Raw genomic sequence first — 66,634 nt, forward strand, 5'->3', positions numbered from 1 at the left:
TTAGTAAAGAAATATATAGGCGTCCTCAAGTTTGGCACAATTTGGCACCATTTGAGATTTCTTAGGTACCAAGTTGTAAAATTAATTTCATTTGATTTAAATGTCATTTTGGGTCTAAGAGAAAACAGTTTTTGAAAAAAAAAAAAAAAAAGGACCCCAAGCTAGCTTCCATTGTGTCACGGTGCGTCATAACCTTTTAGCGCGACAGAGCCCCTTTGTCCTTATGCGCGGCAATATCTTCTGTCCCCATTGGTCAATCCTGAAGCATGACACCACGGAATCGTAAGAACCAATAGAATCAAGTTCTGAGCATTGTTTTCAGTTAAACCACACCACTAGCGAATCACAAAGCAATAAGGATGAGCGACACTACGTGACGGACAGGCGCTTTGACCCAATCAGAGCCTTTGAGAAGCGGGCTAAGCAGGTCAAAAATGCCAGAAAGACTTCCAAAGCATGCTGGGAGATGTAGTCTTTCCATTTCAGCGGTTTTTATTTCTGTGGATTAAACTTTTCACTGTGATACTAAAAGGTAAGACAGCATTTCTGGTTTTGTTTTTCAAATGCGCTTGTTGTTTTCTGTCATATTTGGCTGCTGGATCAGTGAAACTTGGTCGTAGAGGGATAAAAATAGTATTGTTGGAACGTGTGGAGACTCTGCTATGGAGTTGGTCATACAAATGGTTTATATGAGCATGTAGAAGAGATTCTTAGCTTTCTGTGGGTATGCAGCATGTGTGTCTGTATGCAAGCTACATGTTGCTGCAGAGGGGGATGTTGTTAAACTGCCTGATAGCCCCCGCCGGCGGTTAACAAAGCTCCAGAAAAAAAGAACCAGTAACTCACATACATCTTCAGCACCAGTCTACTGATTTTTTTGAGAAAGATTCGGAGTCAGACGTGGCCGCAGCCTGGAGCCGCCCTACAGACCTCCATTGCCTTTCCCAGCTCAATCAGTTTTACATTAGCAGCCATTTTCTGGGTTGAGCTAAGAAAGCTCAGGTGCTTGTGACGAGGGTCCAGCATTGATGAGATCATGGGGGCGGATGAAACAAAATCATCAGACTGAACCTGTAAATATATAATAGGGGAATCAATAAAAAAGAAAGCTATACCTAAAAAGGCAACGCAAAGCAGGTGGGAGGCACGTATGCGTGTAATTAGGCCTAACCCAATTCGCTATTTATTACGGAAATGGTAACGGGATAAGTGTTTGAGATGGAAATCTCTCTCTCTCTCTGCAGACATAACCGTGGTGGCACAGTTGAGTGCTGACAGCACAGGCTGTGTGTCTTCCATCATCTGCCAGTACTCATCCTTCAACTCCAGGATCCTGGCATCTGGAAGCTTAGTCACGGTTGGGTCCGAGAGCACAGCAGCAACTGTCCACCGCTGCTCCACCAGCCGATCAAACATCCCGCACACGGAGTTCCACCGTGTTTTACACGACTGGATAAGCCAGTGGGTTGCGAGGCCCATTTGCTCCTGTTTCTTTTCATCCTATTGATTAGGGCACCAGTGTCAGTGTGCATGTGAACAACTAAACAGGGCTGCCCTATAGAGCAGCCATGCAGCCTTGTCTGGTGAGCAGGTGACAGGGTTGAGAAAACAGGCAGGCCAAAGCTGGACAGCAGATGATGCTGCTCCACTCTGCCCGACAAAGATTCAGCTGGTCAATACAGTAAAGTGCCTGCTAAAATCCCTTGAACCAAAATAGTGTTACCCTAAATTCAGGATTTAAAAAAGTGTTTTTAAAGACAAATATTCCACTCTACATGTCTGCCGCCAGGATAAAACACATATCATTATGTACTCCTGTGTCCGACTGCACACATGGCTGAAAAGTCAAATTTGTCACAGGAAAGAAAGAACAAGCAAAGCATGAAATGACTGTCCTGAGTTCTCAAATTCAATTTCTCAGCTGGATGTTGAATAGAGCGTGGAACACAGCAATCACAGCTTGGCTGAGGATCCACACAAGCTTGTCAGCCTGTACAGCAGCACATTGTACAGCAGTTAGGCCGTCCAATGTGTAGATATGTATTGTATAATGATAGAAAAACCATCTATTGTTTCATATTTTGCTCCATCGTTTATCTCACGGTGTCATAAATCATGCACTTTACAGGCTGAGGGGCTCAGCACTGCCAGAGAACAGCTGATTCATGAAGTTGTAGTGATGAATTATTTAAACGAGACCTCCTCATTTTACTACAAAACCTGAATAAATGTGTTGTAGCTCAACAGGCCCTATAGAGGCTCAGAGGAAATTAGTCTGTGTGTGTGTCTAACTGTGTGTAGGAACTTTGGGCAGACAGCGACCTTTGAAGTGACGCCGCTGCTTAGGAGTCTGTAGTGCACGAGACGCCTGTTATCTATGAATAAGTGTGGACAGAAAGAGTCATTGATGCGCGTGCTGTTAGGACACGGACGGAGACCAATCTCCTCTTGTTAAAAAAAAAAAATATATATATATATATTAATAAAATAATTATTTGTAATTAAAATAATTAAACAGCGGCGATCAAATTCCTAGAGCGGCGCACCTCCACTGCTGGATGCATCTAGGGGAAACAGTCACACCACAACTGTGTCATACATGGTGAATGTTAACTGCATGATTACCTACACAACCATCTAAAGCAGTGAACTGCCTGAAATTTCAAACCAATGAACAGATGCGTGACAGAAAGAACATATGTCAACTTAGTATTCTGATTCAGTGCTATTCATTACAGACTCTCCACTCATTTATTAAGACTGAATTAGGGATGGGACAATAATCGTTTTTTTATCGCGTGGTCTCTTGAGTGACAGCTAGCCTCTGGCCCTCACTTCTGCTCAGAGGTAGACGTCAGCCAGATGGACGTATCTCCCTCCCCCCAACGTTACATGCATGCCCTTCTTTGGTAAGAGGAAGTGAGTCAAAGTCTGACAAGATGGCGGCTCCCGTAGGCGAGGACTATTGGATCAAGTTGAGAGAACGGATCCCGACGGGTATGCTCCGTCCATTTTTTATACAGTATATGATGTACACTTAACATTGATGTGCAAGTATTTATCAACCACAACAACGTAAATTTGTTCATGGCTGTATGTAGAAATGACCATCTACAACATTTCCACTGGGCTTCTCAGAGTTCTCTACTGAGTTTTATAAATTACATTTTTAATAAGGTAATGTGTATCTGTAATGTAATGTGATATAAATATTAGTTTCTTAACTAACTGTAAGGTAAAAGGATTCCAGTGTGTTTAGTGCGTGAGTTTTAAGTGTGTTTTGATGATTATCTGGATAAAAGCGTGAATAACAATTATTTTGGCCAGGATAATGGTGACATGAAATGTTTATATCTCCCCTGCCTAGACCCAGTGTCTCCACATTACACTGAGTAGCAGTAGGACAGCATGCCAATAATTTACATCTGTAGTCATGAGTTCCTGTCACACTAACTTCAGCGTAGTATTCTACTGTACAGTCATAAATAAATCCATGGTGAAAATATGGCCATGGAAAACCTACTCTTCAGAGCTGTCTTATTGGGAAACAGGCTGAAAACTTGCAAACATTGCCCTTTTCTTTATTTGAAAAATATATAGCCTGTGACCTCTACGGCAAAAGTGAACTTCAGGATGAGTGTGGCTGTAAAGGAGTTCATACACAAAATAAGTGACATTTGTGTCTGAGATCTTCACTCCAGTAGCATGTTCAATAATTTATCAAATAAGTGATATTAGCAGTGAGTAGACTGCATACCTATGTAGGTCATTCCATTTCTCGATAACAATATATATCATGATTAGGGTTGGGTACTGAAACACAGTGCCTACATAGCACCGGTTCTTAAACAAACGGTACGGGCCTAAAAGTCTTTGCAGCTTCTTACTGAAACTCTGGTCTGAAGTTTACTTTCTCTGTTAGTACTTTCAGATATATTCTTTATTTTAACCGTTTCATTTTCTCTTGTGTAACGTGTTTGTGTTGCGGTCCTGACGGCACTATCTTATTACACTGCTTACATATTGTTTTTGTCTTATCTGTCACTCTGTTGCTGTTTAGCCTCTTACATATTGATATGGCAAAGACATCTGGTAGCACATGCACGACCAGAAGTCAAATTCAGTCGCACACTCAAAATTTGGTTGCAGTTTGGAGCCCTGAAAAGTATTGAGTATTTAGTAATTTTACTAGCACACATGAACACGTTAGCTTTACTTTACTGACTTTAACAAAATAAGCAAAAACACCCTATTCTCACACAATCTAATGCAGTCTACATCTAGAAAACAGAAGCATCTTGCCTTGGCTATCTTATCACTTTATATCTCCAATCACACTAGGCTAACATAAGTCTTCAATGAATTTTCCCAGAACTGCCTCTCCTCCTGAGCATGACTACCGCTCATTTCCAGTAATAGCCTGCACTATCAGCATATAATTCCCTCCAGCATGTGATCGCAACAGAGATCACTCAGAAAAATACCAAATCAACAAAAGCAATATCATGTTCAGACCCACACGTATCATTCTAGCATCAACACACATGCCAAAGAGGACGGAACATCCACCAACAGAAAGTTATCAGACCCAACTGACTGGTCGAACATCACAGTTGCACTGTATTGCCATACACAGTAAAACCCTAATTATAATAATAACAACGGTTTATTATATTGCTGAATTAGGACTTAGGTCTAGTAAACTATATAATGCCACATTATAGAATTGTCTTATATCTGGGTTCCTAAACTTTTTTTTAAGTCAAATCCAAGCATTTATCAATCATTTCAATGTGCATTTTCATGCTTTTCCAGCCCCTTACATCTCTTCTATATTCCATATTTATATAAAGTTCATACCATATACTGAATATTGCACATCCACAATGTAGAGGTTACTGTGCTATAAACCCCCAAAATGATGTCTTGTGGAATCATTCCAAAGAAGGGTGACAAAGTAAAGGAAAACAAAACAAAGTGTTGTATTTCAAAATGGGTCATGTTGAAGTAGACTTGGCATCCTATATATGACCTACATTTAAAGCAGTTTTAAGCAATTTATTCACAATATAAGCACTTTCTTGTCACTTTGTTGAATTAAGGTGTTTTTATTGATTTCCAGCATCTCTGGGAGAACAACGTAACATTTAACCAATGTATACTGTTAATTCTAATATTGTTTCAGAGACTTTTTCCCCATCAAGACGAAACTCTGGGGTAAACACACTGATTCATTTTAACTGGAAAATACAACTACGCTGAACACATATGCAAATGGTGAAGACTGCCACATTATGGCAAACTGGGACACAAGTAGACGTCTTAACCCCAGTCATGACTGTCTCAACCTGCTCGTGTTTCTATGTGGTTCTTGTCGATTTGGTAGAAACCCTGAAATTAACATGATCAGTCATGCTAACAGTTCATTCATTCACAAGTCGGCTGTGCAACGTCATCTAAAACCCATATCATCCATAAATCTAACACAAGGGGACAATATTTACCCAATGCTTCCATAGACTTATCAGTGGGAGACGCATTTTGCTTTTAACATCACAAAATAACGAGGGCTAGCTGGACACCATGGCCTGGGGTGGACCTTTTAGCTGAAGCCTTTATTAGCCTGCTAGCTAACGGTTTTAGCGTTAGCATTGGCTGAGCGGCTCGGGCTTGTTGAGCTGCAGCGGATAATCCAGACATAAGCACATTAACTGTTACCTTGTGATGCGTTTAGTGTAATCCTCTGTTAACTAACCTATTCCAGGAGCCACATAGATGAAGTAGAGACAAGTGGTGGACATGGAGAAGAAGAATATGAAGGCCAGAAACGATCGGTTGGACATTCGCAGCAGCCGCCTCCAGTTCACCATTTTGCCTTAGGCCCGCTTCTCATTCGCCGATATGAATCCCATAAAATACTTTTTTTGAGTTAAAAAGTCCTTAAATTGATAGGCAACAACGTCAATGGCGTGGTCATGGGAAAATGTCCACCGTGAAAGCCCAGCGATGCAGCAAGGAGAAGGCAAACGCTAGCGATGCTAGCTGGCCTGCTTTCCCCTGCCAAGAACTTTCCAGATGGAAAAAGCAGGCCTGTAACGTTAATATCAGGCAGCTGAGAGCCTCATGGAGGACCGCTGGTCGGGCATATCGAAACCGTTATACTACGGGTTAAGAGCTCAGCAGCAATACTACTTAAGGATAAGTTACTCATGGTAGCCGTCCATGGTCGCGGTGTCGCCGGCGCAGCTTTTCTCGCTAGCACCGAAGGTTGGTCAGGGGGCAGGACCGCTCTGCCTTCACCCACACAGTCTACTCTCGGCCGGTGCGAGGTTTCCAACACAGTCGGCGCACTACTTGATCAGACCGCGCGCACAGGAGTCCAGTCATGCCACCGGGTGTCTCCACACTGTTTCCGCACGATTGTGGCATTCAAAACACATACGTGCAGAATATTATGTGACAAATAAAATCAATAAAAAAATAGATATCAGGTCCGCCTCCTTCTCATTTTCTGCTGGCACTGCAGAGACCGTTTCCGGTGGGTGGAACAACCCGTTCCCCTCCTCCGCGTCGCCATGGAAACCCGTGTCTTCCTTCTCTTCTTTTTTCTTTTCTTTTCTTTTTATTAATTGTCGGGGAGCCAAAGTCTTTAAAGCTCAATAAAATGGGTTGAACCTGACATGATCTGCCATACTTTTTTTTTTTTTTTTTCTGTTAACATTGACCCTAAGAACCAATAATTGGAGGGTCTGCTCTGGACAGGAAATATCGCGAAAAAAAACAGTGGCCAGTTTAGTGTATGCATCCTTTATTTTTTTTATCAGAAAATGTGAAAAATATTTTTTCCCCCCTCAAATCATCAGTGGGTCGGGTAGGCTGTCAGTAATTGCATTCCAGATAGGCCTACGCAGAACACATGCTGTCAACATCCACTGAAAAATAACTCTCAAAACACAAATCTACATGATTTGGCATCAATTTAATGCAAAAAAAGAAGAAAAGGAATAGGCGTTTATATATATATATATATATATATATATATATATATATATATATATATATATATATATATATATATATATATATCTACTTCACTGGCAAATCAACTATTCCCACAAGTTATGACTTCAGCCAATATGCCATTAGTTTCACCAAACAGAATACTCATTCCATAGGAGAAATTATAAAAATCCAACCGAAGTCAATGGATCTGTGATGATTTCACTACTAGTTTGCGATCAACAGGCTCAGAACCTCAATAGAATTTTAGACTACTTACCCAGGGGGGCAAACCCCCCTTTTTTGAAAAACTGGCATTGAGTGTTGTAAATGGTTTTTCACCTAAAATATCTTGGACCTTCCAGGATCACAACCTGGGTCGCCAACTTGGTAAACTAGCTTCTGGAAAGCTACAAGGGGCAGGTATAGCAAAGCAAAATGGAACCTCGGTTCAAGCGAGGTCTTGCAGGTCAATTGGGATTTTTTTTTAACTTTTAGATATCATTATGAAACTTTGCAAGTTGGCTATTGACATTAAAGTGTAATTCCGGTGTCATCATTACATGGTCTTTTTTGGCAATAACATACATCAAATTAAGCAATCGAGACAGCACTGACAACACAGATTAGTTCGGGGCAGTACAGTGAAGGCACTAAAACGTCGTTTTTAACCACTAATACTGCCCAAAATAACAACAAACCTCTGCAGTAGCATGATAAGAGTCACTACACAGAAAACAAAGCATCAACAAAATAGTTAGAGAACCCAGAGTTTATTAAAAGAGTGATTTGAAAGACTTACCTACTGGCCCCGGTACCAGCTCCTCTCATAGTAAAGTCCATTAAAGTGGATTACCGAATGCAATCCAAAAGGAAGGATATAAGTTACATATACTAACATATAAGTGTCCAACTGCCTTAAGCCTTATCTAATCAAAGTTTAAATTAGAAGAATAACCCACAGAAAATGATTGTTTTACACTGTTTTTTTTTTCAAAAGGACACTTGGTACATGGAAAGGGCTATAACTCTTGACCACTTTGATATACAAACATGAATTAGGGCTGTAATCATGATGAGAAAAATGCAATTTACCAAATATAGTTCAACTTATGTGGAAGTAAGCTGGTACTGCTAAATTAATACCCTGCGTTATGAGTGTAATGGCTTAGATAATGAAAGAACCAAAGTTCCTGGCAGCAAAATTTTTTAGTTCACTTTGACCATCTATCATCTCTTTTGCTTTACATTTTCTATCAGCAGATATGACACACAATTAACAGAAATTGAACTAGGCCTTGGCCCTAACTTGGCCAGAACAGGAAAACAGGATTGGCATTGTTAACATGTAACCTACACAGAATGTTAATGTTCAATGTTACTCTCCTCTTCGGAGTCACTGCTGCATTTGTTTGCCAGTCCCTGGCAACGGCACCCTACGTAGCATGCACAGGAACAGTTCTTCTGGGAGCCTTTGCCACATCCACATAAGATGGTTTTCTTCATCGATGCAGGTGTGGCGGCGCGAGGAGATGATTTTTAGTTTACAGTAAGGTGTTTAGAATGTCAAATAATTGTTGCCAGACAACGCCACCCTGGGAGTTTCACCCAGGGACTTTAAGTGAACTAACTTGAAATGGGAAGGCATTCAGGTCCGTAACAAAATGAGGCAGAGACAGTAGTTCACCGATACAAAAATATTATTTTATTATTATTCTGTTATTTTAAAAGGGTTAAACGAAATCATTCACTATGGGGAAATTAAATGAAACCAATCAGGGCTGAGACCTACTAGTGAAAGATTGGGTCAACAAAACGGGGATACCTGGAACACCACACGTGCAGCAAAATAAGGATAAAGTGAATACTCAGCCAGTGAAGACAACACAAAAGAAGGGAAGGGCACCACCACCAGACACCAATCCACCACCGTAGGCTCAGCACCTGAAAGGGGGGGGGGGGGGGGCACCAGAGAAACAGTTTAGGGACAAAGAAAACAATATAATAGCTATTAAGAAAAGAAATTAATAAACTTGGATTTACAATATATACACACAATAATTAGGCACAATAGCAAATCAAATTGCTTACCCAAAATATACAAAATCACAACCCTCAAAAAGAAATAATGACTACCCAAATCTATGGGTTGCAAAAGAAAAGAAAATTATAATAATGAACATACAGCAAACAACTACTAAACAAACACAAGATAACAGAAACCACTAGGGATGGGCAAACGATACCGAGGCTTTGGAGCTTGTGTCGCTCTTCCTGAAGCAGGCTGGTCCGAAGCGCTGTGTCGAGGCTTGTATCAAATCTCCGCGATCACATGACCGATGACGTTTGAAGCTTCACACGTCACAACGAACCACCGGAAGTGAGGTGACTGATTCGAAACTTTGGCGCGGCTTCGTTCTTTTTAAGGCGACCGAGATGCCCAGTGTTCCCCCCGCCTCATTGCGTTCTTACAGACCTTTGACAGCGACAACCCTACTTGAGTGATGGAGAATCCGAGTGGAAGATTCTCCATCACTCAAGTATCACTTTTTTTTGACACTGTAGCACAAGCACAATCTCACATATTCACAAAAGTACCTCTACAATGTTGCATTTGAATCTTTTCATATTATGTTACATCACAATCATAAGTCATAACCATAAGTGGTTTCGACTGAATTGCATAAAAGCTTCTCACAAACTCAGTCACACCTCCAAAACACACGTTTCAAGTAATTACAGGTAATAACAGGACAGCACATTTAACATTTTATTAGTCAATTGACATTTTATAGTAACACTAATGTGTGAACAGTGATTCTTAGAATGAAGACACAACTGCTTAATAATGACTTTATTGCTTTTGTGTTGGAACTGGAATCAATGATGTGTGAATCACTTGGAGGTTCATTGCTGCTATAATTGCAGCTGACCACTAGATGTCACTGGTAGCGTCTTTCTTTGAAGCTTTGAAGCTTCGAATCTTTTTTCGGTACAATCAGAAAGAAGCCTCAAAAGCTTCATGAGGCTTCATTTGCCCATCTCTAGAAACCACCATAAACATTACCACACTGTTCTCTCATGCACGCACACACACACACACACACACACACATACATTAAGACGTGGCAGAATAAATGAAGCGACAGCGTTGCTGAACCACAGGTACGCCCAGGCAGCGACGGGCAGCACCGAAGACACCCAGCCAGCCCAACAGTCAAAGCCTAACAGAGCAGGCGGGGGCCGAGACGGCCGAGGCGGCACTGGGAGCTCAAGCACAGCAGCAAAAGGTGGTACAGCAAGCGATCGATCTGCAGCAATAAGCGGTGTCTAAACGCCAGCAAGGCAAAGCAGCTCCAGCGATGCAAGCAGCTCCAGCCAGGCACACAGCTCAAACCAGGCAAAGCAGCAGTGGTTTAGTGGTCAGATTAGCCGGCGCTAAGCCGCTACATAGACATCTTTAGCCTACAATAATAAACAAACATGAGAAACTTACAAGTGGCTGAAGGAGGAAGCTACTGTCACTCTACTACATACCGGTCAGGCAGTCGCGGACAATGCAGCGTGGGGAGAGTTCGGCGCTACACGAAAACAACCTGTAAACAAAAACACAGGTTGCCACACGTGCAATGCTACAGGGGAAGACACGGGAGGCAGAAAGCTCACCTACCAGCAGCGAGCAGCGTACGGAGCGGTACGAAGCGGTGAGCAGCATGCAGCCAGCAGCAACACCCAAGCGAGCCTCTGCTAACAGAGGGGCGGAAGTGACGGACACCAGGAAATGACGTGGCCTGGCCCCAGGCAAGCAAGAGGAAGACAGGTACTCTCCACCATAGACATATAAAGAGTAGACGCCGCATCGAACGTTGGGCCGCGAGAAATGCGGCCGCCATCTTGGACCGGTCATCCTACCAGATTAGTTCTATGAGTGACTCGTTGAGCCTCTGAGTTGAGTAGCAGAAGGAACAAGATGCCAGAGCACTGAGCAGCGTGTTCCTGCTCTAATCTAATATTACAATATTACAATTCATAATCAGTACGGTACAGTACAATTTTAAACAATTATACATAAATCCATGCATTTTTGAATGTTATAGTGAGTCCCTCAGGCTGTGGCAGGTAGATACATATTTAGCTGCCAGAGGAGCTGCTGTCCCTTATTATATTATTATTATCTTGTCACAGTAGAGGCATGGAGACTAGCCTCTGTGGGAATCTTAGTTAATTTACCCCCCGCCAGATGTGTGTGTGTGTGTGTGTGTGTGTGTGTGTGCGTGCATGCCTGTGTAGATATGAAAGGAGAAGCAGGGAGGAGAGGGGTTGTCGTACATGTGGTCTAGTGTAAATGGATTGCACATTTCCAGCAGTAGGTCAGCGGAGGATGTGCTGTGGTTTCATGAGAGGAAGACACTTCAGAGACAGTTCATCTCAGGTCACCTCAGATATTCTCAGTTTTGTTTTTTTAAATATTGAACATGACATTGAGATGAATTATGAGATAATTTTTCATGTCATGTCACTTTTTTTTTTAAAGTTTAGACTATCAAAAGAGTAGTGGCAGAATCTGACCAATATCCTTTGCTGTTAAACTGTTTCATCAAACAGGAGCAACATGATGTGGGGTTTATTATAAAGAATGAATTAGAGATTTACGAGGCAAGCGTGAACATGTATTTCCACTCTGTGCCCGATATTCTCACAGCTGAACAAAATGTTCCATACATTTTTACTTGGTTCTCCACATCTCCACTTAAAGCAGGACGAACGTCACATGTTTGTAAACCAGAGCTGATGAGTCCAGGCTTTTTTAGTTCAGTTGTACCACAGGAGTTAAAAAAATCATAAATTTATTTAACTAAGGAAAAATCTTAAATCGTTTGTATAATTTAAAATGGATATGACTGAGCTATGCCCCGTGTTTTTGTTTGCACATTTAATACATTTACTACATAATTAAAATATAAATAAATAGAGCTACACTCTAATTGGTAATTGTGCAAGAACAAAACAGTGTGAAAATGATCGATTTAACAAAATGTTATATATATTTTTATACCACACACACTCGCTCCCTCTCCTCTCCACTACCACGACTATGCGACTGGCAGAGCATGGATCATTTCTGAATATTTATAAACATATAGGGTTCGGCTCTTGTTTTTTTTAGTGCTATAAATGGAAGTGTGTGTGTGTGTGTGTGTGTGTCTGTGTGTGTGTCTGTTTGACTTGTCTTTAGATGTGTCCAAAATGTCATCTCTCTCTCTGACCTAATTGTATGATACTCTTGATTTATATGTATTTTAATTTTCCCTGTGTGTGTGTGAGTGTGTGTGTGTGTGTGTGAGAGAGAGAGAAAGAGAGAAAGAGAGAGAGAGAGTGTGAGAGAGATGTATGTATTCATGTATGAAATATAGCCTATTAATACTCTATAAATGATTTCTCTTGTTGTGTTTATATTTATAGTGTTTGTAAAACACCGATCATACATCACATATATCATATATCATAATATTCTATTACTGTTAATCCCACTGTGAATATTAAAATACGCTGAACCGTGTCCTGTCCTTACACTGAGTGGAGCGGGCGACCGGTCCAAGATGGCGGCTCCACCGCTCGTCAGCGCCAATAGGCCCAACGTTCGATGAGGCGTCTACTCTTTATGTCTATGCTCCACCCCCTTTTATGCGGCCTTCACCCACCGCAATTGGCTGGGGCCGCCTCCTGCGTGATGTCACAGGCCAAATGACTGTGTCCTGCTACACAGGCAACGCTGGCTGTGTGGATGGAACTGGAACTGCATTTCCAGTATCCAAAGACCACCCAAATTCTGTGCATGGGGAAATATCTGGTTTGGCGATGTTTGCATTTTCAATGATGGTTGCAAGAGCAGCCCTTTTTTCAGGTGCAAAACGAATGCCTTCTCTGTTGGAAGTATTAGCTTTAAGAGCATGGCTTTACGGTTTAGGAGCTTGTATGCTCTCAGTTTGCTCTGATCAGAATCCTCAAAGTGATCAGCTGTGACTGTGTACACAGCTATGGTAAGGTCTCGTGCCTGGTTGAGGAGGTTATCTGTAAGTGCAACTGTGGAGTTCTCACCAAACTCTTCAAGCGCAGTTGTTTTCAGCCTCATGCTGCTCTTGAATCGTGCCTATTTTCAAGTGAAATATGGGTAACTAGTAATATCCTTACCAATCTGACTGTGGACAAAGGTCTTGGCACAATAATGTGAAGGTACCAGGACCATAACCATTTCATGTATATCCATAACCAAAAATAGATGTTTAAAGTGAACTTAAGGTTTTGCTGCCAGGAACTTTGGTTCTTTCATTATCTGAGACATTGATTTCGACTTATAACAGCAGGGTATTCATTTGGCAGTAACAGCTTACTCCCAGATAAGTTGAACTTAGTTTAGTAAACTGCATTTTAACATGACAGGACTGAATTTTCCTCTCTTATAAGCACAAAATGTAGTTTTAGTATTAGAAAAAAGCGAACATATTTTCATCATTTTGTTTCATTAAGATTCAGACTTCTCAGGGCGCACTCACACTGTCCTTCCACACCGGGCCAAAACAGGTTTTTCGGGTAAAGCCTAGTGCGTTTGACCAGTGTGAGTGCAACCACTCCGCGTCTGGCTGCGGCCAGTTGGCCGTCCACAGCCCGTTTGAGAGAGGTGGGCTTTTGTAGAGTGCGATTGCACATGTACGAGCACGGGCGTGTGCGCACGTGTACGAGTACGAGCATGACGCCTACGGCGGCTCTCACGTCATTTTATGTGCGCCTGTTCGGACATAGAAAAAAAAAGACGGACCATGCACGGACATTTAACAACAACAACAATGGCGGCGAAAGGTTCACGTTGCTGTGATGCCAAGGTGGAGTGTTTACTGCAGATTTGGGCGAATGAAAATATTTAAAAACAGTCGGACGAGACGCACAAAAACTCCGAGGTCTACGGAAAGATTTGTAAACAAAGCGACGCATCGCGATGACGTCAATCAATGATTGTGACGTGTTACGACGTGATGACGTATGGACAGGGAAGAAGCATTTGCGCGAGGCCCAGGCAGTGTGAGTACAAACGGGCTGGCCAGTGGGGGGAGAGGGAGGGGGGGAAGATTGGAAGGTGAACTCGAAAATCCACCGGCATTTTCCAATCCTGGACTGTGTTCAGTGGACCAGAATCCAGAGGAGGTGGCTTTGTCTACCGCTTCTCCCATTCCCAGATGAAGGTTGTTTTTTGTGGGAAGGTAGACTACCGCAATTAGAGGCATGGCTTTGGTGGTTACCCTCGTGTTCTCCAGTACGGCAGTCAAGCACTTCAACACTTGGTTGTGGCACCAGGTGTATCTTCTTTGAGTTAGGCTGGTCTTGTATCCCAACAAGATCTGATTGAGGGTTGCTAGGGCTGTACACTGGAGACAGGCTGGGTCCTCTCCCTACCAGAGATGGAGGTTGGTAGGGGAGGGCAGGGCATCATATGTGCCTCTAATGATGAAGCTTAACCTATTAGCCTTCATGCTCCACAGCTTGTTCCATGTGATTCTTCTCCTCTCCATGCCCTCCCTCTTCATCCAACAGCCTTGCTGAGCTTGTGGCCGCTGATGGCACCCTGCCTGTGTTGTTCCACCTACTTCAAGCCTTTGAGTTATGTGCTATTCAATTCAATTCAATTTTATTTATAGTGCCAAATCATAACAAAAGTTATCTCAGGACACTTTACAGAGTAGGTATAGAACACACTCTATGACTTATTTATGATTTACATAGACCCAACAATTCCTTCGTAGAGTGCGGTGACAACAAAAACCTTCCCTATAAAAGGCAGGAACGTCGGACAGACCCAGCTCTATGGAGGACGGCCATCTGTCTTCACTGGTTGGGGAGGAAGAAAAGGAGAGAGAAAAGACGGACAGATCGACAGAGAGAGACAAAGACAGACAGACAGACAGACTTCCAGAGATGCAAGCAACCACAAAGTAACAGTGACTATAGTGATAGCTAAAGCAATGTGAATATGACTTACAAGTTATGGCAGTTAATACAGCAGAAGAGCAAGAAACAGGCAAAGCGTGACAGAACATAGTAATGTTCATAATTATGGTGGCAAACATGGAGTTGAATTAGTTACATGCATTGATGAGACATGAATGATACAGATGGACAGGATAAAAGCTCAGAGTATCAGCAACAGGAGTATCCCCGGGCAGACTAGGCCTATAGCAGCATCATCATCATGGGCCAAGGCTTTTGATAGGCTTCGCCAGAACTGTTGGTATTGGCTCTTGTTGACGTAGAACCTCCCATTTGCAAGATGGGTTTGATCTCCATTCATGCCCGTTTGATGTTTTCCTGGAGGTTAGCAAGCAAGCGTTTGGTGCATGCGCTTCTTGTTGTTACTGTCGTCATATCATCCATGATGACCTGACTGGTGGAAGACGCAGCCCGACGGGCAACTCTGCCATAAAGTCCTGATTGGTGGTGGGCTGCAGTGATGGGAGACCTTTCTCCCATCTCCCCACTGCATCTCTGGAGCTCATCCACATTGATCTTTGGGTACTTTTTTGCCATTCTCACCAAGGCTCTTCTCCCTGATTGCTCGGTTTGGCCGGAAGACCAGCTCTAGGAAGAGTTTAAGTGGTCCTAAACTTCTTCCACTTAAGGATTATTGAGGCCACTATGCTCTGAGGAACCTGAACTGCAGCAGAAATTCCTTTGTAACCGTGGCCTGATCTGTGCCTTGGCACGATTCTGTCTCTGAGCTCTCAGTTCCTTCGACCTCATGATTCTCATTTGCTCTGACATGCACTGTGAGCTGTAAGATCTTATATAGACAGGTGTGTGCCTTTCCTGATCAAGCCCAATCAGTTTAATTAAACACAGCTGGACTCCAATAAAGGTGTAGAACAACCTCAAGGATGATATGAAGAAATGGGCCGTGCTCATAGCGTCATAGCAAAGGGCCTGGATATTTATGGCCAGTTTTTGTTTTTTAATAAATTTGTGTGATCTGTCAAAATGGGGTGCTTTGTGTACATTATTAAGAAAAAACCCCAACTTAAATTATTTTAGCAAATGGCTGCAAATTAACAAAGAGTGTAAAATTTAAGGGGGTGTGAATACTTTCCATACCCACTGTATATGTTGTCAAAATTTAAAAACAAATTGACTGTTTTTTTCCAACGTCTTGCTTGTTTTGGTTTTATACTGTAGATATGCAAATGTATGCAAAATTAGTTAGGTATTGCCAAATTTGCATATTTATTCCAACATTTTGGAAAAAAAGATTATTTAATGTCAGTAGTCAACTTGCAAGGTTTCATAATGATAGCTATAAGTTAAAAAAAAAATCCCCAATTGACCTGCAAGGCCTCGCTTAAACCGAGGTTCCAATTTGCTTTGCTAAATCCGTCCCCTGTTGCTTACCAGCAGCTAGTTTACCAGGTTGTCCACCCAGGTTGTGATCCTGGAAGGTCCTAAATATAATTTTAGGTGAAAAACCTTTTACAACACTCAATGCCAGTTTTTCAAAAAAGGGGGGTTTGCCCCCTGGGTAAGTAGCCTAAAATTCTATTGAGGTTCTGAGGCTGTTGATCGCAAAATAGTAGTGAAATCATCACAGATCCATTGACTTTGGTTGGATTTCAATAATTAATTTTATGGAATGAGTATTCTGTTTGGTGAAATGAATGGCATATAGACTGAAGTCATAACTTGTGGGAATAGTTAAATTGCCAGTGAAGTAAAGATGAAAATATGGTAAAAAGTGAAAAAACGCCCATTTCTTTTCAATTAAATTGATGCCAAATCATGTAGAAATGTGTTTTAAGTTTAAGAGTTATTTTTCAGCGGATGTTGTCAGCACATTTACTGTTTTATGATCTATTTTACTCTAAATGGGATCATAAGTTACTAAATGAACGGCATTCTGTATTGAAGAAGACTTGAAACTAGAGATAGAGACGATAAACTGTATGAATGAAGGTTTACAGCACACACACTCAGACCTGGAAGCACGTTTGTCCACTCCTTTTTTATACTGTCTATGGTCATAACACATAACATAACATAACATGTCCACTATGAAATCAAGACTCTGTCATGTGTAAGTAAACTGTAAAAGTCTGCAGAGTCAAAGTCATCTTGTTTCTTCCATTGCCGTCTGTACTCATTTGGGCTGCTTAAATGTGCCACTTGGTGTTCACTGCAGCTACTGCAGCCAGTGAAACTAACACAGGAATAAACCATGTCTGACCCCCCTTAATGACGCTATGGCATTCACACAGTGATCTGGTCAAATGAACTGAAAAACATCTGTAGCTTTTCATTTGATATTTTTATTATGTAGCGGGCATTTTGAAATAAATTATGCATCTTTATTTCTGTCTGTAATATGTGTTTATTGCAGACCACTGTGTGTCAGGAACGGTACGGGGATAGCACGAAAGGTGGACCCAATGCAGACACGGACAAAAAGGTAAAGTTACAAAAGAAACGTTTAATATAATAAACGGACAAATGCAAAAATACTACAGAGAATACAAACACAAGACTAACTAAACGAACACGGGAATACACGAACAGGAAGACGACGGAAGATCAGGGAGACGGACTGGAACACAGGAACACGGGAAACTACGGAGAAAAACAGAAAACAAAACACGATTAATCAACTTACTTCGGGGAGCGTGACAAAATGTTGGAATAAATGTGCATAAAGTAATCTCATATTTACTCAAATTGCCTTTACATTTTAACTAACATTACTTGGTGTGTGTGTATAGCCAAGTTTTGCAGAGGTGCTTTGCAGGTCAAGGAAATCAGATAAGCGTGACTGTTGAGGAGTCACCAAAAGGGGGGTCTGTGAAAACACAGACCCTGCTCAACTGATTAATGACAAGACATGTTTTAAGACTTCTTTAGAGTTGTAAAGTCATAAAGACAATGAATTGTCCATATGTCTTGAGTTGCAGCTATGTGACCCTCACCTTAAGAATGGTAATTCATTGTAGACATTGTAAACTTTGTAACCTAGAAAAGCCAATAAAATCAGGAGCTCGGCAGTGTGTGCTTCAGAGCGGTAGGAGACTGTAGCTGAACACATCTCTGTCCGTTCTCCTTGCAAGTAAAATAACTCTTGTCTTTCTCTCTTTTGTTAAGTTTTGGGTGTTTTAGGTTGCTTAAACCTGACAGGATGCCAGTCCGGGGGGAATAGTGTTACCAATGAAGGGTCGACGATGGTCCGGCGCTGCATGCCTGTCAGCTTCAGGCTTTTAAGGTGGTGGTGTAATCAGCATAACAGGCTGCAGCTTTGGGGAAACGCCTCCCGGACCTACAAACAGACAAGGGAGAGACACATGCAGGGAAACACAGACAGAGGGAGACAAACTCACACAGAACGGAAGAGAGGAGAGCACTGACAAACACAGAACATGACACTGAGCACAATTCATCACCATCAGTAAAGCATCAGAAACGGACCAGCTCTGTGTATCTTGTGCGATACTTCCTATCCAGTAAGAGAAGTATGATGATGGTTATTGCCTGTTCATGTGCTACTGAGAAATCTTATTATATGAATGTGACTAATGATAGTGCTTTTCCTTGTACCTCAACCATCTAAAAACTGATTATGTATTCTTGTTTTGTATCAAATGAGAACTGCCCTTAACTCCGGGTCTGTCTCTCTAGCAGCCTGTGTTTGTGCGTTAGAGTGCAATCCAAAACTTTTTTTGCGTCTAATCTTTGTCAACAAACTTTTCCCATAACACCAGTTACTTATCATTCTAGGAGGTTAGCTTCCTTCCGTTACACAAGCTCTCTGTGGAGCAGTGACGGGTGGGGGGCGGGCCCCCTTTTCAACGTTCCTGCCTGTTAAAGGGAAGTTTTTCGTTGCCACTGAGTGCACAAGATTGCTGGATAAATACTGTATAATATAATAATTATTAATTATTATTATTAATATTATTATTAAAGATAGTGCAACTTGTTGCTGCTCATGGGGGAATTGTTGTGTCTTTGTCAATCATGAATACATAAATAGAGTGTGGTCTTCTGTTATGATTTGGCACTGTAAATAGGATTGAACTGAATACTGAAACTTTGTGGTATGTGATACTGGTGATGGCCAATGAAGCTATGGACAAGTCATTTAACACACTCTTATTTCAACAGTAGTTCAAAACATTTTATCATATTAAGACATCTATAGGCAAGATGTTTCTCTCGTCTTAAACAAAAACAAATTATTGATCAAATAAATGAAGGCGAAGGCTATTTTCACCCTGGTATAAATATCAATGTATTTTATTTCTACCCGGGTGTCGGTAGCCAACAATGCTATTTTCAAAAAAAGCTGCACAACAATTTCTTGCAGGAAGATGGACTGAGTTCAGACAAAGCACTGTCAACTGTGAGAGCTTAGAAAGCAGCACAGGCAGAATCGAAACTAAACTTGAGGGAGAGTGCTGGTCACAGAGAAAGGGATAACCACATTAATTTCACTGAAGAGTTCACTGAAGAGTGCACATGCAGATTACGGATCGAAAGCCTGGATTGCGCAAGGAGGAAAAGGCAGCCACGAGCAAGCCTGCAGCAATGCCCAGTGTTACAGATGTGGAATGACCACTCACACAGCAGATGAATGCAGTGCCAAGACAGCGACGTGTCTTTTCTGTCAGATAACGGGACATTATGCACGCATGTGTTTCAAGAAGAAACAGAAAGCACACGCAGAAAATAACAGTGACACAAGTAAGGACAGGAATAAAGAGAAAGGAAGGACAAAACCACGTAAACCAGTGAGAGCAGTAGTACAGGATGCTTCTGACTCAGAGTCAGATGAGTTTATCAATGCTGTAGATCCTGAAGGTACTGGTCATAGATACAGGAAGTAGTAGAAACTTAATTGGAGAAGACCTGTATATAGACCTGTATAAGAGAACAATTTCAAATAGAACAAAACTAAAACCAACCAAAAAGAGACGTTATGCCTATGCTCAGACTACTCCACTTAAATGTATAGGTTATTCTGAGGCAGAAATGAGATAGAAAGGCAACATAGTCACAGATGACATATATGTCGGATATATATACAGTATGAAGGACATGTAGAAGCACTGCTAGGCAGAAAAACAACTTTTGAGTTAAAAAATACTTAACATAGGAGAAAAAGGGAACAAAGTAGAGCAGGCAGAGAGATTCAGGGGCCTTGTTAAAGAGTACCCACTAGTTTTTAAAGGACTAGGTCACAAGGCAGGTTACAGCCATAAGGTTACACTCCATGAAAAAGTCCCGTCTGTAGCACAGGGTTTAGGGAGAGTCCCTTATCCCATGTTAGAAGCTGTAAACCAGGAACAAGGCATACTAGAGGAAGTAAATGAAGGATCAGAATAGGTTTCTAATATCCTGATTGTACCCAAGAAAGACACAAACAAAGTTCAGTTTGATTCAATTAAATTTTATTTATGGTGCCAAATCATAACAAAAGTTATCTCAGGACACTTTACAGAGTAGGAAAACACCACACTCTATGACTTGATTTATGATTTACATAGACCCAACAATTCCCCCGTAGAGTACGGTGGCGTTGAAAACCTTCCCTATAACAGGCAGGAACGTGGACAGACCCAGCTCTGTGGAGGACGGACATCCGTCTGCATCGGTTGGGGAGGAAGAAAAGGAGAGAGAAAGAGAGAAAAGACAGACAGGTGGACAGAAAGAGACAAAGACAGACACAAAGACAGACAGAGACCCACTTCCAGAGATGCATCCAACCAAAAAGTGACAGTAACTATAATAATATCTATAGTAATGTGAAGATGACTTATATGGTATGGCAGTTAATACAGCAGGATAGTAGAAACAAGCACAGCTAAGGTGATAGAATATGAAAATGCTAATAATTATAGCAAACATGATAAATGATGGGCAGTGGTAACAGCAGCTACGACACAGCGAGACATACCACTGATGGTGTTTTTATGGCTACAAAATCCATGGCATACCACCACGGCAGCATAAACCTTCGAGACGTCAAAGCATAAACAACTCCAGAAATTGAAGTAGTAGCATGCATTGATGAGACATGAATGATACAGACAGAGAGGAGAGAAGCTCAGAGTATCAGGAAAAGTATTATCCCCCAGCAGACTCGGCCTATAGCAGCAGAATTAAGCAGAATAAAGTCTCATCGTAAGCCCTAGCTGTAAGCTTTATCAAACAGGAAAGTTTTAAGTTTACTCTTAAATATGGGGACAGTGTCTGCCTCCTCAACAACACTTTGGAGTTGGTTCCACAGGAAAGGAGCTTGGTAGCTGAAGGCTCTGCCTCCCATTCTACTTTTGGAGATTCTAGGAACGACAAGTAGCCCTGCATTCTCAGAGCGCAGCGATATAGTCGGGTAATACGGTACTATGAATTCTTTAAGATATGATGGAGCCTGACCAATAAGAAGGATTTTAAATTCTATTCTGGATTTTACAGGTTTTCTTCCCAGTTCGTGATACAACTTTAATGTAACATTAAACAGTTTTTCCTCCATCTTTCTAGCTGGCTTGATGTCGCTCTCTGGTTGCCTAGGAGATGTAAACATCACACGCAAAGCTTCTATTTCCTTTGTTGTATTTTTGAAAGGTCAGCGGAAACGAGATCAAAGTTCAACTTTGAGCACAGCAGCGGGGCAGAAGGGAGGCAAATCTGAGCGGTGCAAGCCGCTACCTTGGCTCTTACCGCATGTCATGTGTAGGGGCCTTTACGAGTCCATTTGTCAAGCCAGGTTTACTGCTTTAGTTTCAATGCGCGTTCCCATAAAGAGGGCGTGTGTCTCGTCATTTTACTCACCTTTACAAAATGGATAGATCAAGGGCCGCTTATATCACTGAAGAGGAGCAGATCATTATAATGAACTCCTATGAGCAGTTCAAGAGTATGAGAACAGCAAAGGGCAACACAGTTGACCGTAATAAGGCTAGAGAGGCGTGCTGGCAGAAAAATAATACATGGTGTAAATCTGTAAGTGATAAGATTCTGCATATTGTCTAAAAATAACTCTGCCAAATGCAGGATCTATCTCCATTAATCCCAATAGAGAGATGATGATTTAAAAATACAAAAGCGATGTCCAAACTGCTTTATTCCATATATACATCCTTTTCCATGTATCCATAAGGAGCTTTTTAAGCTATACATAAATGCACATCGCATGGGAAACATACCCCGCATGCAGAATTACAAGACTGACACGCTGCCTCCACTCCACCACTGCCTCACCAAGGTGGAGGAATTTACCTGAAATTCTATAAAATCTTTCCTTGAAAGTTTGAGGGGGCAAAAGCTTCCGAACTTCAGAACATATTAAGCGCAGCTACGACACACTGTTTTTTTGCTAAGGTTTTCTGCATCACCAACTGCATGATAATATGTAGGCTACCCGTGACAAAGCATTGCAGTGAAACACAGACATGCTGCGCTACACTAAGTGCACGGCTTCATTGTGTAAGAGGCCACAAAAACACTGATTTTATATAAAAGGGTCATAATAACACACTGGTTATATATAAGAGGTCACAACTACACAGTGATTTTATATAAGAGGTCACAATAGCATTTATTTTATATAAGAGGATACAAGCAAAAAAGGATATAATATAATATAATATAATATTTTGCAATATGTCCTATTTTATAGACTTATCTTTTCTCTTTCTGTAAAATCTTAATATGAAAAGTTACCAGTCACTGTAGATGTCAAATAAATGTTGTGGCAAAAACTAAACACAATATTTCCCTCTAAAATGTGCAGTTGAAGCAAAAAGTAACTTCAATTTCAGTAGAAATACCAAAAACGGTGGTTATGTACAGTACTGATGTAATGTAATGTACTAATCACTGCTGTTAACTGTTATAAAGTTTGGAATTGGGACACAGTTTTGACTTTTCAAGTATATAAACAATCCACCAGAGGGTGGTGTAGCAACCCCATGATCGGGATGCTCTGACTCCTGTTGCACGTACACAAACATTCACCTTGGGGAACATTTGTTTAAGATAGAACATTTGTTAATTCAGTGGTTTTTTTTTCATTCATCATTCACCAATGTTTGTTCTGCCTCTACGTTTCACATGATGCACTATGACGTATTCTGCAAACATTACACAAGCTCATACCAGGTAGAATACCCTGAAATGTGTACTTTGTAGCACTGTGCTAACCTAACTTGCTGTGCTCAAATGGAAAATGCTGCAGTCTTACTGTAGGTGCATTTACCAAATTTAAAATTTGGCTTAAGATGAGTGTAATCCACCAAGTGAGCCTTCAAACTGGACGGCAAATATCAAATGTCAGCCTTTGCATTGCCAAGCTAGTGTTGTTATTGGTTTGTAAGCTTTTAAATATTCAAATAGCTACACACATGATGCTCTAACATGAGAACAGTAATGTACATAACAATGTATTGGATGTATTTTGTTGAAGCTTTTTAACTATGGTGCACAGCATAGCAGAACCAGACAATAGCCTCAGTGTTAAAGCTTTAAATGAGGATTATGTATGGAAATGTGTGTGTTTTTAAAAAATATCTGTCATCTGAAAAAAAAATTACAGGTAAAAACCTTGCGCGCTGAGTCTGGTTTTATTATTGCAGTTGTGAAAATTCAAAAAATGCAGTTGCTTTGTCTCGTGCTCCTTCTTCTGTCTCATTTCCTCTGTCAACTGGTTTGTCACTCTCTGCCACAGCGTGTATTTGACATCACTTTGTTATAAAGTGCTTTGTGCTGGGAGACAAAGGGAATCAGTCAGTTTATCAGATGGTTTGGATGATGACGTCTGCATGTACTGTGGTTCTGCAGTCAAGAGGCTTTTGACAGATTCGAAAAAAGCAAAGAATCAAACCTGTTCTGAAAACATTAATGACATACTAAAGTTTCAGAGTCGGTGTGTAAATGTGATTTACATATTTATTTTTAAATGTGTTACAATTTCGCAAGAAAAATAGAGACTTGGTGTGCAAAGACCTTTAGTAATTTAGTGCAAAGCTGTCATCCTCATATTGCTGCTGCAGCAGCCTGTTGTAGCTCAAAGAGTTAGTCATCTGCTGATGTAAACAGAAGCTGTGAACAGGTAGGAATTCTTTGTTCTGGTATATCCTTTCAATGTGTTGTAATGCAGGTGTTAACTTGACACTGCAGTGCAGGCAGTCACATCTCAGCCCTCAGGCCAAAAGAGATCAGATTCCTGGTGACATGAAAACAAGATGCTTCAGATGTTCTCACCCTTCAGTCTAAACGATGACTCACTCATTCAATAGTTTTATAGTATGTGTAATAGTATGTTTATATTGTGGGAATTCAAACTCACACAAATGCATTATACATTTAATTTATACATTAGAAGCCAAAAGGAGGCTTAAGGTGGCTCAAACTGCTGAAATAACAATTGCTGAATGATAAATCATGCTTTGTCTCCCCCTTAATATTATCATAAAATTTGCATTATTAGAAAGTTTGCAGTCAAGATGTTGACAGGAAACACTGGCACATAAATGGGTATATACCCCGGTTAACTCACCTAGAGAACTCCTTCAGTTCCCCGATTATTCGTGCATGTAAACAGCCTTCTTGGGTTACTATCGGGTTTTGTGTCTGTGCATGCTCCCCACTCCATGGCAGTGGCTTTGCCAGGAAGCAACGGCGCCGAAAAAAACGTGAAAAAAACAACAATAATAGAGCGTTACATTTAAACTGAGGGAGGACTTCACCATGACAACTAACATAATTACCAAGAAGACCTGTTTCTGTCGTAATTCTGTCCAATAGTCGGCCATTTGTGATTTTGACAAAGGTGAACTGGAAAAATGTATACGTGGGTAAGACCATTTTGGGTTACTGTGAGTGGGTGTTACTGTTAGGTCGATTTCCACTATGGTGGACTACCCTGAATGAGACGGGTCTATCTCGCCAAAAACGCCCCTAATTTGCATGTGAGTCGCTCAAGAGGCATTTTGACCAAGTAGAAGCCTGTCTGTCAACAAACACTTTTACAGCATACATTTAAGGTGGAGTGTTTTCTTTCATGTTACTTGTACAAACTGTAAGTTGACATTGTGAACACGGGCCACCTTAAATCAAACTACAACTATTCTGCATTTCTCTTGAGGAAAAACGGCACGCCGCTGTAACACTGATCAGCTGATCACCGGGATCTAAACCCATTCAGAGTGATACGTCACCTCCTAAGTCTCCTAATCCCTCTGGGGCCTTTTTTTGTAATGGAAACACGGCGAGTGAACGGCTGTTTGTGAGGATGTGCCCTGAAACTTTCTGGGAGGCCTCTCTACAGGGCTAATGGAAACACACATATTCACAACTGGAAGGCGTTCACTACAACCTCAGTCTGATCTGAGCAGTGGGTCTGCAGATAGAACTTTCCAATAATGAGAACTCATTTTTAGTTTGGAGGCAATGGCCCAATCCCTACTTTCATTGCCCTTGCTCGGATGACATCCATCTTTAACCTTCATTTTGATCTCAACTACACACTTATAAAGTTTTGTGACTATGTTGCACGGTTGGGACACTATCACAGTGAAAAAATCTGGCCACAGACACACAGACATACATATACACCTGAAAAATGATCAAAATTTCCTCTGTGGGTGGGTGGTGGCTGGGGCCCTTCTGTGTAGAGTTTGCATGTTCTCCCAGTGTCTGCGAGGGTTTTCTCCGGGTTCTCTGGCTTCCTCCCACAGTCCAAGGACATGCAGTTGTTAGGTTAAATGATGAATCTAAATTGCCCGTAGGTGTGAGTGTGAGTGGTTGTCTGTCTCTGTTTGTCTCTATGTGCCCTGTTATAGACTGGGTTGTCATTTTTAGTTTTATTCAAATTAAAAGGCCATCAAAGCAGAAATCTGTAAATAACAGAAATATCAAGCTTGTCAAATAGTGTAATGCAACTGTGTTTTGTATGATGTAATAAACAACACATTATGATATACTGTATGTCAGATTGACTGACTTAAATTAAATGATGACAGTATTCAGCATTCCCAAACTGTATTTTAATAAAAGCGTTTTTTATGAGTAATTGTAAATCATCAAACTGTTTCCTTAACACATTTACTCCCACAAGCAGGTGCAGACAAATGTGCTCATAAATCCAGCATAATTTCTCCAGTTTGTTTCAACCTGTTAAACCTGTTCTGTCTAGTAGCTGTTTACATTTACATTTCAGCTTAAAGCAACTAAGAAGAGATGCCTTGAACGCAAACATTGGTTATATGGTAAAGATGGAATGAAAAATATTGAAGTGTACATTATGCAAGACGTTCAAGGCTCAATATGCAGGTAATGGTAAACAGGGGTTGACCCACCACCAAAACTGTAAACACAGGCAATTTATTACAGAAAACATTTCTAATAAATGTATAAATGTTTTATGTTAAAGCTGTTTTCATCAGTGATGTTTGCAATCAAGGCGGTAAAACAATCATTCTATTTTAATTCTGATAAACTTACAAACACACAAAACAAGCATTCAATGATATATGAGAATTTAACACTTGTAGTTTAAAGTGAGACCATATACATTTTAGAAGCAGAAAAAACACATTTGTTCAATTGCAAATCAAAAGTCATTAGCAATTAGAAAATCCACCATTGCTCAATTGGATACACAGTTAATGTAAGCTAACCCTAAATTGATATTGATATTGCTGTGTAACTGAAATCGCTGAGTCAGTTTAAGACTTTAGGCCTCTTGTCTACTCATGCTACAGTACTACAGTGCATTGTGTTTCAGCATTTACGCTTTTCTGGTAATTGTCACTTGTTGCCAAAGTGCCACTCTGTTCAGCAAAAGTTACAAAGGCTCACTTTGATGTGAAAAAAAATGAAACTCACACTCACTAACAAACACTCTCGTGTGTGTGTGTGTGTGTGTGTGTGTGTGTGTGTGTGTGTGTGTGTGTGTGTGTGTGTGTGTGTGTGTGTGTGTGTGTGTGTGTGTGTGTGTGTGTGTGTGTGTGTGAAATAAACTTAACCAACCAAATGAAGTTCTGCTGTCGGTCGTGTTAGGTATCAGTCTTCTGCCACACTTTTCTATTTGGTATCCTATGGAATAAAGTACTAACAGACCTCCTGGGCTGTGTGATATTAATGATATGAGTACAGTCAAATAGTATCAACGATTTCTGATTTTAGCTGTGCTATTTTTATTGTTCTGTATTCTATACCTCTTAATGTTCCGATGAATCAGCAGCCCCCACCCACTTTTTTTTCTTTAGGAAACTAATGCCCTCAGTTTTTAAGCTAGCTCAGTGTGTGTATTGTTACCAACCTAAATAACATTCCAGTTAGGCTACGTGTTTTCCAAGGAAAAACTGGCAAAGGCATAACCTCTGTCCTCAAGATATTTGAATGAAAATAAGTTCTAAGAGTCTACCCTTTACATACATACCCACCTACCCATAATCCCATGCAGTTTGGGGCAAAACAAAGATGCTATTTTGGTTCATTCTAAAGTGATGTATTTAGATATTTGCACAAGCTAGGGTCCCTAAACACTCTTAAAGTTGCAAAAATTTGGTCTGACTGGAAAGCTGAGAGTGTTGGGAATCATTGTAGGGAGAGCATTTAAGATAGGATAGGATCTAGGAAAATCACAGCTTCATGCAACTTTACAACCATAAACTAAAGACCTAGACTATTGAGAGGATGGATGGATTTGTTGGTATGTTAACAATAAGGGGGCTTCTGAGCAGTTTCCAGAACAAAAGTGCTCACCATCCAATCGCCGAAAAAATAAATTCTCATAGAAATCTCCAAATATCAAACGTATTTGATACCAAATCCCAACATTCATTTTTCTATGGTGTTCCTCAAGGTCTTGGTAAATATATTCAAGTATTCTACCCCTTTCACTTAAGCAAATGTCATAATTCTCATTAGAGCCCCCCTGAAGGTCTGATCCTAGAACCACCCCTGATCCCCACCCTACAAAACTCAAGTGCAACACGCTGGCCGCAGATTCATGGCACATTAGCTTGGATGTGCCATTCCAAGGAGTATAATGTGACAAAACTGGGGCTTTTCTACAGCTTTGACACACATCAACATTGGTTATTACAACAGTATACTAGTGTATTGATTTAAATAATGGCTGGTTGGTGCAGATCAATCAATTATGGCCAAAGTTTGATTGTGTCAAATACTGCTGGTGTGTTTTGCTCTTCACCTGGACTGCCCCACACAGCCTCAACAGTGCAACACAAAGCAACATCTGATGTGAAAGCATGAATGGTCAATCACTTTCATCGGATGAGCTGTACCAATACACCAAGCACTTCATTTTTTGTGACCCCTTAGCTAGATGAAGGTCTAAACAGAAGCCTCAGTGGATAATATTTGCTGGGTAAAACAGTTCTCCTTTTTTGAAGAATGAATTTCATAAAACACAAGTAATGAGGAAACTGCTTCATGATGACATTTGTGCAGAAAGTTGCCAATTCAACTAGGGCATACAACTTCCACATAACACCAAGGGTTATTATTATTAATGCAGCTTCAAACTAGAAGAAGTCACTGTTGTTTACACTTTCCGGAGGGGGTCTTTGGACTTTGAGGATTCTTTTTAGAGTTCTTTTTACTCTTTCTAGATTTGTTCCGTTGAGTCTGGTTAATGACTGTGTGACTCAGTGCAGGACTCACTTCACCACCACTCGCCTCAGACCCAACCTCTATTCCACCAGCTTCCCCCATAGTGTGTGAGCCTAGCCCTGTTGCTTCTCCCGTCATGTGCACACTCTCATTATGAGCAAAGTAACCAGCCTCCTCAGCTACCTCACTTGCTGTTCCTGTCTCTGCTGAGCCCGGGTCGGTTTCCAGCACTGAAGAAATGGTCTTGTCCACTACTTTAATCTCTGAATAAGAGGTCGGTGATACCTGACCAGAGGCCTTAGTTGCACTTCCATTGAACCCCTCTCTAACCTCTAGGTGCAAAGTGACCTCTGCATTGTCTTTATCCAAAGTGAGTTCTCCACCTTCACTCTGTTCAGTTTCCCTTACGTCCATGTTTTGGTTATCAGACTGAGTTGTTTCACCCTCAGCTACTTGTCCAGATGATAATATTTCACCACTGGCCCCTGTATCTTCACTGGACATATAAACCTGTCCTGTGGCCACCCTTGATGATCTCAGTTCCTCTAAAGATGTAACCATATCATTTAAACCTTCCATGTTAGCACCCCTTACTAATGCCTGACCAACAGTATCTTGTCTCACAGGAATATCCAGAGCTATGTCTCCTACCTTTGAAGAGTCTATTCCATGCCTTACTTGATGTTTAGTAATTTCACACGGCATTTCTTGATCTTGAATCACCTTTGACGTTGCTGCTACAGGATTCCTCTCTACCTGTTGACTTGCTAAATAAAGTTTGTTCTTCGATAAATGTTCTGTCTCTAAAAACTGAGAGTCCTCTTCTGACAGCTGGTAAGACTTAATGCCATCTTCCTCTGTGTGAGAACTTGTGCCTGTTGCATCAATCATTTCACTCTCTTCATCTTGGTCTATTGAAATGTTCATTTTTTGCTGTATGGATGGCAACTCTTTCTCTCCATCACTTACGCTATCATCTGAGATGAGCTTATCCTCCACTAGAGACAAAATATCCTCCTCTTTCATTCCATCTCTTGTGTTGTGTTCTGAAATGAATTGATCTTCCACTTGGTAAATAATACTTCCTGCATCTACTCTTTCAACCTCTTCATCTTGGTCATTTAAGATGCTAAGATCATCCTCTTCCTCTTTCTCTGGAACATTTGTGTCATCATCTGAGATTAAGGTATCCTCCACTTGAGAACTTGTGTGTGATGCGTCTTCTTTTGCATTTTCTTCGTCTTGGTCATCTGAAAAGCTTATATTTTGCTGTGTTGCCAACAATACTTCCTCCACAACCATTTCATCTATATCTTCATCAGTAATGTTGTCATCTGAGATGAAATCCTCCTCCATTTGAGAACTCAAAGCAGATTGTCTTTCAATGTCTTCATCTTCGGCATCAGAGGTGCTGAAATGTTGCTGTAACTCTTCCTCCACAATACTATCCTCTTTCTCTCCATCACATATTCTGTCTTCATCTGCATTGACTTGATCCTTGTTTACTACTAATTCCGATGTTATATCTTGTTGATTATCATAATCTTCTTCTTTGTGATCAGAGCTACTGTCTTCCACTGTATGCAGATGTTTCTCTAATGTTGAAACGGTTGGCACATTAGAGCCCTCCACTTGTATTTGAGTGGTAATTTCTTCTGAAGCTGTTATCAAATTTGAATCACCCATATATCCTTCTTCTTGGCTAGCTAAAATAGTGCTCACAGTTTGCAAAGAGGTTCTTGCCTCAGCAATATCTGTATTTGCATGATCTCCGTCAATCTTGTCCCCTTCACTATGATCAACCTGTAGTTCTGGTATTGCTTCTTGATCAGGGATGGACCTGTCTTCATTGACAGCGTCTGTTGAAATATCATTTGGAGGAGCTGCTGACAATTTGTCACCCATATTATTGAGTCGCACTTCAGAATCTAACAGCTTCTTCTCAGCCTTCACCTCTTCATGTGAATCACAGATGACAGTAGTCTTTTCCTCCATATTCTCTTCTGCCTGGATACTATCAGTAGTGTCAATGACCTGATTTGTTTCTAAGTCTGAAACAACGTTCTCTGTTGGACTGATATCTTCCTCCAGGTCCCTATTACTTTGATCCGCTGTGACTTCACTCCATTGAGATTCTGACCCAACTTCAGCACTTATGTCCTCTGGACCTTCAACTGTGCTGAGTTGAACAGATTTTCCTTTTTCTTCTTTCAAAGATGCTGTTTCCAGTCTGTCCACATTTTCTTCTGTGCTAAAATGTATGTGATCTTCTACAAAATTGATGCGGTCCAAAGTAGAAGTGATTCCCTCTCCTTGAGGAAACGTTATTGTCTCTTCACTCTCTTTGTCTGTATTAACTAAATTAGTATCCTCTGATCCAGATTGGAAAGCTTCTGTGGAGGACATCGGTGTGATCATAGATATATCTTCCTTGGAATAACCTTCAGAGGGAACATGATCTTCCCGCTGTTCTGATTCTTCTTCCTCCGCATTTGGATCATTGAATTCTGTTGTTTGACTTATCACATCTGACAATGTGTTTGTTGGAGATTCAGTAATTCGACACAACTGATCTGGCAAAATTTCACTTATTGTATCTCCTACTTTCTCTACCACTGTGTCACACTGCTCAAACGATGTCTGCAGTACATCTGGCCCTGCTAATGATTTCACATTATCTTCCTCAAGATTTACAACGGGAGATTCTTCTGTTTGTGTTGCAAACTCTTGGATACCCTTATTGTCTTCAAATGCATTTTGAACCATACTAGGCTCTTCATCATCGAATGATGTGTCGTACTCTGATGTGTAGGTGATCACATCTTGCTTTTCTTCAATTGTATCATCATGCATGTTCTGAGCTGGATCACTGTCATTCTTAAACAGATTTTCCATCATAACCTCTTCCTTTGACGGCTGATGAGTTTTAGTGGTGTCAGCAATAATGGTGTTTTTTAAAACACTACTGGTCTTCTCTTCCTTTCGTGAATCTATTTTAGGTGCTTTTAGAATAACACTGGCATCTACTGTTCGCTCCAATGGTGGAATTCCTTGGAACTGGTTTGCACTGATCTGCCTAATCCCTGCTGGCCAAACTCCAGTCTGTTTGACTTCTGGCTTCACTGTTATCACATGCCCCATTGCCATGCTTGGTGGCCCAACACCAACTCCCAAAACATTGATCGGCCCTAACCCGTTCTGACCTGGCTGCCCAACCCATGTTTGCCCCAAATTATTATTTACTGCAACAACACCTACCTTTTTAGCAAGAGTGTGTCTTGGCAGAATGCCAAACACACTCCCCTGGGCTGCCGGGCCTAATGCCCCCTGAGGGGGAGCAGCCTCCTTTACCAGGATAGCACCTCTGGGCAAAGTGCCCTGAGATGAACCTGGGTCCACCTTCTCTGCCTCACCTGGACTACTTTTATTCTTAACTAACATATAAATACCATCAGGATTTGGCCCAATTATTTGCCAGTCCTCCCCAGGGACCGAGTCCGGAGACACACCAGGGCTACCAGGTAGCAACAGGGTTGGGCTTACTGGACTGCCAGGGCTGGCAGGGCTTTTTGGGTTCTCTATGCCCTGGATAACTAGCCCAGAAGGAGGACCTTGGGGTCCACTGATGATGAGTCCAGAAGAAGGACTCTGGGGCCCTCCGACTACATACAAGCCTGGCAATTTAGCTCTATGGGCACCATCTGCCAGCAGAACTGCGTTCTGAAGATGTGGCTGAACTACATAGTGTATGGGCTGAACTACAGGGCTGGTGGTGTAGAAAACTGGTTGCTGCTGTAGCATAACTGTCTGAGTTTGACAGGGCAGAGTAGCAGAATGATTGATGTTAGAGGAATGACTAATGTTAGTAACCTTGGAGTGAGGCAGTGTCATGGATGATGTGGCAGTGTTTATATGACTGACAGTTGATTTTGTGATGTTAGTAGATGACATGACTTTCTCTGTCTTTAAATTGTAATGCCCTGTTTCGATTTTGGGTTTAACAGCCGGTACAACAATATCTACCGTGGTTTTGACAGCACCTGCTATTTTTTGTGTCAGGGAAGGTTTGGGTGTTGGTGTAGGAGGGGAACAAATCTCAGCCAGAGTCTTGAACTTTGGCCCAAGATCATTGAGGAACTGCAGGCCATTGTCAGTCTCCAGGAGGCTGCAGCAGCCCACAGAGCCAGCAGGGGAGCCCCGGCCTTCAAAAACATACTCCAAAAGGCCGTCCTTCACTGGCTCAGAGCACACAGCTTTCTGTTAATGGCAGAAAAATAAGCACAAACAGTGGTGTCAATCAATTCTAAACATATGTTTATATGTGAAAGATCTGGTGAAAACAGTGCTTCAGATAAAGCTATCATGGTTAGCTGGAACTAACCTGTGAGTAGTAATCATTGAGGAAAGTGTCAGATAGGGCCATATCCTCGAACAGAGTTTGCCTGCTGAATGTAGCACTGCCATTTCCATGGTTGAAAAGTTCCCTTGAAAACCTGTAATTGTTGTCAACCTCCGTCCAACTTTGGTTGTTTTCCATAAACTTCTGCACATATTCATCATATACTGTAGTTGTCTGTTGAGTTCCTGTGATTTTTGAAATAATGGTGTTGACTTTTGATGCTGGTGCAGCCCCAACTTTCTTCTCGTTTGCTACCATGACAGGGACACTTTGGAGTGGCACTTCCTAAAAAAACGAACGAAAGAAAATCTTACCTATTAACACATGGTTGTTAAATGTTGAACCTTCCTGTTAGTCCCAATGTGTACCCAATTAAAATGATCAGTGACAGGTGTAGAACGTATGATATCCCCCTGACACATCATACTGCCTTCTACCACCTTTTCATTGCAGCCTGGTTTCTACACAGATATTTATTTTCAATAATACCGGGATTACCTCTGATTCTGTGTATTGGGAAACTAAAATCAGACAGGTGATATATCCCTCTTTTCCCATATAAAGAAAACAAAAATGCCAGCTAACCTTATCCTCGCCTCTGCCTTCAGTGTGGTAGGATATGAGGTGTTCTTTGGCGTCGAATGGCAGATCATTAAATTGGTCAGGAAAGATTGTGTGTGCTCCGCCACACTGACAGAACAGCAGGAGAAGAGGGATGACTGCAGAGAGAAGCAAAAACATTCAACTATCTAATGCAAATTTAAGTTGAGCTGAGAGGTGTTTTTACCCTGTGTATAAAGATTGTCTCATTTCAAGAGACACAAAACCAAAATTAAATATTCAGTATTAGCATTGTAGTTGTATACAACAGTGACTGACAGTAAAGGATAAATCCAACCTTTGAGAATCTTGTAATGAGAAATATATGTTGAGTCAGAGAGGTGGTGACTTAACTCTATGGTAATTTTTGAAGCTGCCCTTATTAGAGACACAACTTAATATAATTCAGTCTAAAACAACACCACCATCACTGATATTTTGTCCCATGTCATTTATTTTACCCAGTATTGCAGTATTGCATAAACAATGGTTTGATTTTCAGTAAGTACATGTACTGGTTTGGTAAAAACTATGAATTAAAACCAAATATTTATCAGGGGAAGTATTTAGCCTGTGTTGCCTCTTCCACTTAACACCTGTGCTCGCTTGTCTAATGCCGTGATTCCCAAACAGAGGTACTCCAGGGAGTACTTCTACAGCCAGGGGCTACGTGAAAAGATTGAATAGCTAAAAGAAAAAACATAGCCAAAAGGGCAACTAAACAGTTTAAAATAACTAGCTAAAAAAAATAGTTAGCTAAAAGAATGGGATACTGTAAATCGTTGAAATAGTTAGCTTAAAGTAATGACTAAATTGTTTAAATGATCTAAAAGTATTGGATAAAGGTGTTAAATAGTCAGCTTTTGGAAGTATTGGATTAATGAAATAGTTAGCTTAACTTATTGATAAATAGAAAAAATAGTTAGCTTAATGCATTGGATAAATAGGCAAAATCGTTAGCTTAAAATATTGGATAAATAGATGAAATAGTTAGCTTAACAAACTACATGAATAGACTAAATAGTTAGCTTAACATATTGCATAAATGGTTGAAATAGTTTGCTTAAAGTATTGGATAAATGGTTGAAATAGTTCGCTTAAAGTATTGGATAAATGGTTGAAATAGTTCGCTTAAAGTATTGGATAAATGGTTGAAATAGTTAGCTTAAAGTATTGGATAAATGCTTGAAATAGTAAGCTTAAAGCATTGGATAAATGTTTGAAATAGTTAGCATAAAGTATTGGATAAAGGTTTGAAATAGTTAGCTTAAAGTATTGGATAAATGGTTGAAATAGTTATCTTAAATCATTGGATAAATCATTGAAAAAGTTAGCTTCTAGTAATGAATAAATTGTAGAAATGAATATTTTAAAGTAATGACTAAAATGTTTAAATGACAACCTAAAAGTATTGGCTAAATATTTTAAATAGTCAGCTTTTGGAAGTATTGGATTAATGGAATAGTTAGCTTAACCAATTTGGATAAATATACAAAATAGATAGCTTGCTTAACATATTGAATAAATATATGAAATAGTTCGCTTAACATATTGGATAAATAGATGAAATAGTTAGTTTAACGTATTGGATGAATAGATAAAATAGTTAGCTTAACGTATTGAATAAATAGCTGAAAGAGTTGGCTTAAAGTATTGGATAAACAGATGAAATAGTAAGCTTAAAGTATTGGATAAAAGGTTGAAATAGATAGCCTAAAGTATTGGATAAAAGGTTGAAATAGTTAGCTTAAAGTATTGGATAAATGGTTGAAATAGTTAGCTTAAAGTATTGGATAAACGGTTGAAATAGTTAGCTTAAAGTATTGGATAAATGGTTGAAATAGTTAACTTCTAGTAATGAATAAATTCTAGAAATTAATAGCTTCAAGTAATGACTTAAATGTTTAACTGACTACCTAAAAGTATTGGCTAAATATTTTAAATAGTCAGCTTTTGGAAGTATTGGAATAATGAAATAGTTAGCTTAACCAATTCGTATACATATACGAAATACATAGCTAGCTTAACATATTGGATAAAAAGATAAAATAGTCGCTTAACACATTGGATAAAGAGATGAAATAGTTAGCTTAACACATTGGATAAATAGATGAAATAGTAAGCTTAACATATTTGTCAAATAGACTAAATAGTTAGCTTTACATATTGCATAAATGGTTGAAAAAGTTAGCTTAACTTATTGATAAAAAGAAAAAATGGTTAGCTTAACATATTGGATAAATAGATAAAAAAGTTAGCTGAACACATTGGATGATTAGATGAAATAGTTAGCTTAACATATTGGATGAATAGATGAAATAGTTAGCTTAACATATTGCATAAATGGTTGAAATAGTTAGCTTAAAGTATTGGATAAATGGTTGAAATAGTTATCTTAAATTATTGGATAAATCATTGAAAAAGTTAGCCTCTAATAATGAATAAATTGTAGAAATTAATATCTTAAAGAAATGACTAATATGTTTAAATTACAACCTAAAAGTATTTGCTAAATATTTTAAATAGTCAGCTTTTGGAAGTATTGGATTAATTAAATAGTTAGCTTAACCAATTTGGATAAATATACGGAATAGATAGCTAGCTTAACATATTGGATACATAGATGAAATAGTTAACTTAACGTATTGGATAAATAGATGAAGTAGTTAGATTAAAGTATTGGATAAATGGTTGAAATAGTTAGCTTAACATATTGGCTAAATGGTTGAAATAGTAAGCTTAAAGCATTGGATAAATGGTTGAAATAGTTAACTTAACGTATTGGATAAATAGATGAAATAGTTAGCTTAAAGTATTGGATAAATAGTTGAAATAGTAAGCTTAAAGATTTGGATAAATGGTTGAAATAGTTAGCTTAAAGTATTGGATAAAGGTTTGAAATAGTTAGCTTAAAGTATTGGATAAATGGTTAAAATAGTTATCTTAAATCATTGGATAAATCATTGGAAAAGTTAGCCTCTAATAATGAATAAATTGTAGAAATTAATATCTTAAAGTAATGACTAATATGTCTAAATTACAACCTAAAAGTATTTGCTAAATATTTTAAATAGTCAGCTTTTGGAAGTATTGGATTAATGAAATAGTTATCTTAACGTATTGGTTAAACGGTTAAAATAGTATGCTTAAAGTATTGGACAAATGGCTGAAATAGTTAGCCTAAAGTATTGGACAAATGGCTGAAATAGTTAGCCTAAAGTATTGGATAAATGGTTGAAATAGTTGGCTTAAGTATTGGATAAATGGTTGAAATAGTTAGCTTAAAGTATTTGATAAAAGGTTGAAATAGTTAGCTTAAATTATTGGATAAATGGTTGAAATAGTTAGCTTAAAGTATTGGATAAATGGTTGAAATAGTTAGCTTAAAGTTTTGGATAAATGGTTGAAATAGTTAGCTTAAAGTACTTGATAAATGGTTGAAATAGTAAGCTTAAAGTTTTGGATAAAAGGTTGAAATAGTTAGCTTAAATTATTGGATAAATGGTTGAAATAGTAAGCTTAAAGCATTGGATAACCGGTTGAAATAGTAAGCTTAAAGTATTGGATAAATGGTTGAAATAGTTAGCTTAAAGTATTGGATAAATGGCTAAATGACTACCTAAAAGTATTGGCTAAATATTTTAAGCTCAAGTCAGCTTTTGGAAGTATTGGATGAATGATATAGTTAGCTTAACCAATTTGGTTACATATACCAAATAGATAGCTAGCTTAACTATTGGATAAATAGATGAAATAGTTAGCTTAACATATTGGATAAATAGATGAAATAGTTAGCTTAACGCATTGGATAAATAGAAGAAATAGTTAGCTTTACATATTGGATAAATAGGTGAAATAGTTAGCTTAAAGTGTTGGATAAATGGTTGAAATAGTAAGCTTAAAGCATTGGATAAATGGTTGAAATAGTTAGCTTAAAGTATTGGATAAAGGTTTAAAATAGTTAGCTTAAAGTATTGGATAAATGGCTGAAACATTTGGCTTCACTTCAACTTAGTAGCTGGCCAGTAAGAGTATGATAGCTGACCAAACCAACCTTAATATTTACAGTTCTGTTGTATAAAAAGATGAACAACATCCACTTTTATGTATTGAATAGTTAAAACCTACATTTGGAATGTTAAATCACCAAACAGGGCTGTGGGGGTACCTCAGACCTAAAAGGTTGGGATCTGGCCATATACAAAAAATGTCTATCGTTCACAGCACTTTTGGATATGTCGTATAGTATACCTTTAGCAACTTTTTAGTAGGTCAGTGGCTACAATCTCTAGAAATTAACACATTCAAAAAATAGCGTGTTTGTTAAAGCTCAACTCACAAAGCAGTAGGCATGCTGCCATCAGCAGCAGGCCGATGGCTTGGGCAGAGAGCTCAGATGATTTAGTTCCTAGCCTGGCTGCCTTTGGCCTGCAGTCCCCTGTGTCCACACAGGTACAAACGTCCACAGTGAAAATCTCATTGGCCGGGCAAGACAGACCCTGAGCGTCCAACACCTCCACCTGCAGCTCATATGAGCCAGGCCACAGTGTTTCATGAGAGTGAAAAGCAGCACTCGTCTCTAGAGACAACAAAGGATAGAGGTCTGTCACACTCCCACTGTATTATCATTATCAGTATTACTATTAGTCCTAACTTAAGTTATAATACTAGTAGAATTGTAATACTACAAGTGTAATATTAACATTTCTAATGTATGCTGCCATGCTAGGCATATCAAAGAGTCTGTAGTCCATATTTTTGAATGTGTACATTATGTCTAGCTTTGAACTGAATTGAGTTTGATCAATTAATAGTAAGTAGTTAGTTTGCAGTAATAATCAAACAGTTACAAAATCAGGGCCAAACTTAATTAAAAAGTTCTTACAACAATCACCGATGCATTAGAAAAGAAAGTAGTTTGTACTGTATGTGTTTTTGTGTTCTGATCCTAACCACTAACCAAGCACATTTTCTTACCATTGATGACTTCTACGTCCCAGCTGCCTCGTGTCCCATCTGGTACGATTCTGAATGTAAATGGAGCAGCGTTGGGACTAACATCCTCATCAAAGCCGGTAACATACACAGTTTTTACATCAGAGCACAGAGTGCTATGGGTGGTGGTCAGGGTGGGACAGTGGTCATTGGAGTCAGCGACTTGAATGGCTATTGTTCCTGTGGCTGTCTGTGATGGCATGTCTGAGGATGACAACAGTTTAGTAAGTCAGACTGGCAGACCTGTAGCAAGATGGTTACTGTGCATGCCTTATAACAGTAATTCCTGGTTTGAGTCAAGCTGTGGGTTTTTTGTTGCATGTCATACTCCTCTCTCTTTTGCCCCACTTACAGTCTGCTTCCAAACTGTCTTCTGTCTAATAAAGGCAAATAAAAACTGCACAGACTGCAAGGCTACAACTGGGAGTAGGACAATATAGGATTTTATCACATACCAAATGAAAAACATCCAATTCCATTAATTCCATATATTGTGAATATCCTCTCAAGTGACTTGACCAGTGGTTTGATTGCAGTTTACTACATAAGTTCAAATCAAGCAGAATTTAATTTATTATACAGACATCGGTCTTCTCATTCGATGTAGCCTGTTAAAAGAAGTATAAAGTGAAAGTGTTTGTTGCATGTACAACTGTAGGTTTGATCATTTAATAGCCTGTATGTGTGGAAATGACCATCCACAATATTTCCAATGTGTTCTGTGTGAATTCCATTCTCTCATTGATCACTACAATTTTTATTATAATATACTATGACTTTTTTAATAAGGGGGGGGGGGGTCATCTCTTATTTAAAGTTGTACTTCGTAAGACTTTCATCTATTTAATTGTCTATTAAGTTCCTATCTATCAAAGGGTGTTAAGGGAGTTAAAACAGTGGTGATTGATCTAATGACCCACTAATGAAAGCACTTCTATTTGCCTTTTTGCTGAGTATTCACATCTGTGTGTCTTTGGAGACATTCCTGTGCTAGATGTAAATAAGCCGCCATGTTAGTGACTCTGCTGGCAGTGGTTGGTCTGTCAGCCCAGATCGTCACCAACGGTCATGCTGCCTTCACTTGCTATCGGAAATCCGGAACTTTAACTTCTGAGTCAGGCTTGGAGTAAGAACAGAAGTGTAACAGGAATGTATGGGGAATAAAAGGGGAACATATGGAGACGAACTGGAAGTAGAGAGGTAAATGTGTGTCATTGACGTTTACAAAAGAGAGAAAAAAAAAAGTCAACACACAGTGACCGTGAATGTAAAAAAAGATGGAGGCTCTGAAAGAACAGGCTCACCTGCAGTTATATCTTATTGCCAAAGAGATCGCTAGAAACAAGTAGGGGTGGATAGGTTCACAAAATCCACTGTTCGGTTCATATCACGGTTTTCGGGTCGCGGTTTTTCGGTTCGGTTCGGTTGTTTTTTTCTAATTCTTTTAGATTCTAAAAATACCATGTATCAGATGTGTAGCTTAATAATAATAAAAAAAATTGAATCAGATATTCTTAAGGACATGTCATGCAATCATGCAAAAACTGAAATAATGAGGCAGCTTGTTTAGGGATTACTGGAACAATCTTAAATGAAAGTGAAGTGAGATTTTGAAACAGTAGGAGAGACATTGCTGCATTTACGCGCTTATATATTTAGTTGGCAAAAAAGGTAAACAATTGTTTGCCTTCTAGGTAAGAATATAAACACTTATACATTATCAAATCTTAGAAAAATGAAGAAAATAGGTTTTCTTTCACCAAAATATGCACAAACAGCAATCACTGAAATGACTGAAATAGGCTGCATCAGGATAATTTAATTAATTTGGAATTGAGGCCGGTTGACGAAAATGATCCAAAATGAGGGGCTGTAAAAATATGAGCATCACATTAATGGATATTGTAAAACAATGCAGCGAAATAGGAGTACATACAGTATATTGTCTTTATTTTATCAATGTAAATATTAGTCATTGGCCTCAAAGCAACAAGCTTGTCAAAAAACAATCCTTGTTAAATGAACAAACCTGTTAACCAGAGGTTTTCACTCAATTATTGGACTAAAGTAAAGTTTGAGGCTCTTCTCCTTTACTTGAGTATTTTATTTACATGCTACTTCATTCTTCTACTTCACTACAAATCAGTGGAAATATTCTACTTTTACTCCACTACATTTATCTGATTACTTCAGTTACTAGTTACTTTACCAGGCTTACAAGCACATATTAAACATTAGTTTATTCATCAAAAACTGGACTGACACAAATGAACGTAACATAAATGCAGTGTAGCATGATTTTTTTATCAACTTCTCCTCTTTACACTCAGATATGGCTGCAGAGTAAACACAGGCTTCCCAGAGAAAGAAACTAAAACTTCTCTGTCCATTCTCTGGTTACCTGGCGTTTTTCTGTGACAATCTTTCTTAGAAAGAAACATTAATATGGTGATTTAACGATGGATTTAACCAGATAGAAACGAACAAACAGAGCGGAGCTTAGCGAGCTGTTGCCAAGAGGATTCAGAAACCCGCGAAGAAGAGCGGAGCGGGAGCGTAGCGAGAGCGAATTGTGGCACATTCGACCTGCCATACGTGCCAGGATTTGACGCGCTTAGATATGTATCCTATCCTTAAGCCCAAAGAAATTTAAGTCAAAAGCAACTGGACTTGGTTGTTTGTCTAGGATGACGTTTCACCTCTCATTCATGAGGCTTCATCAGTACATGTACGCATCTGACCAGGCTGGGACTGGTCCAACTATCTGGTGTGGAGATCCAGGTATTTAACCTTTCACAAGGCCGATGATGTCACTGGGACCCTTTGTGCTCCAAGTGTGCTGGTTAGAGTCAATGGAGGCCATTTGTGAACAGTTGTTCTTTGAGGTTAGCCTCTCAGGTGCTTACATTCTTCCCCTTGGGCCTGTGAGCTGGTGGGTACGTTTTTAGCTCTGTGTTGCAGGGTTCTGATGACTCCAAGCTTGTGTTCCAGGGGGTGGTGGGAGTCAAACAGTAGATATTGATCTGTGTGAGTGGGTTTTCTGTATACCCCAATGTGGAGGCTCCTGTCATTCTCCATATGGACGTCACAGTCTAAGAAAGGCAAACTATTGAATAGAATAGAATAGAATAGAATAGAATAGAATTACTTTAATGATCCCAGACTGGGAAATTATTTTGTAACAGCAGTAGTGGGTCAGCAAATAAAAACTTTGTACATAACATAAATAGAATCAAATATATACATAGTGTATATAACAGTGCACAGTGTGCTATAAACAATAAACAATAATAATATATACAACAAAATATGAAAAATATACTATAACAATAATAATATATACAAAAAAAAACAGTAGAGATAGCAGAGTTTTCTGTCAGGCAGAGGTGAGAGAGTTATTATAAAAAGTGATGGATTGTGGCATGAAAGATTTCCTGTATCTGTTGCTACGACAGCCAAGCTGAAGCAGCCTTTTGAAGAAGGTGCTCCGCTGTCTGACCAGTGTGAGTTGGAGAGGGTGGAGAGGATTATCCATGATGGATAACAGTTTTTTCAGTTTCCTCCTCTCCACCACAGCCTCCAGAGTGTCCTGTTTGCACCCAATCACAGAGCCAGCCTTCCTGATCAGTTTGTTGAGTCTGTTGGTGTTGCTGGCTCCAATGCTGCTTCCCCAACAAACCACAGCAAAGAAAAGTACACTGGCCACCACAGACTGATAAAAGATCTCCAACATCTTGCTGCACACGTTGAAGGATCTCAGCTTCCTCAGGAAATAAAGGCGGCTCATCCCCTTCTTGTAAACAGCTTCAGTGTTAGATCTCCAGTCCAGTCTGTGGTTTATGGTAACACCCAGGTACTTGTAATCCTCCACCGCCTCCACATCCTTTCCCAGAATGCACAGAGGTTGGAAAGCCGTTATCCTCTTCTTCCTGAAATCCATCACCATCTCTCTGGTCTTGCTGATGTTCAGCCGCAGGTGATTCTGTCCAGTCCACTTCACAAAGCTGTCCACCAGTGGCCTGTACTCCTCCTCCTGTCCCTCAATTATACACCCAACAACAGCCGAGTCGTCAGAAAACTTTTGCAGGTGACACGACTCAGTGTTGTACTTAAAGTCAGTGGTGTATAAGGTGAACAGGAAAGGAGACAGTACAGTCCCCTGTGGAGCTCCTGTATCACTAACAACCACATCAGACAGAACCCTGCCCATATGGACAAACTGTGGCCTGCCTGTCAGGTAGTCAGTAATCCAGGAGATCATAGTGTCGTCTACTCCCATCACCCGCAGCTTCTCCCCCAGTAGCAGTGGCTGAATGGTGTTAAAAGCACTAGAGAAATCAAAGAATGTGATTCTCACAGTACCTCCTCCACCATCCAGGTGCAAATGGGCTCGTTGCAGCAGGTAGATGACAGCGTCATTAACTCCCAATTGGGGCTGGTAGGGTCTAGGGCTTATTATTAGAGAAGCAGCTCACAGTCCTTGACTTTCTCTCTGGCTAACTTGATATTTCTGTCGACTGAGTTTATATGTTTGGTAAAGGTTTGCATCTCTTTGGATTGTCGTCCACATATCTGAACCAATGGCTTGGGGTTACTCCTTTGAAGGAGTTCAAAGCCTTGTCCTCTACCTCCTCCATGTTTAGATTTGCCACAACAGGGGATACTGGTGAACCCATGGCACAGAAGTGTTTTTGTCTGTAAATTCTGCCATTAAACTGGAAATATTTGGTGTTCAGGCATACATCCAGAAGTTGGCAAAGAGTTTAACCACTGGATCTCCAGACCAGATAGTTGACCAGTCCCAGCCTGGTCAGATGCATACATGAACTGATGAAGCCTCTTCAATGAGAGGTAAAACGTCTTCCTAGACAAATAACCAAGTCCAATTGCTTTTGACTTAAATTTCTTTGGGGATAACGATGACCTGGACAAATAAGAATATTCACAGGCATTCTATCCTTAACTAAATGTAAGGTAAGGTGATTCCAGTGTGACATTTTCATATTGGGCCCATACCTAGCTAAAATGCCATTTTTGATTCTGTAGTGTAAAGTCAAGTCAGTGATCACCTTTTTCTTGCTGTAGCTTTACAAAAAATGAATGTCTCAAACACTGTGTTGAACCTTAGTCTGTCAAAACTACCTACTCAGTATACTATTAGAAACAAATTATTATATTTTCTAACAGTCTTGGTTTATTTGAATGATCCCAGATTGAAATAGGGTTTTTGTTCTGTAGGGAGATCTGTCAAAACTTGCAGAGTTTTTTCTCTCATGGGCTTCTTCTCATTCTATGGCTTACACCCCAGGAGTCACAAAGTGGTTTGGCTGGTTCTGTCAGTGTGTCATAAATCACCTCTGGCAACTATAACCTACACATGCAGCTCATAAACATACAGGTGATATATCATGTTCAGAGAGGTAAAGGGTTGAATTATTTAGAGTTCTTTACCATGAACGGCAGAGCTGCTTAATCGGGCCTTTTTAAGTATAGAGAAGTCAGCAATGAAGCCTTCTTGTTGACAATAGCTTTACATAAATAAAGCACTGATAGGATTACCTTTGGATATGGACAGAATCTTGGCAAAGTAGGTACCGTCCACCAAGAACGGAGACTCTCTATCTGGTGCCTTGTTGAGTTTAATCTCAGCTGTTTCTTCATCGATGGTAAACCAGTTGTCTGGATCATAGGCTTTAACATAACTGAAGCACAATGAATATGTAAGAAAAGGAACAAAAACATCAGAAAAGTAATAATTTGCAACAATTTACTAAAACCAAAATTAGTGATTTGGTTAAAGTCATAGTTCAACATTTGGGTAAGAGCACTTACCCTCTTACAGAGAGTTAGGTTAGACTCTCATATCTGTGTAAGTAGCTAAAGCCAGGAGACAGTTAATCAGGTTTACCAGATCCAGCGTGGCATCGGATGTCAGGCTTTCTCCCTCCTTATCTATCTAATCTCAGTTATCGGGTTTAGCGCCACCCAAGATGATTGTGATTGGTTTGAAGAAAAACAATGAAGCCACAGTAATTCTCCCCTATCCCAGAATGATAGCCATTGTAGCTTAGACGATGTGTTCTCATGAACAGGTTCATAGGAAATCCAACGAAAAGTTATGCACAGTTCACAATTCGTACAACAACGTACGATAAAAAACATGCTGATGGACCGCAGGCAGACGCTGACGGACCGGAACCGAAGTCGACAATACCCCAAATTGGAAGCACAACAACGTACAAAAAACACCGTTATGTGACAGATTTTAAGGGGACGGTTATGGTCAGGCATGGAAAACGCTTGGTTAGGATTAGAAAAAAGGCTGTGGATTAGTTTAATACAGATGGTACAGGGACATGTACGGCTACCACCTGGGAATTGAACCTGCTCCCCAGGCTTAAAGTCCTGTGTTTTAGGACCCATCCACCACCCAAACCTGCCTCCTTACGTGGGGACTCGCTGTCTTATCATGCATTCACACCAAAATGAATCGCCCGGAATGCGAGTATTGCGTCGCTTGCTCACATTTGTCACATTTTTGATCATCGCTTCATCGCTTCAATCACAGGTAGCAGCTGAGGTGGCTAGCTAACTGAAGCTAACCCCCGGCTCAGCCTACACTGCTGTTGTGCTATATGGAAGTTATGCTAGTGCTAACCAGGGGTCTGAATGCTTTTAAAAGAACAGAAATTAGCTCTCAGATGAAGTGTGTGACTCCTAAAAGAGCCGTTGTGTTGTAGTGAGATCGGGCCGTCAGTGATTTAACCTCTGAAGCCGTACAGGGTGCTGACCTGTCTCCTCCTCAGATTCACTCTGCACTGACGGCTTTCTTCTTCTTCTTCTTCTGGATTTCCGGCAGACTAGATGCCTAAAGGCACGTCGCTGCCATCCACAGTCCATAGTTATATCCATTATATTATATCCATAGGAACAGTTTGGTTTCCCCCAAGGACTGCAACAATAGCGGCTTTGGTGAGCCTGGATATTTCATGGAGAACTTTGATGATGCTTACCACAATCTCAACGCTGGTTGGCTGTCGCGAAACAGCTTCACGTGATGTCGCTTGAAAAGTTCAAATTTTTCAACCTCAAGCGACACATGCAATGAGGCAATAGACGCGATGGACGCATCATCACTGCATCGCATTAATCTTGTCACTCAGAACGCTTCGCCCGAAGCGACAACGCGTGTCATCGCGTCATTTACATTGATTTTCAAGGGCAGTTTGACGCTTTCATCGCCTCTATCGCTTTTGGTGTGAATGCACGGTTATACTACATTTCATGCTTACAGTCCAGGGTATACACACGCAATAAAAACGTTGAATACACATGAATTACTGTGCATTACTTTCGTCGTCATATGTATGAACACTTACATGAGAAAAGCCTGAGCTAGAACTGTAGTATAGTTTGGGTCCAGTATTGCAATGGAAAACTAGGAGACTACAGGATACAAATACATGGAGCAACAATATACCTTCCAGATACCTGGCTCAAGCTACACTTAGTACACAGACAGTAGAGTGAAACCAACCTTTTTGTCAAACTCAAGGCAAAAAAGCAAAAACATGTATTATCAAAATTGTTTAGCTGTTTCTTTTATAATTTTATTGTTGCTATTTTTGCAAAATTGTTGCTATAGTTCTATGGATGACAACATCAATCGATTGGTCAGCCACTTTAATCCAGACTAATATATCTCAGCAACTATTAAATTAATTGTTCTGAGCCCTGAGACACCAGAACCACCAGGTAGCATCAAGGTGGGGCATACTAGAATCTCTAACACTGGTGATCCCCTGATTTATAGTGTTATGAGGTTGATAGTTTTGGGTTTATGTGAAATGTCTTAAAAACTATTGGGATCATCATCAGTTTAAAATGTTAGTTGTCCAATACTTTGGTTTTAAACCAAATGTATGCTAAACTAATGACAGCAACCAGCATCACTGCTAAGTAGAAAATGTTTGCATGCTAACATAGTAAACATTACAACCATCATTATGTCAAACATTGGTGCCTGAGGACAGCCTCACAGCTGCTAACTTGGTTACAGACTGTAGCTTGACCTACCTGACATCTTCAGCTGGTTTTCCTGTGTCTGGATCGATAGCAGGGAACATGGTGATCACACCATCTTTAGGTAGCTCATTAGGATCTTCTGATACAGGAACTTCCTTGGTGTCAGGTATGAATTCTGGACCCTCTGGCACATTATTCACTGCAATCTTAATGGTATAGCTTGGTGCATCTGGCTTTGCCTCTGGTTCCCCACCCACTCCAACCCCAACACCAGATTCAACCCCAGCTCCAGGCCCAAGCCCTGCATCCAACTCTACCTCCCCCCCTCCTTCAAGGTTAGCATCTATACCTACATCCACACCTGCATCCAGCCCCACATCTACCCCTGCACCTGCCCCTGCACCTGCCCCTGCACCTGCCCCCGCACCTGCACCTGCACCTGCACCTGCACCTACACCTACACCGACTCCAGCACCAGCACCAGCTCCAGCTCCGGGAGCTAGAGGACTACCCTCTCCAACCTGAACGTCGACATCCATCAGTACAGCACCACCCTCCACAAAAGGAGCTACATTCTCAATGACCAGACCAAGCTCAAGATTCTGGATTTCTTCAAAATCCACAGGCTGTTTGATCCAGTATTGAGGTTTAAAAGGTTGAGTGAGAGAACAGTAAAATGAAAGCAAATGTTAGGGACCCACACAACAAAAGATACAGCAAGTTAAATAGAATATTAAAAAAAAAATACCATGGTATTGAATGTCATATACATACCTTGATCAGCTTCAGGATGCCCTCATTGGTTTCTTCGTCTGTCTCAATGGAGAAGATATTATCCTCATTTCCTGTGGCAATGGTGTAGACAGTCACCCAGTTGTCTGTGTGTATAAGGTCTTTATCCAGAGCTTTGATTCTCATCACAACTACATCGGCAACATTTTCATCCACTGAGCCAGCGTACTGTAAACAAAACATGATTTAAAACATGCAGTCATCAGTGAAAATTGTTTAGGTGCTACAATTGTAAGTCTTACTGTCATTCTGTGTCAGATCTGTGGTTTTCTGTTAAAAAAAACTTACAAACTCTGGAAGCAAACAACATCAGCTGTCTGCTGACACCAGACAAACACCAGGAGTCAGTCGAATAGTTAAAGGAGGCAGACAATGGATATGTCTCTTCATTTGACATCTTTATCTACTGTTTATACGATGACACATGAGCTAGCCTTATTTGCTGAATGAAGACCGTGAGAGCAAGTGAAAGCATAGACAACTATTAAAGGGACCTTTGAGATTGGGTTTTTATTTACATCAAAAATTAACTTTCCTTCTCAAATATCTGAAGCAGCAAGTTATTGCTCTTTTAGTTCAGTTCATGTTTACAGGTTCTTGTCCAATCTTATCCAAATATTGTTGTGTCTTGGAAAAAAGTAATTAATAATACTAGAATTGACCAAAATCTTTAAAGACAACACAATACTCTGGAACCGAATATTTTCATTTACACTGCAGTGAAAAGGTTTGTACACACTTTTTTGCAGACAATAGCCGTTTTTAGGACGAGGAACCTTTTAATAGCGCCAAGAATACAGTTCAGTCAATCATATTAAATTATTCTTGATGCTCTGGAAATATTGTTCACCTGTCATTCATGCCAATAAGGCATACTGGATTGAAATATAGTGCTGAAACATTTTCATATAGGTCACATGTTCTTGAGAAAAAGCTTCTCTGACAAAGTGTCTTCAGTGTATGTTTTTCATATAAACAGGCTTGCTTGGCTAAATAGGCTAAATACTATTTATGTGTTATATTCGAGTTTGTTGACAGATATCCAAAAAATTCCCACACATCGCTTAATGGACGCTTCACAGTACATTGGTTCGGCCATTGTACTGACCAAAATAGACAATTTTTCACAGTAGACATTTTGACTTGTCATAGCAGAAAAAGTACCAAGTGTTAGTAAATGTAAGTAAGTGTTAAGGTCTTCCATTTCCAGGGCCCATAGACCAGAGCCACTTCTAATGTAGTTCCACCTGCGCAAAGGATTTATTAAACAAACAGCCTGGTGACATATCCCTCACCTCAGATTTTTCCAGAATGGGGATGTTGTCATTGATGTCCAGGACTTTGATTTCCACAGTTCCTGTCCCTGTTAGCCCCTCTGCTGCCCCTCCTAAATCACACCCCTGTATAACCAGTTTGTAGAAGTCAAGAGTCTGTCGGAGGAAAAACAGAAACGTCCTTTTGTTATCTGATGAAATGTGATCATGCTGTGCAACAACAATGTCTTTACAGGGAGAGAAAGTAGCTCAGGGCTTAATACTGCTGCTTTAAAACTTTCTTTGATTCACAATGAGGTTGCAGCATATGTGGACTGTGCTTTCTGTGCAGTCAGCCGTTCCTCACCTCTCTGTCCAATGTGTCCTCTTTTACGTACAGTTTGCCCGTCTTTTGGTCAATAGTGAACATGTGGCCAGTGCCTTCTGGCTCCTGACTGATGATGCTGTAGGAAATCTCGGAATTAATTGTTCCAGCTTGGTCATCATCTTTCCCCATGATCTGCATAACAAAGGTCCCTGCAGTGGATGATAACAGAGCATGTCAGTAGAATCCATCAAATGTCCTCGGATGGACCTGTTCACACCGACACTTGTGACGCCACACTACCGTGTCTGTTTTAAACATGGGGGTGGTTTACACTAATCTGACTCCACTGGATCGATTGATTTGCAAAATTTGCATTTATTCAGCATATCCATCTGGGAACTCTCATTTGGAGATCTTTTTGGAAGGTGCGAAAATACTGGTTGCTGATTGGACAAACTATGTATCTATCACCAACATACGGGCCAAATCAACCAATCAGATCAACAAAGCGTATCATGTGCGAACAGTGTCGAGGTAAAGCTCAGAAGGTAAACAACATGTCAGAAAGGATGTTAATTTGCACTAATGTGAATTTACGGATAAAAGGCACAATTTCAAGTGCTTGGTCCATATTCAACAGAAGGATCCAAGAAAAAAAAGCGTTAGTGAGCGGCTTGCTCGATAGCTACGGTCATCTCATCGGTGGAAGCCGCCATGTTGTTTACACTGAACAGTTGCTTCTTCTTGAGTCTCACTTAGCGCGCACTCACACTGTCCTTACGCACCACGCCAAAACCGTTTTTTCGGGTCAAGCCTAGTGCGTTTGACCAGTGTGAGTGCACCCGCTCGGCGCATAACTGCTGCCTGCTGGCCGTCTGAGAGAGGTGGGCTTTTGTAGAGCGCGTTTTCACATGTACGAGCACGAGCGTGCGCACGTGTACTAGCACGCGCACGACGCCTACGCCGTTTCTGACGTCATTTATGTGCGCCTGTTCGGACATAGAAAATAGAAGGACGGACCATGCGCGGACATTTAAAAACAACAACAATGGCGGCGAAAGGTTCACGTTGGTTCACGTGATGCGGAGGTGGAGTGTTTACTGCAGATTTGGTCAGATGAAAACTCTGAGGTCTGTGGAAAGATTTGTAAACAAAGCGACGCATCGCGATGACATCAATCAATGCGTGTGACGTGTTACGACGTGATGACGTATGGACAGCAAGAAGCATTTGAGCGAGGCCCAGGCAGTGTGAGTACAAACGGGCCTGGAGCGCGGGGGGAGAGGGTGGGGGGACAAGTACCCTAAAGCCCGGGGCGCGGTGCGGAAGGACAGTGTGAGTGCGCCCTTAAATCCACCTTAAAGCCAACGCTGATTGTTTTGGTCGCTTGGGCAAACTTATCCAAATTTTCTTCGCCGCACCTTACCAGACTGATCTGAGAGTAAAATACAACAGAGCTCAGAGATCAAGATGGTCTCGCCAGATGGTCTCAGGATGGTCTCAAGGGGATGTGTGTGTGTGTGTGTGTGTGTGTGTGTGGGGGGGGGGGGGGGGGGGGGGGTAGAAGAGTTTTTCACCAAGCACTAAAAGTGAGGCAGATTGATGGCAGCAGCCATTTTAGGATTCTTTGTGATTTGTTCATAGGGACTTAGGAATCCTCTTGACTTCTTCTAACTTTTCACAGTTTTAGGAGCTGCTTTTAGAGCTAAAACACTTTGTGAGATACTCTTGGACGAAAAATGTACGAGTTCTAAAATTATGATGGATACGTGCCTTTAAAAAAAAAGACTTACCCCTAAATAAGCAAGTTAGGAACTACTTTTAGCCTTGCCACCTCTAAATGTTTGAGCAACCACGGCTGTCCTTCTGAAGATGAATTACGTCTGCTCACGCAAACATTCAAAAAATATTAACACATAATATTTTTATGAAATTGTGGGATATTAATCTTTGTCTTTTCAGAAATTGTTTGACATTTTGTCAGCCCCCAAACTACTAAACAAGTTTTTTCTCACAAACATTCGGATGCTTAAATTAAGTTGTTCAAATATATTTAAGAATAAATATTAATGACTGGATAACAAACAACTAAAGTTAAAAGACGAACCCTATGTATTTTTGTTTCTATTATATACATTTTAAGCTCCTAAACTCAGACGATGTGTGTGGTGTGGTTTGACCATATCTGAATGACAGTGCTGGCAGTATAAACTCTGACTGTATCCATCAGTCACAGCAGCAGGTGTTGCTGCTGGAGAAACATACCTTTTTTGCTTGCCTCTGTAACGCTGCCCATATGCAGCTCAAAATAAGGAGGGTTGTCATTCTGGTCCAGGACGGTGACAGTCAGTGGAACATCATGCTCTGCTGCACTCCCATCTCTGTGTTTAGCTGTCCCTGTTAGCTGCACAAATCACATAGAGGGACGGCTTCCTATTCATCTTTTAACATGTTGTACAGAAACAGTTTTTAGATGCAAAACACATTATGGATTTTTTTTCAACAAAACTTGTTTACTGAATCTTTGTTAATTGCTTCCGCATTATGGCACCCATAGAGCAGGTGCACTAGACTTTTTTTTCAGGCTTTTCTAGATTTTCAGATCTCTAGATTTCTAGATCTTTTCGGGCCCCATGACATCATGTGACCAACACAGAAATTGTTATTCCGATGTTTAGCCACTATTGGTGCCAGTCGTTTTCACCATATGCTTAGCGTTTACATGGTTAAGTAATGGGATCACCATTGCTAGGCAAAGTCACCAGCAACATGGAAGCCAGACTTACAATACTTAACAATTTTAGCGAGAGGTAAACATATGCAGCAAATGTAAAAGCTTAATGACAGGGGAAAAAAGATGAGGCTGTTGGGAATCTTCCCTGACATGTTATAAAATTATGAAGAACAACTCCATACAACTAAACTCACAATATATTAACTCGACATCCGCGGCCATCTTTGAAAACGTCACAAACACATCACAGCCCTAAATAAGTATCACAAAAGTAAGACAGTCGCCTGAAACAAATAGGAGCTGAAACAGAAACAACATTTTGTCTGTAGGATCCACATATATATATACAGTATGTAAGGGGAGGTCAGTGACATTCAGAGGTCAAGGCTTGGAACTTGTTTAAAGAAAGACTTACATTAAAGAAGGGGTATTGCTCTCGGTCCAGAATACCAGTGATGCGTACAAACCCGGTGTCGTGGTCCACCACAAAGAGGTTGTAGGGGGGCTTGTTAGCTCCTGCTCCAGAGAGATAATAATCCACTTTTGATTCTTGGTCTTTATCTGAGCGAATCTGATGATAAAACACAGACAGGGAATTCAAGGACTTGTAAACACTGTTGTTGTTTTTATTATTGCTATATTAATGTGAAATTTAAACACATTGATATGTTATGGCTACTGTTGAATGGCTCCATAAAGGCCTCTTCTGCCATTGCGATGGAGCAGACACCAACCAGAGCTGTAAAATCAGAGTTTTACTACATAAAGGTTATTTTATTATTCTATTAAATTAAATCTATAAAATTGATGTAAAATACAAAGTAGGTGCAGGACGTTTGAGCTTGGCCATTTAGTTTTTTTTCAAAGTTCTCCACAGTTGACTTAGATTATGAGATAATAGAGTGCTGCAGGGATGACATATTTAGCTGCAATAACAAACAATGGTACATGTATTAGGGCTGTTAAAAAAAGCCCTATTAAAAAAACTGAATTTCTGGCTACTTTTCAACCAATCAACTGGTGGATGGGAAAAAAAATCTGCACATTATCTCTAGAAGAACTAAATTGTCCAGCGAGCACTGACTCCCTGATGAAAAATACCACAAAGACCAACCATTACATCCTATATGTAAGTGGTGAACTACAACAACAACTAAGGAGAAATGAATACAGCCTGACTGTATTTATCTGTATATATAAATATACAGTATATATGTATGTGTTTTTTCTTCCAAAATGCTTTAGTCTTCACCTCATCCAGAGCAGGTACTCTTTTGTAATGAAAATTTAGTGTCACAGTATCTGGACTGAAAAAGATACTGCACACTAGCGCTCCCTGCTGGGCATTTTCAGCTGTGACAAATACTTAGAGCATACCGACCAACCAACCAATCAACCAACCGACCGCCTGAGACATTAACAACAAATGTCTCACACTCAGGCTGTTCCCTCTGACTAAGAGAACATTCATGGGACAGTACATTCTGCTCTACCCCAATTCTTAACTTAGCAGAAAAAACCCTCTGAACTGGTTGTTCAGCATCTAAGAGATAGTTTTGTTAGGCATTTTGAAGCTGTTAAAATGTCTCCTCTCTTGAAATTTATATCAGCCTTTAGCCCAGGGCCAGATCCCCTATAATGGCACAGCTAAGGACTGGATCTGCAGGTGGAAACAGGTTGTATCACTGCAGGTTATTGGGACAGCAGCCAATGACGTGACAGAAAACCACTTCTTGGTTTGTGGTTTTTGGAGAACTTTGAAGCTCATCTAACTAGACTCTTTGCCAGTTTACTTAAAAACATTATCATGCCCACATAGGGTAATTGTGGGAAATTAACCCAAATGACCTTGGCAATAAATTCCCTGTCGGTGTAGTCAAAGTTCTCCATGAGCTTGGCCGGAGGAAGGATCCACTCTCTCTTCTCCCTCCTCAGTGTCTTTGGCCTCTTCTCTCTCGCCTCAGCACTGAGCATCTGAAAGCAGACAACGACAGTTTGCTTTAATGGAGACTGTAGTGAGCAATACAGTGCACAGTGCCGTATGTGCGGTTACTCTATGTGTAGCAAACTCCGCAAGACAACGAAATGAGAGGAAACTAGTCGCTCCCTGAAAGACAGAAAAATTGCACATATGTAATTACACAAAAATAATGAATTAGAGTTTCTCTGACGAGCTAATCTACATGTGTGCTGTAGTGTTACTGGTGTATCATAGAAGAAGCAGCAAATAGAAATGCAGGAAAGGTCAAAATGAATTTGTGCGTGTGGAGGTATGTAAAATATATATCTGGATTGTACATTTCCATACCTAAAGCAGTGAACTAATCTTCATGTAGGAAAACCAATTTAGACCTGTACTTAGTGTATAAATAAAACTCTGAATAACGATGGAAACTTTAATAACACTTGACAGTATACTTTGCTACACAGAGTTTGAATTGATTGCATTTAAATGCACGTTTTATACTTGAAGACATGGGTCCTCGAAATACTTCCTGAAATTGCTCTTCGAGGTGTATTTACATATCAAAAGCCCATTAAACAAATATTTCTTGTACAGTACAGACCAAAAGTTTGGACACACCTTCTCATTCAATGAGTTTCCTTTCTTTTCATGACTATTGACATTGTAGATTCACACTGAAGGCATCAAAACTATGAATTAACACATGTGGAAATATGTACTTAACAAAAAAGTGTAAAACAACTGAAAATACGCCTGATAATAGTTTCTTCAAAGTAGCCACCTTTGGCTCTGATCACTGGTTCACACACTCTGCATTCTCTTGATGAGATTCAAGAGGTCGTCACCTGAAATGGTTTCCACTTCACAGGTGTGCCTTGTCAGGTTCAATAAGTGGGATTTCTTGCCTTATAAATGGGGTTGGGACCCTCAGTTGTGTTGTGCAAAAGTCAGGTGGATACACAGCTGATAGTCCCACTGAATAGACTGTTAGAATTTGTATTATGGCAAGAAAAAAGCAGCTAAGTAAAGAAAAACGAGTGGCCATCATTACTTTAAGAAATGAAGGTCAGTCAGTCTGAAAAATTGGGAAAACTTTGAAAGTGTCCCCAAGTGCAGTCGCAAAAACCATCAAGCGCTACAAAGAAACTGGCTCACAAGAGGACCGCCCCAGGAGAGGAAGATCAACAGTCACCTCTGCTGCGGAGGATAAGTTCACCCGAGTCACCAGCCTCAGAAATCGCAGGTTAACAGCAGCTCAGATTAGAGAGCAGGTCAATGCCACACAGAGTTCTAGCAGCAGACACATCTTAGAACAACTGTTAAGAGGAGACTGTGTGAATCAGGCCTTCATGGTAGAATAGCTGCTTGAAAACCACTGCTAAGGACAGGCAACAAGCACAAGAGATGTGTTTGGGCTAAAGAACACAAGGAATGGACATTAGACCAGTTGAAATCTGTGCTTTGGTCTGATGAGTCCAAATTTGAGATCTTTGGTTCCAACCACCGTGTCTTTGTGCGACGTAGAATAGCTGAACGGATGGACTCTACGTGCCTGGTTCTCACCATGAAGCGTGGAGGAGGAGGTGTGATGGTTTGGGGGTGCTTTAGTGGTGACACTGTTGGGGATTTATTCAAAATTGAAGGCATACTGAACCAGCATGGCTACCACAGCATCTTGCAGCGGCATGCTTTTCCATCCGGTTTGCGTTTAGTTGGACCATCATTTATTTTTAAACACAACAATGACCCCAAACACACCTCCAGGCTGTGTAAGGGCTATTTGACCAAGAAGGAGAGTGATTGGGTGCTGCGCCAGATGACCTGGCCTACACAGTCACCGGACCTGAACCCAATCGAGATGGTTTGGGGTGAGCTGGACCGCAGAGTGTAGGCAAAAGGGCCAACAAGTGCTAAGCATCTCTGGGAACTCCTTTAAGACTGTTGGAAGACCATTTCAGGTGACTACCTCTTGAAGCTCATCAAGAGAAAGCAGAGTGTGTGTGAAGCAGTAATCAGAGCCAAAGGTGGCTACTTTGAAGGAACCAGAATATAAGACATATTTTCAGTTGTTTCACACTTTTTTGTTAAGTACATATTTCCACATGTGTTAATTCATAGTTTTAATTCCTTCAGTGTGAATCTACAATTTTCATAGTCATGAAGATAAAGAAACTCTTTGAATGAGAAGGTGTTTCCAAACTTTTGGTCTGTAATGTATATTAAACCAAATGCTAATATCATATTTTTATACTCAAATTATATGTTAATAATTCATTCATACAAAAATGTCATTAAATATCAGGACTTAATAGAAACAGAATGCGATGATCTGCAAAATATTGAAACCCCATATTTAATTGAAAACAGCACAAAGTAACTGAACAGGTGATGAAACTGAGAAATTTCCACGCTGTTGGAACATGTGCAGAATGTGGTTTGGAACTGTCCTGCTTAAATAAGATAGGTCGTCCCTGAAAAAGACGTTGTCTACTTGGCAGCATATGTTGCTTCAAAACCTGTATGAACCTTTCAGCATTAATGGAGCCTTCACCGATGTGCAAGTTACCCATGATGCCCTGGGCACTAACACACGCCCATACCACCACGGATGCTGCTTTTGAACTGTGCTGATAACAATCTGGATGGTCATTTGGCCCAGAGGACACGACGTCCATGATTTCCAGAAACATAGGTTTTCAGCCTTGTTCTGTGTGTACAGAGATGTCTTCCAATCTCTGGATGTTGTGATGATATCACGAACTGTAGATGATGAAATCCACAAATTCATTGACTTTTGACGTTGAGAAACATTATTGTGTGACTATATTCGGCTGCAGTCTTTCACAGAGTGGTGAAGCCCTCCACATCTTTACTTCAGAAAGACTCAGCCTCTCTGGATGCTCTTTTTAGACCCAATCACGTTACTATGGTAACCTGGTGCCAGTTTACCTCATTCACTGTGAGATGTTTTCTTTTACCATATCGCAACTTTTAAAAACACACACTGTATTGCTGGTATCAAATTCAAAACGGGCTTATCATTTCAAAAAACAATGACATTTGTCAGTCTCAACATTCCATCTGTTGTCTTTGTGCTGTTTTCAATTAAATATGGGGTTTCAAAGTGTTTCAAAATCTGCTTCACAGCATCACAACTTCACTACCTGTACAGTTGTACTAATTATATATGATGAGTAGGCTACTTTAGAAAAATATTAGTGGGTAAAAAACAACAGACTTGACTGAAGATGAGAGTACATGGAAGTATTGTTTTTAAAGTAAAGTGAGGTGTTGCTGAAGAGTGTGTGTGCTCTTTAAAGAGGTGAGTGCGAGGCGTGGTCCAGCACCTGAACATGAACAGGGAGTACACCAACACTTAGCCTGAATAATGATTGGCACGCAGCACCTGTTCACACTCACAGGAATCTAGTCTTAGCATTGTCCTGTGCCAGCAGCATACTGGCATCATGTTGGAAGCTGTGGCTGATGTAAATGGAGCTGCTCGTTCTGTCATGTTCAACAGTGTGCTGTCTGACAGTATCAGCAGGTGGAGCAATCAGTGGACTGTGGATAATGGCTCATCATAATGTTTTCAACCAGGCAGTAAATGTTCACGCTGCTTCATTTAACATTGCATGGGAGAGCTCATAGAAGACCTGTGATACTAAGTGACTTGACTTTTTGTCTCATAATTCGTATTTTTAAAATAAAATCTCCTAATTAGGACATTTTAAATCTCATAATGAGGACACTTTATCTTGTTGTTTTCATCTCATAAATATGACTTTTTATCTCATAATCTCAACTGCAGTTGTATTTAAATAGGATTGTGATCAAATGTACATGGAACAAAATGAAAAAGTGTTAGCCGAACCCTATATAAATATATTTTACGTTTCAATTTCAGGAGGGGAACTTTCAAAGACTGGAGGAGAAAATGAGAACCATTTGTCAGGCAGTTGATGAAATGTTTTAATACTAAATTTGTTGCTAGGTTTTATCCTTGGTCTTTTAATCTTCATGTTATCTTCTGGTGTTTATGTCTGATGTTTTCATGATCCCACTGTCTTTGTTTTTGTTATCTTTTGTTTTTGTTTTTACATTTATTTTTTCCGGAAAGCACTTTGTAACCATGGTAAGAAAAGTACTATAGAAATAATGTCCATTATTTTTTTTTAAAATTATTATTATTATTATTAAAGAAAAATATCATGTCGTATACTTTTGTTAAAAAAAGTTTTTAAGGATGATAATTTAATGTTATTTTCAATTTAACCATTCAAGATCAATACCCAACCAGAGTCGAAAAAAACACATGATAAAAATGTAATACTCATTAGTGAGGATATGATAACATACACATTATGACCCTGCTATGTAAAACAGTCAATACCTTTAACAGCTTAACAACAGAGTTTAAATGACAGAGAGCAAAACATATCAACCTCTGATCAGTCTGCTGAAAAAGTCACCAGACGTTAGACGGACAGAGGGCCATCACTACCATACAATACTCCACTGGAACCAGATGAAAACACATGAGGGCAAGGGCCATGCATCTAAGCATGTTCATGTTTTTTTCTTAATAATTCTGAACTCTCACGTACAGAGCAAATCATTCCTTCTTATAATCACTTTTAGTTATCAAACCAAATCATGATCTGTGTCTTTCAAACATGACTTACTGTACGCAAGCATGGGCCCAACATGCTCAAAGGCTCCTATTATTCCCACAGATATAATAATAATAATAATAACAATCATAATAATCATAATAATAATAATAATAATCGCTTTCTCAAGAGCAAAATAAAAAATGTAATGTTCTGCTAGTTCCATGAAAAGACCCTTAATTAGCTCAAAAGCCGACCAACAAAACTTAGTAACATTGAGTAGACTACATCCTGAAACACATGATTCTTGTCGAAAGGTCTTAGATCTTGCTTTACTGTGAATGCCCTTTGAGATGAATGCATGTCTTGGATATATAGTAGGGGGGAGCAGCGTCAGTTGGGACAGGGCAATAGTAGGAACAGTGCGTTTTTCCATAGAAGAACATACTTTATTATTTAAAAAAATATACATACTTATATATACATACTTACACACACACACACACAGACCCAAGACACACACATGCAAAAAGGACCTATACACATGTATTAAATGAAGAGAGTTGGGGGTTCGGTGCCTTGCATTGCCCAGAAGGTGAACTGATACCTCTCTAGCTACCAGTCCACCTCCATACCTCCACCTCCAGGCAGAGTCCCTACAGACGGAGCTACTGCAGCCCCAAGCAATTTAGAAACCAACATTTGCTTTGGACCATGCTCATACTCAGCCAAACCTTCCACTTCAAAGTTGAGACCTTCTGACTATCCATCACATTTACTCACAGTTTCGATAGCATGAGTTAATTTTTGCTTCTTTCATTTTTCTTATACTGTACTGTTTTTAGTTATGCCACATACAAAACCATCGTCAGAAAGCTCATTTTCTGCCCTGTCAGCTGATTTCTATCAGTATTACTTATTACAAATCAATAAAACGCACACAGAACAAGACAAAGGCTTTTTCCTAATTGAATAAGACACTGAGTGGTTGACTCCACAGAGAGTATCTCAGTTATTTACAAAAATATAATCATTTACAAATGTTTTCTCTTCATCAATTTAATTATTTCTTTTTAGCTCAGAACAAGGTGTCTCAACTTACCGTACCCTCCGTCCCAACCGTCCTGGGGCGGCAAAGTTTGGGAAAAATGCACTCCTCATACATTTAACAAATCTAGGTTGGTTTCTAAAAATCTTCATCAATTATTAGCAGACACCTGTATCTGTCCAGGGATCAAATTATTTTCATTATTGCTCAAGTAGTTTGTTAGTAATGGAGGGTTATTTCATTTTGATACACAAGTGCCCAACCAATCCCACTCTCCCCAACAACACAGATAGATGCTACACTGCTCTGCACGTTTGCTGTAACTGAAAGTATGTTCTGACGTACATCCTTTGGCTTTGAAAAGCAATTAGCTACCATGTATCATAAGCGTGCTTTATCAATATTATCAGTAATTGCATTTAATGCATCAGTGCAATCCTCTACTCCTGTAACATGTTCCAATGTGGCCTGCAGCATGCCCCAGTGTGTTAAGGTGAAAGCTATAAGTAGCTTCAGGGTGAATACTCACCAAGGCCAGCACTAACAGAAGCAGCAGGCCAATTTCTGTGAAGGAGAGCCGAGCCATGACTGCAAGGACGCCGTAGCACACGCCAGCCTGTCCTTTCTATGTGTAGAAAACTCCCACTCACACGGACTCACACTGAACAAAGAGATGAGCCTCAAATCATTCTGTTGAAGACACACCTATGTCAGCTTCACCCCCTTCCTACACCTATGAGCAGTCCTGGATGTTTGCAGCCCCCTCCTCCTCCCTCCACTCTCTTCATGCAGACTTTTATAACTTCAACTGTCACATGAATGCATGTTTCTCAAAGGTGTGTCTGCTTACCACCATATAGTTTGAAAGGTTAGGAGAAAGCCTCAGGGTTGCACGCCTGACCAAGCTGACAAGGACAGACAGGTAGAGCATACTTTACAAAGTGTCATAAAATCATTCTGCAGAAAACGTACCACTGTTTTCTTATGCAGGTGGTCCCTACAGAACTGAATCAATTCAATTCAATTCAATTTTATTTACAGTACCAAATCATTACAAAATATATCTCAGGACACTATACAGAGTAGGTAAAGACCACACTCTATGACTTATTTAGGATTTACATAGACCCAACAGTTCCCCTGTTGAATACACAGTGGCAATAAAAACTTTCCCTTTAACAGGCAGGAACGTGGAACAGACCCAGCTCTGTGGAGGACGGACATCTGTCTGCACCGGTTGGGGAGGAAGAAAAGGAGAGGGAAAGAGAGAAAAGACAGACAGATGGACAGAGAGAGACAAAGACAGACACAAAGACAGACAGATTGACAGAGAGAGACAAAGACAGACACACTTCCAGAGATGCAAGCAACCACAAAGGTAACAGTAACTATAATAATATCTATAGTAATGTGAATATGACTTATATGTTATGGCAGTTAATATAGTAGAATAGTAGAAACAAGCAAAGCTAAGGTGAAAGAATATGACAATGATAATTATTATGGTGGCAAATATGATCAATGGTGAGTGGTGGGAGAGAGAGAGGGGGAGACATGGCGCAAAGGGCCGCAGGAGTCGAACCAGCGGTCGCATTTATTTTATGTCAAATAAAATAAAAAAACATACATTTCCTGTCCAATTGACATCCAAAATATGTACCCAATTCAAGGGTCAACTTAATATTAGATGAGTTCACTATGCATACAGCAACTGTAACTAACATTGTGTGGCAAATATTAGCGTGGGGTAGCTTAGCGCTGCTAACTTGGGTCAAAACAATCATACTTTAAATAACTATGAGCGTGTTGAATGTGATTACCATTATAATGTTACTGTATGGTTTAGCCACCAAGCATTAGCTTGAGCCACTTGTCATCATAGCATATTGTAGTAAACTGGATCGATATTGAAATATATCAATATATATCTGGATTACTAAATTTAATGAAATGAAATTAATGAAGTTATGAGACTGGAATATGCACCGCCTTAAAGCCTTAAAAGCACTTATGTCATGCACTTTAGACCATGTGCCACAGGTCATTTAAATAGTGCCCTGTATAATTTACAGTTATTGTCTGACATCATCTGGTGTTTCCCCAGAAGTTAGAGCAACTAGAGGAGGTAAAGGTACATGACGTCATTGACAGGTGGTGAAATGTAACTAAATGTGCTTACTTCCTTATAAACTGACACACAGCTCCTAATCCTGGAGAACTTGCTCTGAGTGTCTAATATCACCTTGGGAATGTTTGAAAGCCTTGTGTGCTTGGCACCAGCACAAGGCACCCCCAATGGTACTCCCCTGGGAATGAGAAGCGGCTGAGTAGAAACGTTTAAGAAGCATAGAGAGCCAGGCGCTAGATGAGTGAAATGTAAAAACTTAATGCCCTATCCACACACTCTTGTCACTGCGTAGGAAAACATAGTGATATCGCCAGATGAGGGGCATGGTGGAGTTGGCAAGCAAGTCAGCTGCCCACCGGTGGCCAATGGCAATGCATAGGTTGCTTCTCTTGGCGAGCTATGACACACTTTACGAACCCACTGACTTGTATTGCGACCATGATAACTAACAACAATCACCATTTTATTTTGTACTAGTCAAATAACCATCGCAAAATGCTCAGTGTCTGTTCCAGAGGTGTCAAAAGTATTCAAATGTATTACTCAAGTAGAAGTATAGATGCTGGGTTTTTAAAAGACTTCTGTAGGTAGAAGTATCAACTAAAGCTTTTTATTCAAGTAAAAGTATAAAAGTAAAAGTAATGGGGGAAAAAATGCCATTAAGGACAAATGCTTAGGCCAAGCCACAGGGGCCTATAGACTATAACATGTTTTTTTTAATATATAGTGTTTTTCTAAAGGCCATAATGACTATCATGTTATATTAAAATGTTAATGTTGAAGTTGTTGAGTTTTTTAAAGCCATTAGCTTGTTGTACTTGGGTGCGCAGAGCTTGCAGCGCATTTGAAAAGAGTTGTTTTTGTGTCCAACTACTTCAAAAAATTCTTCAAGGTACGGCCAGGGATGTAGAAGGGTTGGCTGGTCTGCCTGGCTACCATGTCATAAATCAACTGCCATGTTTAACATTCCACTATATTCATATATACAGTATACTGTATATAATATTTTGACTTTTTGATGTTTTGAGAGGCTGCTCGTGTCCCTTTACATGTGTAGCGTTCTCAAGTGTACAGGGCTTGTAAAGTCACTCTTTTCTGCTAACAAAAACTCACAAACATTTTATTCAACACAAGCAATAGTTTATTTTCCTTCTTAGTTCTCTCCACCATCTCTCTAGTATTTGTACTTTGTTACGCTCTATTTCTATAGTGGAAACAGTACAAACAGTGAGCAGGTAGGATTTTAAACACTACCTGTCATGGATTAATGCTGAAAAGCTACCAACATGAAATACTTGTTTTGAGTGTCACAGCTTCAAGAATATATAAGAGGATCTCTGCACCATGTTTTCAAAAGAACCAGCCCATCCCGGTTCATAAAACAACAGGTGTTTTTAAGTCTTTCAGAAAGAAGAATCTGAGGCAGTCACACACCACTGACAAAAACTAACGTGCAGGGTGCCAGATAGATCAGTGGTTCAAGCAGGCGCCCCAGGTACTGCCTTGCCTGGGTTTGGGCCCTCTCTTTCTCCCATTTCATATCAACCTTCAGCTTTCCTGTCCTAATACCGGCATTACATCTTTTACAGTTGCTGTGAATGTGAACCTGAGTCTTCTCTTTAGTTGATCACATTTTATTTTAGCTAGACCCCTTTAATAATATTTCAGATATCTAACACATACAAAAGAGGTCAACTGGACCTTATGAAGACCTGTGGAAACCTGCATTATCTCCGGTTATAAAGCCACACTGAGGAACCTCAACCTTCTCTTACAGGTGTGCTGAATTTATTTATTTTTATATAGGTCTGTGCATCTGGCTATGTATGTGCATGAGTGTGTATGTCTTTGTGTATCTCTGTGTGTATATTTGTGGGGTGAGAGGTTTGGGTTTTCATGGGATTGCCTTGTTGTCTATGTTTTGTTTTTGTTTTGTTTTTATTCTCTGTGAGGCAGTTTGTGCTACTCAAATGTATGAAAGGTGCCATATAAATAAAGTTTGTCAGATTTGATTTGATTTATATATATATATATTTAAAAAAAACACAACCGCAACAGAAAAACAGTCATATTGTAAATTTCCTTTAAGAAAAGAAGGAAAGATCAAATCCATCAAATGTAATAAACATATCAGTTGCAAGTATGAATATGAAATGGAACGTGGAACAGACCCAGCTCTATGGAGGAAGGACATCTATCTGCACCGGTTTGGGAGGAAGAAAAGAAGACTGGAGCCGATCCCAGCTGACATCGGGCGTGAGGTGGGGTCCACCCTGGACAGGACGCCAGTCTATCACAGGGCACATGGAGACAAACAGAGACAGACAACCATTCACACCTAAGGGCAATTTAGAGTCATCAATTAACTTAACACGTGCATGTCTTTGGAAAATTATTATTATTATTTATAATTGATACAAAATGCCTTACACACATAAAAAAACATCAAACACAATTGAGGATAAAACACAAAAAAATTCCGGGATTTACTGTATTTCCATTGTGGTCCTTAACACAAAACATCAGAAAAAGACAGGACACTCCGAGAGTGTGTGATAATCAATAAAAACATTTTTCTCAAATAAAAATAAAAATGAAAATGTTGAGTGTTCCTGCTCTATTCAGCTACCCTCTCTAGTAAGCAGGCATTGGTTCTCTTTTTTAAAAGAATTCAGGCTGGAAACTTTAATTTGCCTATGTTACTTATTCCACTGGTCCAAAGTGCAAAAGTAAACACTAGTTACAACTTAATCCTCATCATCACTGGCTGAAGCGGAATTTTAACAAGACAGCACCACAAATCCCAGCCTTACGAAGGACAAAGGATACATAAATCTACAAAAACCTGACACACGTTATTTTCAGAATTTGCCCTGCAAAAGACCTGGTAAGTGTTCAAGTCATAGGTTTATGGTTATGGGTGTATGTTTCTGCCGCTGGCTACTCCTAACAGTTGTATGCCCCACCCTGAGATGAACAGTTCAAAAATACGTAGGACACTGCGGCTACAGTCACTCATAAAGAACACAACATTCCAGTAGGTTATAGGCTACAACTGTAAAGTGTAAAGTGACTGTAAAAACAATTCTTAATAGCACAATGTTTCCAATGCTTCCCCGTTTGTTTGTAACCGAGGAACCCTTTTTTTAAAAAAGGTCCGATGTTCCTTCCTGTCTGTCAAAGAATTGAATTCAAAATACAAAGCACTAAATGGTTTAGGACCAAAATACATTTCTGATCTTTTGCTCAGCTAAGAACCATCCAGACCTCTCAGATCCTCTGGAACAGGTCTGCTCTGACAGAGTCAGGACTAAACATGGGACAGGTCTGCTCTGTGTCCCCAGAGTCAGGACTAAACATGGGACAGGTCTGCTCAGTGTCCCCAGAGTCAGGACTAAACATGGGACAGGTCTGCTCAGTGTCCCCAGAGTCAGGACTAAACCTGGGACATTTTGCTCTGTGTCCCCAGAGTCAGGACTAAACATGGGACAGGTCTGCTCTGTGTCCCCAGAGTCAGGACTAAACATGGGACAGGTCTGCTCTGTGTCCCCAGAGTCAGGACTAAACATGGGACAGGTCTGCTCTGTGTCCCCAGAGTCAGGACTAAACATGGGACAGGTCTGCTCTGTGTCCCCAGAGTCAGAACTAAACATGGGACATGTCTGCTCTGTGTCCCCAGAGTCAGGACTAAACATGGGACAGGTCTGCTCTGTGTCCCCAGAGTCAGGACTAAACATGGGACAGGTCTGCTCTGTGTCCCCAGAGTCAGAACTAAACATGGGACAGGTCTGCTCTGTGTCCCCAGAGTCAGGACTAAACATGGGACAGGTCTGCTCAGTGTCCCCAGAGTCAGGACTAAACCTGGGACATTTTGCTCTGTGTCCCCAGAGTCAGGACTAAACATGGGACAGGTCTGCTCTGTGTCCCCAGAGTCAGGACTAAACATGGGACAGGTCTGCTCTGTGTCCCCAGAGTCAGGACTAAACATGGGACAGGTCTGCTCTGTGTCCCCAGAGTCAGGACTAAACATGGGACAGGTCTGCTCTGTGTCCCCAGAGTCAGAACTAAACATGGGACATGTCTGCTCTGTGTCCCCAGAGTCAGGACTAAACATGGGACAGGTCTGCTCTGTGTCCCCAGAGTCAGGACTAAACATGGGACAGGTCTGCTCTGTGTCCCCAGAGTCAGGACTAAACATGGGACAGGTCTGCTCTGTGTCCCCAGAGTCAGAACTAAACATGCAGGTCTGCTCTGTGTCCCCAGAGTCAGGACTAAACATGGAGAGGCAGCGTTCAGTTATTATGCTCCAAATATCTGGAACAAACTTCCAGAAAACTGCAGGTCTGCTGCAACTCTCAGTTCTTTTAAATCAAGACCGAAGACTTTTCTATTTATCAACTGCTTGTACTGCACTTTAACTTCTATCAATGGTCCTGAAAAATTAAACTAAAATGACAACTGACAACTAAAAATAATTTTTCAGAAATTGCTTGCCTTCTGCTACACGGTGGTGTAGTGGTTAGCACTGTCGCCTCACAGCAAGAAGGTCACAGGTTCGCATCCCGACCTTGGCCTTTCAGTCCGGAGTTTGCATGTTCTCCCCGTGTCTGCGTGGGTTTTCTCCGGGTACTCCGGTTTCCTCCCACAGTCCAAAGACATGCACGTGTTAGGTTAATTGATGAGTCTAAAATTGCCCGTAGGTGTGAATGGTTGTCTGTCTCTGTACGTCTCTATGTGCCCTGTGATAGACTGGCGTCCTGTCCAGGGTGTACCCCGCCTCACGCCCGATGTCAGCTGGGATCGGCTCCAGCACCCCCGCGACCCCGACCCCGGGATAAGCGGTTGAAGATGAATGAGGATGCTTGTCTTCTTGATATTCTGTTTTTATTTTTTTATTTTTTTTTTATTAAATTATAATTTTACCTGAATGTCATTTTATATCTTAACGCCATTTTATGTGTTTCTTTCTAATGCTTATATTTGTTTTATAAAATCACTTTAACCTACCTTAATGTTGAAACGTGTTATACAAAAAAACTTGCCTTGCCTTAGTTTTAGCTAACTATTTTAACAACTTTAAGCTAATAGAAGACTATT

The 66,634-nt window shown here is 40.3% G+C and overlaps 2 protein-coding genes across 2 annotated transcripts in view; both read right to left on the reverse strand.

The window, feature by feature from the left end:
• b4galt6 (UDP-Gal:betaGlcNAc beta 1,4- galactosyltransferase, polypeptide 6) overlaps positions 1-6,450 on the reverse strand; it is a 20,568-nt gene extending 14,118 nt beyond the window's left edge. Inside the window, exon 1 of the mRNA XM_083911138.1 lies at positions 5,756-6,450. Within this exon, the coding sequence (XP_083767264.1) occupies positions 5,756-5,870 (115 nt within the window). The 5' untranslated portion in view covers positions 5,871-6,450. The remainder of the gene's footprint in view (positions 1-5,755) is intronic.
• Positions 6,451-26,045: 19,595 nt separating this feature from the next.
• On the reverse strand, positions 26,046-60,070 carry LOC310966719 (uncharacterized protein). Its single transcript, XM_083940565.1, has 14 exons — positions 59,939-60,070; positions 53,631-53,756; positions 52,198-52,353; positions 51,314-51,452; positions 49,088-49,257; positions 48,763-48,897; positions 47,450-47,635; positions 46,727-47,301; positions 44,210-44,352; positions 38,633-38,854; positions 37,995-38,234; positions 33,641-33,774; positions 33,038-33,340; positions 26,046-32,913 (listed from the first exon to the last, which is right to left on the reverse strand). The coding sequence occupies exons 1-14, from the start codon at positions 59,993-59,995 to the stop codon at positions 28,579-28,581; spliced, it is 6,921 nt and encodes a 2,306-aa protein (XP_083796691.1). The 5' UTR covers positions 59,996-60,070; the 3' UTR covers positions 26,046-28,578.
• Between the last annotated feature and the right edge of the window lie 6,564 nt (positions 60,071-66,634).

This window comes from Echiichthys vipera, assembly GCF_963691815.1.
Source record: "Echiichthys vipera genome assembly, chromosome: 3".
In the NCBI taxonomy this organism is placed as follows: Eukaryota; Metazoa; Chordata; class Actinopteri; order Perciformes; family Trachinidae; genus Echiichthys; species Echiichthys vipera.

What these genes read in the sequence shown, in the direction of transcription:
- LOC310966719 (XM_083940565.1), bottom strand. Translation starts at nt 59,995, where the DNA reads ATGGCTCGGCTCTCCTTCACAGAAATTGGCCTGCTGCTTCTGTTAGTG. An exon ending in TACAGAGGCAAGCAAAAAAG is followed by an intron (nt 49,258 to 51,313) that starts GTATGTTTCTCC and finishes CATCCACTGCAG; the next exon opens with GGACCTTTGTTATGCAGATC. An exon ending in AAACCAGCTGAAGATGTCAG is followed by an intron (nt 44,353 to 46,726) that starts GTAGGTCAAGCT and finishes ATTGTGCTTCAG; the next exon opens with TTATGTTAAAGCCTATGATC.